The sequence below is a fragment of the Papaver somniferum genome, unplaced genomic scaffold (assembly GCF_003573695.1).
Source record: "Papaver somniferum cultivar HN1 unplaced genomic scaffold, ASM357369v1 unplaced-scaffold_43, whole genome shotgun sequence".
NCBI lineage: Eukaryota > Viridiplantae > Streptophyta > Magnoliopsida > Ranunculales > Papaveraceae > Papaver > Papaver somniferum.
In genome coordinates, this window is record NW_020646860.1 from 419,310 (window position 1) to 483,113 (window position 63,804).

General features: G+C 35.8%; 1 long non-coding RNA gene and 1 pseudogene across 2 annotated transcripts; one reads left to right on the forward strand and one right to left on the reverse strand.

The window, feature by feature from the left end:
* The first annotated feature begins 657 nt into the window (after positions 1-657).
* On the forward strand, positions 658-1,548 carry LOC113342521 (annotated as a pseudogene).
* Positions 1,549-28,109: 26,561 nt separating this feature from the next.
* Positions 28,110-33,096, reverse strand: LOC113342525. Of its 2 annotated transcripts, XR_003356711.1 has the most exons (5): positions 32,758-33,096; positions 32,613-32,647; positions 32,217-32,382; positions 31,583-31,619; positions 28,110-28,362 (listed from the first exon to the last, which is right to left on the reverse strand). It is a non-coding gene; the product is annotated as an uncharacterized LOC113342525 (long non-coding RNA). The 2 variants fall into 2 exon arrangements; XR_003356710.1 differs by having other exon boundaries at positions 32,217-32,647.
* Positions 33,097-63,804: the final 30,708 nt, after the last annotated feature.

The window sequence follows — 63,804 nt, forward strand, 5'->3', positions numbered from 1 at the left end:
AAGAGCTATTTACATGGCTATCTTGAAAACAGCTAGCCAGCAATATATTATATCTTTTCACTGGAAATATGGGTTTACTCTTGAAACCGCCCATATGAACACCAGGATGGTTAATCATGTGTATTACAAGGATCCAAGAATGGTGGTTGGATGTTGTTTGTACGGACGTAAATGGAAGTAGCAAATTCTTTGACAAAATTTAAACATATCTCACTAGCGATTCTTTGACAAAATTAAAAATGTCTAACTAGCGATAATTTGACGGTCTCCGGTCTGTCGGCCATTTGTATCCACGGTACTAAAATTCAACAACTTCCTGTATCATTTGACCGACGGATATGGAGTTTTTTACGGATAGGATAGGGCTATATATGGCAGTATTAGTACCTACTATAGATGGTCCTCGAGAAAATTGCCAATTTGGGCATGTACTTGAGTTTATGACGCTGACTTTATGATAAACAAAAAAAAAAGTGAGAAAAAAAAATCCCCACGATGTGATATTTCGATACCGTCGTACGTTGGATTTCACATGGCTAGTCGCGTAAAAGAAAATTTAGACATGTACAACTCATAATGCCACAGTGAACAGTTAATCAACTTATTTCTATATAAACTCGTTCGACCAACATGGATTCAGCATCAGTTTCTCTATTCTTCTATAGTTCGACTTCCATATTCTTTTGTGCATACATTAGGGCAACAATCATCAAACATCAATGGCTCAAAATGGTGATTTTGGTATAGTTGGGAAACTTGTAATTGAATTGGAGGTCAGTTCCCCTGCTGATAAGTTTTATACTATTTTCAAGCACCAAAAAGATGTCCCAAAGGCAATTCCTCATCTTTTCACTGACGGCAAAGTTATCGAAGGAGATGCAAGCCGCTCCGGTTGTATCAAGGAGTGGAACTATGTCCTTGGTATGTATAAATACACTATATATTGCAATTTTAATCCATGTAGTTATGCATGATTTGATTTGTTTGATTTATGTTTTGCAACTTCACACCAGTCGTGCATGCAGAGGGTAAGACTATATCCGTAACAGAAAAAACAACACACAACGATGAAACATAGACGTTGCATCACCGTATATTCGGAGGAGATTTGATGAAGGATTACAAGAAGTTTGATTCAATAATTGAAGTTAATCCAAAGCCAACTGGACACGGAAGCATTGTGACTTGGTCTTTTGTGTATGAGAAAATCAACAAGGATTCCCCAACTCCCTTTGCTTATCTTCCTTTCTGCTATCAGGCTATTGAAGACATCAACAATCACCTAGCTGCTTCTGAATAAATTATGGATATATGACATCTATGCATGAATCCAAGTGTAACTTGCTGTCATATAAGCCAAATTAATATCTAAATAAATCATAGAAGCTTTCTATGGAAAATAAATAAATATGCATAAGCCATAACTATATGGCTTCTATGTATCCTATCTAAATAAATAAATATCATATGTCAGATTGCTCTATGAAAAATAAATAAATACTAGATTTTGTGTCCGGGCGTAATTTGGTTTACCAATTCAATCTACAACTACAAATACAATGTATAAATGCCTCTTTCTTTGAAACATATTTTGTATTTGGTAAAGCTCGGCTTCGCCTCGCCCAGTCCCCATTTGATTTGGTAAAGCTCGGCTTCGTCTCGCCCCAGTCCCGATATGATTTGGTAAAGCTCGGCTTCGCCTCGCCCCAGTCCCGATATGATTTGGTAAATATCGGCTTCGCCTCGCCCCAGTCCCGATATGATTTGGTAAAGATTTTGTGAATTCAGCCAGCGCCTCCGTATATGCAAGTTAGAGATTTTGTGAACTGACCTGCAAATGTATATGCAAGTTTCAGGCTTTTCCCACTGTATAAACCTTAGAATCGAACCTTATTTAAGTTTTCTTTTCAAAATTTCAAAAGAAAACTTACATGTAACAAAAGAAGACTTACCTGAATGGAAGAATCACTGAAGATCGAAGTTAGAATGTCAGGAGAGAACGTTTGTGAAGAGTATTAGGGCTTAGATGTTTTAGACGGTGTAGGATGTAAAACTCGTGCGTTGGGTTTTTATCTAACCAATAAAAAAAAGGAAAGAAGATAAAGGTACACAGAGAGAGGTAACAAATTGTTTGTATACCTTGACTGACTTAGCAAAGGTCCTCTGTTTGCAGGTTTGCATAATCTGGTCCATGTCTGGGATTCTGTTCACATTAATACCCGGGCCAGCAGCAGAATACGACAACCTCTTTGAAGCTCTTACTTGGGAAGTAAAATTTCTCAGAAACCTGCACACAGTTATGTCTTCTGCTCCTACAAAATCATATCATAGTTAAATGAGAACTTAAGAGAATGGTATATGGACTCTGAATTTCGTACTTGAAACTTAAGAAATATCTAGACAAACAAACGTTAAGTTTTTGAATTTGTATTTCTGATCCTTTTCGTTCTCTCACTCACTCCACCTCTCTTAAATCTATTATAATTCCTCCTCTAATTTCTTATAGGATAAGAAATTGCATACAAAATCAACATTAAAGATATGAGATTAGAGCTACCAAAACCCTATAACTATAGGTATTATGGGTTGGCGTCTCATGGATTCATCCATTTTATGAAGGGAACCAAGAAGTTGCAGGCTCTGGTAGTCTTTAGTTGTATACTGCAGTAATAATAGAAGGGAAAAAAAGTATATTCACCAGCATTCCCTGTGGTGCAACTCAATCATCCAATCTACCAATTGCGTTCTGCAAGGAACAAAAACAGAAATTTCTATGTGACAAATATATGTGAGCTTCACAAATTTCATTCAGATTTACACACAAATAATAAGGAGCAATTTTTAAGCAGAAATGATGATATAAAAGATAAATAACAATAACTAAGAAAATAAAAAGAAACAAACTCACCATGGCCAAAACCAAAGAAAAATCGACAACAAATGTATCTTCGGTTTCACCACTGCACCCCAAATAGGAGAAGTTAGTATAACATCTTATATATGAATATTTTTAAATACATAAAGTTCAGCAAAGAACCATCTGTTGCTAAGAATGTTTTTAAATACATCCTATCCAGCTTCAATGCTCACATGCACAGAACCAAATTGGTTAACCTTTGCGGAAAAGCAGAGGGCATATTTACAAATTATCATGTTAATGTTTTAGAATACTAAAAAATGTTTCATGAAAGGTACTTGTCAAACCTTCAATAAAAAGCCTTGGCAGGACTTCACCTTGAATTCCGTCTCGACACACACTGTGAACCAAACAATAAATTGAAGTAGTCACCATTCAAATTTATGTACATACACGTAGGAGAACCATTCCCAATGAGACCCATGATTGCAAGGAAATAATTTTTCTAAGATACCTGGGCAAGGAAATCTTCAAGAGCAGGACCAACTATCACTATCAAGGAAACCTGCAGTTTTTTCCATATGAAATACATTACAAATATGCATCACCTAAAATCCATGGGAAAAACTACATAAATCAATTTTCATGAAAATTAGAGAAATTTTACAAATGAATTTCCTACAACTTGATATTAATTTTGACAATATTGGGATTTATTCCAAAGTCTTCACTAGTCTCCACTGCAACTTCTTGGCAGCCAAAATAATAGCTTCTTTCATTTTCACGGATTTAATAAACTGTGCAGTTGAGTCGGTTGCCATAGAATTTACCTATTGTGAGCAACTTCAAGGTGATGCCAAAACTTCCCTCCGTTCTAGGAGCCTCAAGCAGAAGAAAACAAAATGACTAATTAATTAGACATGCATATACTGTTATGTGTCACTACTTAAAGCATTCCCAAGAATGCTCCACAACTAAGGACTTGTATTCTCGCTCAGCCTCATCAAAAAATGATAATACAGTTTTTTTACCTGCCCTCCTTGATGGTCTTGACATTTACCCTAGATGAGTACCTAGTGCTGCTTCAATAGTAATTCCAAACATACACAACTCTGCAGACCTGTAGAGAAAAGTCCGAAGTGCAAATCAAATGTTCAATAAAACCCTAGAATCACAGATATGCAAAAAGAACAGTTTCAATAGTACACAAAAATACCAATAAACTAACAAAACCCTAGTAAATGAAATCAAATTAAAAACTATAAATCCTAGTAAACAAAACCAAAAACCCGAAATAGTTTTTTAATAACAAAATGTTTTTGACGTTAATAAAGATTAGACACGGCAGATTGAGGACGTAGGGATCCAAGAGGGTAATGTTATAAAGGCTAGAAAGAGTAACTATAACATATATATATATATATATATATATAATCAGGAATATGTTGTTCAATATGTCATAAGTGGAGAGCTATTGCATTGATAATCAAGCAATGTTGAAGGAATAAAAACGCCTTTGATAACAATTTGCCTACTCTAACTTGAGCTTGTGTTGGAAAGTGAACGTAGACTGTTGACAGTGGAACTCCATATGCCTCAACACATCGACCATTCAGTAGTTTAGTTCTAGCTGAGATTTCCTCACAGCTCCAAGGAAATGTCCTTGACCTGATGCCAGTGCTACCTGGGAGCATAAACATTTACGTCCATCATAAATCTTAAAACAAAAAACTTGAAGACTAGGGATCAGATAAAAACTATGTTTGTCTCAGTTTGACACGGAGGACATCCATTTATTAGTCTTAATTTCAACAAAAGAGGCAGGCACCCATAAGAAAACCCCCACCACTACACGCAAGATGATGGCTCCTATAGGCACTCTCTAAACACTGTTATTGCATGCTTTTCCCAACGCAAACCACAGACTACGACAATTATAAGACCCAGTATTTAACTAATCTCAAATTTTCTGACCTTAAAAAAATGAAAGCAAAGAGTATAATGAGATAATGTGCGAACCTGAATGAATGGGAGCAGAGGCAATTGAAGATCAATGCGCAAATTCATGGTAATTTGTTTTTTTTTCTTTTATCTGAATGATTGTGGATATACCTGAATAGAGTAGAATGCAATCGCATTTATCAGAGAGTAAATCGTTCTCTCTGACAATTCCTCCATCAAGAGTCTCATATCTGCTTTCGATGCCCACCTATATCAGAATAGATCATTTCCTGCCAGCTCTCTTTGTTCACACCGATGCTTTTCCCACCTCTCCAAAAGTATCATATCTGCTTCCAATGAAGAAATAGTCACAACACCCCTTTATTACAAATTTTAACACATAGAATATACAAATTAGAGGCAAAAGTTGTTGCGTGTATTATGTTGAATAATATGAAATCACACCTCCTGAAAATTCTTTGTTATGGTACTAAAAGGGAACGGGTATAAAAATGATTCACCATGCTTCCCAGCCTCTGCTGAAAAACCATCTAAGAATTTCATATCAAATGACGTCCCAATTGTGGGAACCTTTTTTATTCAATCAAAAAAAAAATAATCAAATTAAAAAGACTTTACCAATTTAAATCTAATTCACAAAAATTCAATCAAAATAGGGAAAACCAATAGTAAACCCTAATTAATAATCTTTTGAAAATCAATAGTATTGTTGGTTCATCTGATAAGGAAATATGGACCAATTCAATTAATTTCGATCAATTAGGTAATGAAAATAATAGAATTCAAACGTAATATCTATTTGAGCCAGTAAATTGACAACTTCTCCACCAATTAGGTAAGGAAAATAATACGTAATAATTGCTTCCAATTAGCTTGATCTCGATAAGATTTTTTCTTATGTGAATCAATATTAATCTCTGCAACAAAAAAAATGTTAGTCTATTAGATAAGGGTTATTAAATATAAAATGAGTTGGCTAGTGAATCAATACGTATGATGACTGTTTGAGGCGAGATGGGATGAGTTTACATCATGATTATGCTAAAAATAAAACAAACCCATACTTAAGGACTCAAAAAAAACAAGTAAACTCTAACTTACAAAATAGAAAACAGAGTGTGTTCATTAAAAATAAGAACATGTGATGAACAATCATACCTGATGTGCCTTACTTCTTCGTTCCTGTTAGAGAAATCAAAAGACGAAGGAGAACAGAGAAGAAATGAGGCGAGAGATGGAGAGCGGCAGAGAAGAATGGTTTTTAGGGTTGGAGGGGAAAGTTTTACTGGGATAATTACGTAAGAACACGATAGTTAGGTTTAGTTTTTGAGGTACAAAGATACAATCGTTTCCCTGAAGATCAAAGATGTGAGATAATAAGAAGGTTTAGGTTAGAATAGTTGAATTGGAGATGTGGAAGATGAAAACCTCTTTCTGCATCTCTTGAACACGGCTGGAGAGAGGGAAAAAATGGAGAAAGAATATTTTTTAGGGTTTTATTCTTTTTTTTTTCCTTAATTTTTACGGGATGAGAATATTTTGAGAAAAATTGTTTTTTCTCTCCTTTAAGGAAAAGTGAAACGGAGCAATTTTATGAGTGGGTGAGGGTCACCGTTCAACGTGGAGCCTTATGAGGTTAGGATTTTAAAGGAAATAGATGTATAAGACCTTAACCAAGGACATGGATTGATTTTGTTAGGTTTCATTTGACAAAAAAGTGGCTATAAAAGGGACTCCCTCCTACGGGTCTTTCGGGCCCTCCGGTCGGTCGGCCCAATAAATGAATGTGATAAGATTCAAACTCATTGGGTACATGCTTAGGCAATTATACACCGGCCTGTTGTTTGTTAATTTAGTCCAGTGTAAACTGATATTCCTTTTATGTTTGTGTTTCAAGGGTATACTTGCAAGTTACAATGGTAACTACCATTTCTATTGGAAGGTACTTTTTCTTTGATCAGTAAACCATTGGAGGGTACTTTTTCTTTGATCAATAAATAAAATTGTGGCAATGAATGAGTAAATGCAAACCCCCTCTTACTTTAGATTGTAAAAAGCCTCCAAAAAATGTAAGATGCAACTCCTTAACAGTTGTGAAAGCGCATTACAACCCAATACATAGAACACTCAAAGCCCACCAAACGAAATAAAAAAGACAAAGCCCACTAAAGAACATAGAAAACCAAAGCTCACTAAACGGAAGAAACTCTAGAAAGAATCTTAACAAACGGTTAATAAAATTGTAGTAATGAAACAAACCTCCTCCTTACTTTAGAACGATTTTTTGGGACCATGATTTTTTTTTGGGACCATAATTTTATTTTGGGTAAAGGCATTAGAAATAATTCTAGGTCACCCCATATCTAGTTATTTATTTAATACCTAATCTACCCTCTTAATTAATTTTAGGTTATGATTAGTGAATGATTTAGGTAAAAACAATTAGTGAGATTAAATTAAAAGATGGGTTTATTATTAGTTGAGTAGAATTATTGAGAGAGTAGAGTTAGAGAAGATGAAGGAGAAAAACATGGAAAATAAATTATTTTTTTCCAATTCACTAAGTTTGAGTATTCAAATGATGAAAACTCATATGATTCTTCATCTCCATCCTCTCCTAAAATATTTGTTAATCTTCAAAATGATCCGGATTTGAACTGGATTTTGAACAGTTCGGTTACTTTATATGAAGAACAAGTAACCGAACTCATCTGAAGTTGTAGATCGGTTGCCCCGTGAGATGAACAAGTAACCAACCTCATCTGAAAGTGTAGTTCGGTTACTTGTTCCAAACACTCAGGTTACCGAACTCTCTAATAATTTCCAGGAGTTACAGCGTTATGTTCGGTTGGTTCGCAAACTGCATGCACTTTTGATCTAACCGAACTTTACGTAATATAAGAGTATATAAGTTTACAAAGTTCGGTTCTTTCGCAAACTTGAACCTAACAGCTAACCAACCGAACTCTGAGTTCGGTTTCCGCGATAAAATTGTAAAGTTACCGAACTTAACAAACAAAAAAAATGTGAAGTTCCAACGTCTATTGGCTAAGTTCGGTTACTTTGTAGTTTTAAAAGTTTTTGCAAACAAACCGAACTCTATTGGATAAGTTCGGTTATTTTGGAACACAACATAGTGGCCACAACAACACAGTTCGGTTAGACTGGATTTGTTTTTTTCAGTTCTAAGGGTGGAGTTCGGTTACTTTGTAATTTTAAATTTTTTTGCGAAACAACCGAATAGAGAGTTCGGTGACTTAGTTTTAAATCCAATAGAACCGAACTGTTCTTCGTGTTCTTCATTTTCAAGAAGTTCGGTTAGTAAACTAGGGTTTTTGGAAAATCGACCTAACCGAACATGGCTCTGTAACTCCTATTAAAACCCTATTTTGATGATTTCTATTTGATTGAAGCAATCAAAATAAAATTAAAGCGAAGGGTTTGTTGGAAAATACCTCCGGAGTGGTTCCATGGCAGAATCAGGTTGCGGCTGGCGTCTTTTATACTCGATAAAATTATTATGTAACCGAACTTAATTGTGATTGCATTGATTTTGTTACATTTCTTAGATAGGCGGTGGTGATGGTGGTGGGAGGAGGTGGTGGTGGTAATCGGTGGTTGGTGGTGGTGATAATCGAAGGTGGTGGTGGTGGTGGTAATCGGCGGTGGTGGGCGGCGGTGGTGGTGGTGGTAATCGGTGGTTGGTGGTGGTGATCATCGGAAGTGGTGATGGTGGTAATCGGCGGTGATGGGCGGTGGTGGTGGGAGGAGGCGGTGGTTATATATATATATAGGTGGTTATTAGGTTGGTTTTAAAATAAATTAGATTAAGGGTAGATTAGTCATTCAAAGTTTTAGGACACCCCTTATTATTACAGGGAAGGTGGCCTAATAAAATCATGGTCTCCTCAAAAAAAAATGGTCCCTAAAAAGTCATTCATACTTTAGATCGTAAAAAGTCGAGAGAAAATGTAAGATGCAACTCACTTACAGCTGTGAGAGCACATGTACAGCCCATTACATAGAAAACCCAAAGCCCACTAAAGGACATAGAACACTATTTTTGAGGCAGACTAGATGATGATGCCATTTAGGATATCTTTATAAGGGGTGTACAAGCATACCAATATTACTAGGTTACCCTTTAATTATATTAAATTACTTTTATATCTTTCAATTTGATTAAGAACTTAAACTAAAATAAATAAAATTACTGAAATACTCTTAATTAAATTAAAAATCTAGACTAAAACTAATCAAAACCTAGAATCAATCAACACATTTCTTATTCTTTCTTCTTCTTCTTTCTCCATTTTCAGTAGCCGAACCACCCTTCATAACTCGCCCACCCCCAATAATGTATATTAGAAGGTTTTTCACAAAAAACCATCTAGATTTTAACCATTATTGCTTAGTTTGATCGATAGAATTCTTTGATTATCAAAAGTTGGTTCGGCCCAGAAGTTTGCGACAAAAACAGACGAACTTGCTATGTGGAAGATCAGTTCGGTTGTAATTAGTAATTAAATTTTTAGCCGAACTCAGGCTACAACTTAGGGTTCAATAAAGTTCGGCTCATTCGACTTCTCAATGTTTTCAGCAGAACATGTAAACTTGGCAAAGTTTTGTATTACAATACAGTTCGGTTGATTTAACTTGTACAGGTTTTAAGCCGAACATCACTCTGTGTGTCTCAAATTTTTTTAGTTATTGGCCGAACTTAGTATATACTTTAGGCGAACTTTGAGTTATTAGCCGAACCTTATATCGAACAAGCCGAACTGTTCTTCCCTGAGAAGTTCGGCTCTTATATTTCAGCCGAACCAAGTATTGAACTCCGAAGAAGTTTGGAAAATTTCAATTTTTTGGAGCTAAAAAAGAGAGATTAGACGTCGTATACGAGTATACCTGTGTATTATCAGCAGAAGGTTCTTCATTAATGTATTTGTTCTCTGGATTTGGCTTCAAATCCCCAAATCTCAAAAACCCTAGTTTTTTTCACTTCTTCTTCCTCTCTCAAAAACCCCACACTTACTTAAAAATCATATTTTTCAACTAACTAACAACTTATCTTAGTCAATCCTTAAATTTATTAATTAATCATTATTATTATTATCATTATTATTAAAACTAATCATAATCATTGACGCTAATTAAATGAAGGTAGTTATGCAATTATCAAAAAGGGTAGTTAAGGGGTGACGGTGTTTTTTATTTAGTGACCCTATTTTGGAATTATTCAGTATGCCTCAAATATTTTCAGTATGCCTAGGCGCAGGCCCAAAAAAAATTATGTTTTCGTTGTCAGGCCCACAATTAATTTTAGGTACCGTGACACCCATAATTATTTTTGTGACACCTATAGTTATATGAAATTATTAAAAATGTTTGCATGACGGATTATGCATCCGCATGACAGATTATGCATCAGGGGTATAATTGGGAACACAACTTGGATATAACATATCTAAAAATCCGCGCCTTGGAATTTTACAAATTTTATATCGTTGGAAATCTTTTTAAGAGAGCTACGTAACAAGTACAAACAAGAATATCAAATTTTTGTTTTTCACGAAAAAATCGGAGGTGATCATCATTTTAGGCAAAAATTTTCAAAATTTAATGCATAACCATTATGCAGCCACCAAAAAAGATGCATAACACATTCTGCAGACGTATAACGAATTATGCAACCATTTTCTCGACTGCATTACAAATTATGCATCTGGATAACAAAGTTATGCATCTATAACAAGTTATGTAACCATTGTTTTGGTTGATTTTAGTGCGTACATAAAAAAATTGATGCATAATGCAGTATGCATCCATATTTACGGATGCATATCGGGTTATGCACCTATTTTATCGATGCATAAAATATTGTCCAACAATTTTCTCGACGCGTAATGCATTATGCAGTCATATTTTCGGATGCATAACAGGTTATGCATCCATTTTCTCGACTGCATAACATGTTATGCAGGTATTATTATAGGTGCATAATGTGTTATGCAACCTTTTTTTTGTTGGTTTCAATACTAACAAAACCTACCTGCATGACGTGTTATGCAACCATTCTCTGTAATGTATAACAATTCATGCAAAATAAAAGGCTGCAGAACGTGTTATGCAACCATTTTCGAGAATGCATAACCTGTTATGCATCACTATTCACACCTCCATTTTCTTCTAAATGCACGTCACACGCACACCAAAACCATCTACACTTCCATCTCCTTTTCATGCGCTAGATGATGGGTGTCACTTGTCATGAAACTCATTCCCACATACATTATTTGACATTTAATGGGAGGTTTTGTTAGATGATCAAAATTTAGGAAAACACTCATTCCAACATACATTATTGGTGTCACCTGTCATGAAACTAATCAAAGAGTATATAAAGGCATTATCTAGATATACTCATCGAACAACACCATCATGGCCCATCTTGTTATTCTTTCCATCGTTGAACTGGAAAACCATCACCGACACCTTGATGAACAGCTGCAACTCTTTCACATGACCCCAATCTAACTGCAAACATCTGTAAAATTTAGTTCTCCATATCGTTCCCTTCTTTCCACTTGTTTCCTCTTGGTCTCAATATTGGCAGAACCGCATTCTATATCAGCTGGACATAGAAAATTCCCAATTAGTTAGACAATGGAATGATTCTTACTCTTCCTTTCTACAGATCAAACTAATAATTTTGGAATTCCAAAATTACCAACACATGAATCTACGAAATCTGTCATTTAATCATCATAATCTATGAAATTTGTCAATTTTTCATCATAATTTAAACAAAATGTAATAAAACAAAACGAAGAACAAGATGAAAAGGGAGAAATTTTACTCACAGGTGGTATCATCAGTAGTAGTAGGTTGTCGAACTCCCTTTCTATGCTTCTTTACCTTCTTTAAGTCAAAGAAAGTTGAATCCCAAGTTTTCACAGTTTGTTAGTTGAATCCCAAGTTTCACCTAAGAATGTTAGGTCATTATACACACTAATCGACGATTAGTAATTGTATTCCCTTCAACACCAATATCAACCTTCACCTCACCTATCTTCGGATCTCTTTGTTTATTATCAGCAGCATTAACTAAGATCTCATCGAAAATCTTATACAATCCCGGCACGTAACTCACCGATCTGTAAACCATCTCAGATCCTTCATAAACCCACAGACTCTGTATATTACTCAATCGAACCAACATATGTATCAGGACGTAATAAAATGTGCTCTAGCTGTGTTTTCTTTTGATACATCTCTTCAATTATTTTTCCTTTCTGGTTTTTTGATGCTGGATTCATCGGTACATTTGTGTTGTTGGTGCTTGTTTGCAGCGGAAGCGGTTTATCTATCGTCATCTCAAAATCAGTTTCAGATCTAGAAATTTACAGAGAAAAGAAGATGAAGATGGAGACGGAGAAGATGAAGAAAGGACACATAGATTGTGTCCGGAAGAGAAAAGAAATGAAAAACGTAATCTAACTCCTTTAAAATTCTAAGCTCCTTAGGCTCCACGTTGAACGGTGACCGTCACCCTCTCACAGAATTGCTATGTTTCACTTTTCCTCAAAAAAAGAGAAAAAAGAGGAATTTCACACAAATTTCCTGCAAAAAAACATAAAACCCAAAAAAAAACATACAAAACCATTTTCTGTATCAATTTCGCCCACAAAACATAAAACAAAAAAAAACATGCCAAACCCTAACAACTAATGATATGCTTCCAATCCATAGAACAATATTGCAATCCAGAAAACAAAAACATCTCCAACTCTTTTCGTCCCAAATAATTTTCCCCTCTCACAGAAAAACCCTAAAAAACAAAATATTTTCTGTGACTCCAGGATCCTTCTATTTTTTTTTCTCTTTTCAGAACCATAATCTTCTAACTAACTAACTTTTTTGTTTTGTTTGTTGCATAGATTAATGTCGTTCTTAACTAATATTTTGTGCATAAGGCGTTTGATATATCCTAACTCTATTCATCATTCATATATTTCCTCCTCATGATTTTTCTTAACAGCATTAATATTGGTTCAATTCCTGAATTTTTTTTCGTTAGCTCTTTTATTTTGAATATAAAAGAAATCGGTGTTTGATTTGCGCATGCATGTTTTGTATATCACCTAAGTTTTTTTCTTTTTTCTTTTAACCCCAACTGTTTTGTACTAACACTTAAATCGGTTGTTTCCCTGTGGATCCTGTCTGATTTATTTTATTTTGATTGTTTCATCTTATTCACAGAAGGGGTTGATGTTGTCACAAATAGACTTTAATTTTTTTAATCTTTTGAATCCAAATCCATACTCACGTCGTGTTAAGTGTATCAATTCCTAGGTCTAGGACAGGGAGATATGGGCACAAAGAAGCAGCATCAACAACAAAGGGAGAACATTGAAACTTCGAGCAGTAGATAAGCCTAATAGGATCCTGAAAACCTGATTGGGTAACACAAATGCCGGGAGATAATAGAGTTCTTCTTCTTATATGCAAAGAGGGTATGTTGTTCTTAAATATCACAATTTAGAATTGCATTTATATGTTTAAATAAATAGGCTGGCACCATTGGACTATTGATTGAATTTATGAAAATAGAATTGGACCATTGATTGAATTTATGAAAATAGATAGACTGTTTCCATATGTTCTCTCAGTGAAAAGGTGTTTAGAGAGGCTATTGATATATTAGAAATGACCCAATGTCGACATTTTTTTAACTCGAAGTTCAAGTGTAAAGCTGATTGTGAATGGAAGAACAGAAATGACAAGTGTGACATCAGGATTTTGATCAGTATGCAAAACAGTAATTTAGTGGGAGAATGGGCAACCAATTTTTTTTCAAATGAACTATATTAAAACATTGTAGGTATTAGTTGCTACCTCAAATTAGCAAAGCAGCTGCGCAGGCGCAAGAAGCATTGCCCACTCACTGTAATGGTTCATTGGCTTGACTTATGTTTTTTTTCTTAGAAAATGGTCCCAAGTTGTTGCCCACGAGTTCTTTTATGCTGCATTAAAGCTTGGGCATAATCTTTCGTCTTGATGTAATTACTTGGAAAATTTTTACTGGGTTTCGTAATCTAAACTTTATTCATGTTGTATAATGCTCTTTCATTTGCTTCATTGCTTGACTTATGTTTTTTTTCTTAGAATTCTTAGAAAATGGTCCCAAGTTGTTGCCCACGACTTCATTTCTACTGCATTAAATCTTGGGCATAACCATCTTTCGTCTTGGTGTAATTACTTGGAATTTTTTCACTGGATTTCGTAATCTAAACTTTTTTCAAGTTGTAGATTAATTTTGGTTTATGTTATGTGGTTGATTAAGAAAAATTAGATGACCACTGCGGCATTGCCAAACCAAATTTTAGGCAAGCCAACAAATGAAAGAGGGAATCCTTTCAGTGGAACACCATCGTTGCTGCACTTGATGCTTATTATGTGTCCATTGTTTTGTTTAATTTATGTTTCACCCAGTTTGAAGACCTAGACCTCAGAACATACACCTTACATGTTATTTGTATTGCGCATAAGTTGTTTTTAAATTTTAGTTTATTTTTGGTTTTTCAAAAACGATCACCAACTCCTAGGTGTTTCAGAGACTCGGTGAGCAGCCTTGCCGAATGCGAGAACTCATCATTGAAAATCTCAGGTATAGACACCTTCCCACTAAGATTTTTTATTTGTCAGGATGCCACGCCTTTAATGTCTTAATGCATGAACCTAACTAGGCTCTAATCTACTGTGATAAAGTTCCAATTTATCTATTACTTCATGTGGAATTTACAAGCCTCTATTTTTTTTACCTACCTCTTTGGTTCATTCTATAAGTTTATCTCTTAAACATTTTGTTGTATTTTAATTTTTGTTATACAGTAGAGTGATTTTTGGTATACGCGAGATCAATAACATTGGTAGAAGTTCTGTTTTGGTTATAATCCAATCTGATTTCTTATATCCGATTTAGACTTGCAGTATAGACTGGTGCAGAAGCACTAAGCTTTGGTTACTCCACTGAAAATTCCAGGGGCCTCTAGGACTTGGATTGAGGTGTCTATTTTTTCGTATCGGAAGGGAAATTTTTAAAATAAATAACTAAACTGCGATTTTTTTAGCAGTAGCAGTGTAGACACTAAAAATGCAGTTTCTTCGCTATGCACATTCCACCCTCAATCTTAACTATGTTTAGAGGAAGAGTTTTAAATTCACCATTAATAATTTTGGCATCATAGATTATTTCTTATAAGCTGAATTCATCACTAACATACTCACCTTGCTATGAGAACATACTAATATGTATTCCAATATGCCTGTTATTGAGTTGATTCATATATTTTATGGCAATGCAGGAAACTTGCGTTTCCTACCTTGAAGGAGATGGGGTTTTGTGATCTACTGTCAGGTAGCCTACATTTCCCACCTTAACATGGGTTGACAGGGTTATTCTGGATATAATAATCTCTAAAGATTTTAATAGATGTATCTACAGGTAACTAATTTATGTATTGCGGTATTGAATCTTTATATACATTTGGCTAAAGTATGACTATAACGTTTGAAAATCGTCGTTGTTGGCATTGAATCCGTCGATGCTAATATTTCAACTATTATCCAATGGGTAATCCAAAAATTTCAATATAGCTTCTGGTTAAATTCCCTGTTTCTTAACTATGATATGCTGATGATATTTTTGAATGATGTTGTAGTAATGAGGTTCAAACACTCGGACTTGTGAAGATTAAATTTAAAGATTTAATAAAATTATATACAAAAATATTAACAAAGTGGGCGAGAGGTAACCAAGACACTAGATTCCACTATGACGCAAAATTGAATGATACATATTTCAAAACTCTAATTATCTTTTAAGACCCTCGCCTCTGTGTCGCTGACACTGTTGAAAAACGACTGTCTCTGGGAGTCTGTTCTTCGCGTTCTTCAGCACCAGCAGCAGCAGGAAGCTTGTTGTTCGTCTTGATTTCTCACTCCTCAGCCCTTCTAAAGCCCCCCCAAAATCTCAACCCCCTCTATAGGACTCCCAGGGAATCTATTTAAAGAAAAAACACGCGTTGAATCTCCTCCATTAATCCCAAATAATCTTCTTTTACTCGGGATATTTTCTTTCTTTTTTTATCAATGATTTTGATTTTTACGCATCTGCAGCTGGATTAAATTCCTTATAAATCTTCTTCACGTTCCAAAGTGTTGATTAAGCCTTCCAAACACGTGCTGCCATTTTTCCCGCCTTTTTTCATTTTTGAATTTTGGGAAGGAGATGTCCTCCCCTTAGTCCTGTACGGGTGTCCCCTTAGCACTTTCCCTGGGGTGCAAATAGTATTTTTGGTCGTAAACAGTAATTTTTCTGAGATTCCTTCAGCGCATTTTTGGGGTGCCTTTAACACATTTCGGGGGTGTAAAACACCACTTTTCGAGCCAATTTCGCCGCAAGAGCTTATTTTTCCAAAAACATCTACAAAAACATAAAACACTATAATAAGTACGAAATCGAGTACTAACAATACAGAACATTGAGGACAAATTAGACACAAAAATGTGTCTATCAAATACCCCCAAACTTATTATTTGCTAGTCCTCGAGCAAAACTAATAAAAAATAAAACCGAGTTAATTTCGGGAGGGTTTACCAGAGGTGTACCCACAAAACCATTACTTCTAATTGGTCACAAGTATCCAAGGAGCTATGAGGACATACATATTCTCAACCTATCTCCAAGTAACTAGAATGCCAGAGAAATTAAAGGTGTCAGCTCTAAAGCTGACTGAAGAAAAGGGGGACACATCCGCAACACTGCTAAATAAAGAGATATCCGCTACACAGCTAGATAAACATTGTAAGATGCGTCCGCTGCTTTACAGCTAGATAAGATTAAGAAGAGATAAAGATGAGAGGGACATCTGCTACACAGCTGGCCTAATTACGTGTGATGAGTTAAACCAGTGCTAGAAAGATCTTGTGCCAGATTGAAAGCGGACTAACAAAGCAACCAAATGTATCTTTCTTCGACTCTCTCATAGTGCTCAGTAGAAACAACGTCTTCTTCGGTCTTCAACTATTGATGATAAACTATCGAACCTCATAGAACCTTGACAATTAACTCTTCTCTTCGATTTCTTGCTTGACTTATAAATTTCTACTTCCCTTTGGCCTTATTGAACAAAACGTAACGATGATTTTTTTCATTTTTCATCTTTTTCATTTGTTTTTTTTCATTCTTTTTTTCATTTTTTTTTTTTGGAAACAAAAATTACAGGACAACAATTTACATGGCCATGAGAGAAGGACTTTCAAAACTTGGATCTTCGCAACTTGTGATGTCTTGATATCATGGATTCTAACAACTTATATCATTTGCTCTTATAACTTCAACTTTGATTTTTGAATTATTATTTTCTATTGTTGCTTCTAAACCTAAAACGTCTTCAACTTTCTTCATAGATTTTGATGCCGCTCCGCTTGTTGATGATGATAAGTTTCTACTGAGAGAGAGTCGCAATCCAGTAACTAAGACTACATTGTGAGGTTGCTTTTTCTTTCTGGCATTTCCTGACCTACTTGCCTTTCCCTCATGTATAGTTAGGTCCATCACGGTTACCCTCTAAAAGGAACAAGTTCTCTCCTGAATTTCAAGGATCTCAATGTCTTTTTCTCTAATGTCTAAAAAGGTTGTTATCCCTAGCATTCCAATTTCTATCTTTTCGGTGAGAAACAGTATGTAAACTTAGCTAACCGGATACTATGTGACGCTAGAAGTTTCAAAAATGCGACTAAAATATTTCTATCATATCCCCAAACTTAAATCTAACATTGTCCTCAATGTTCTCAAGATAAAATTAAAAGCATGAACAAGGAGAAACTGTTACCACTTGAAGCAAAAGAGATAAGGAAAGATATTACCGCCTCGCAAGAATATTGGGTTACCTCCCAAGAAGTGCTAAGTTTAAAGTCTTCAGCCAGACATCGGAAGGAATTAGTCACCTCATAGAATCATATAGAAGTAGTCGGAATAATTGTGGGTCATCTGGATCAAAAAGTATTACCCACAAGAAGAGGAAACTTCAACAGACCAAAAAGATACCGAACATACCCTTGTTTAAGACAACTACATCTAGTTGTGGCTCAGGTTCAGGTTCTATAACTGGGTCTAGATAACAGGTTTTCATCGGTTGTATTTCCTCAAAGCTAAGATCCGGTTCAAGTATTAGAGTCTGGAAAAACTCAACTAAGAACTTAGAAGCACATAACAACAACCTGAATAATTGGGGATCATCTAAGTCAATTAGATTTGACTCACATAGCTGACCATAATGAAAGAGGTGGTCCTTCTTAAGAAAATGTTTTGACCCTAATATCCTAAAGTGATTAGGTTTAGTCCCAAAACTTAATAACCTACACATCTTAAAATCAAAAGTTCTCACAATTGGAAGAAAAGTTTTTGGTGGGAAAACAAAGTCAATGTTGGTATCATAGCCTGGGTTAACCACATCAACCAGAGGATGGGTTTCTAACAACTGAGGTTCTTTCTGGACATCATTAGGTTCGGGAAAACGTGTATGAATATAATCTTGTAAGATGGTTGAGGCACAAATGTCAAGTCCTACAGGAGGGTACTTTCTAAGAGTTAAAGCACACGGAGAATGATAATCACCCCCAAACTTAGAGTTTTCTGTGTCTCTAGAAAGACCAGTCACAACTTCCCTAATTTCTAGGTCATCAAATTCCTGAAAATGGTCAATTGCTTCTTCTAAGTCTGGTTCATCCTCACTCATCTCTACGAGTTTATCATCTTCTAAGACTAGTGTTTCTAAATCGCTAGATTCTAAAACAATATTCTCAGGGTAAACTCTTTCCTCTAAACCATCATCACAATCATATAAAGGATTATCAGAGAAAGTTTCATATAAAGGCTCATCAACTAAGGTTTTAGTCATAGTTACCTCCTCCGATTCACTGATAGGAACATCAAATAATGGATTATCCAACATACTGCAGGCTAAAGGATCATGAACTACATCGTCTAAAACGGTGGCATCTCTAGTCAAATCCACATCCTTTTGAATAGGTGAATAATTATTAAAATTATTTGGATTTGTACTAGAAATAACACGATCATTATAAAGCTCAACCGTAACAAATTCCTGATCACTATGCCTACATATTTCATGTTCTTCATCAATACTATCCTCATCATAATCATCACTATAATAACATGAAAATGATCGAACCTTATCAAAACAAGTAGTGTTACCAATTCTAACCTCGTCATCTTGATTATGTGAATAAAAACTATCCTTATTTTCGAGGGTGGTATTGGGAAAACTACACTGGAAATTAAGACTATCCTGAGAAAGTTTTCCACAATCCTATTTGTATTCTCAGTAAATTGCTTGAGGGTCTCTTCTAGAGATATCTTAGTTGACCGCTCTACGGATTCTTCTGGGAGAAGAATATTATAAGTATCTTTCATAAATAACTTCCGTGTTGACTCATTGAAACTCTTGAGAGACTCTTCTAGAGAAATAAAAGGATTGTTTTGCTCGTATGACCTGTGGGTATGTGGATAGTAATTGGGCTCAAAATGGTATGGACCATAACCTTCAAAGGTTTCGCATTCCCAATCGCTATTCACACTATGGTCATAAAAAGGATAATGTCTAAGATGCTCAGTCGGATACTCATTGTATTGGCTATTATAATACCAGTTCGACATCCTAACTGCAAGGGAATTCTAAACAAACACAAAGAAGGCTGACTCGACCACAACAAGCCTATTTTATCTAGAAAACAAAAATCATGATGGGTCCACTTAGATTGTTTCTAGACCAGCTTCTAATCCTTCGAAAGGGAATTCGTTACAATTTGAGCAAACCCCTCTAGAATCAATCTGAGTCAAAGTAAGTTGAATAAAGGCGAGAGAAGCTGCGTGGAGATTTGATACCCAAGGCCTCACCGCATTACAAGGCGGCGCAGTCACGCATTCAACTCACAGAAACCATCATGAAATTCGAAGTATGCTTAAAAGAGTAACCAATATTTTTCGAATGACTTTCCTATTAAGCTCGTTACCCTATCGGTCTCATTCTAGTCAAAATTTTAGGCTTAGGTTCGCGTAGGTTACGTGTTCCTAAGGCGGGCAAGAAGGAAACGGTGATGAAATCCGAGTCCTTATTTTAATTTGGCCAGGCCTTGCCCTTTACTAGGAATTTAAAACAACTGTATTCAAACCCTCAGCATATATTCACCTTAAGGCATACAATAAACCCGTTGACAGGGGATTTGCTGGTGTTTCGAAAGCTTACCTCCCGTACCAGACGGGCGCAGAACCGCTGAAGTCGACTCGGGCCACGACTTTTATGTCATGTGCGAACCCGAGGGGTCGAGACGATATTGTAATCGTCGTCCTTCCCTGCAAATAGTTTTATATTTGTCCAAGTCCAAAGTCCAAATAAAGTGCAAAAGAAAAAGAAATAAAAAAAAAATTACAGAAAATGGAAGGTCTCTACAAAAAAAAAATCTCTCTTTTTTTTCTTTTTAATTTTTCTTTCGCTTTTTTTCTTTTTTTGCTTTGTCTTTTTCCTTCTCTTTTGGCTTTAAGCTTTGATTCCAAGTCTTTAGTATCCAACTTCAAACCTGTAATACAAAGACACACCCAAAGAAACGTAAAAAGAACAAATGAAATAAAAAAAAACCTAAAAATTCTACCTAAGCACAAATCCGCGTCGGCGGCGCCAAAATGATGATATTTTTGAATGATGTTGTAGTAATGAGGTTCAAACTCTCGGACTTGTGAAGATTAAATTTAAAGATTTAATAAAATTATATACAAAAATATTAACAAAGTGGGCGAGAGGTAACCAAGACACTAGATTCCACTATGACACAAAATTGAATGATACATATTTCAAAACTCTAATTATCTTTTAAGACTCTTATTTATTAATTCACAAATAATCTGGAAAATTCTCAAAAATTAATTGTATCCCCTAAGCATAGATTATCTAAACAAAGCATAACCTATCTAACTGAATCACAACTAATGAAGAAAATTTTTGCAAACAATTAAAAACTCTGCAAAAGCAGTGATTGAGTGAATTATAAATTATAAATTAGAGAGAATAAATAATTACCAATTATTCATGCATAATAGCTTCCTCATTGCCTTGGTTGTGAGAGAATTAGCCGTTCATCATGTTGGAAAACCTCTCAAAGAATTTCATTGATGCTCAAAAATGGTTTACAAATGATGAGAATATGAGAAATCATAAAACAAAAACCGGGTTTGTAACAGTTATAAGTGTTACAAACCAACTGTTACAGAAAACGACAGACATAAATTGTTATAAACACTGTGCTGCGACCCTCGCCTCTGTGTCGCTGACACTGTTGAAAAACGACTGTTTCTGGGAGTCTGTTCTTCGCGTTCTTCAGCACCAGCAGCATCAGAAAACAGCAGCAGGAAGCTTGTTGTTCGTCTTGATTGCTCACTCCTCAGCCCTTCTAAAGCCCCCCCAAAATCTCGACCCCCCCCCAGTAGGACTCCCAGTGAATCTATTTAAAGAAAAAACACGCGTTGAATCTCCTCCATTAATCCCAAATAATCTTCTTTTACTCGGGATATTTTCTTTCTTTTTTTATCAATGATTTTGATTTTTACGCATCTGCAGCTGGATTAAATTCCTTATAAATCTTCTTCACGTTCCAAAGTGTTGATTAAGCCTTCCAAACACGTGCAGTACACGTTTAGATTCACCACAACTCGTGTAAGCTCATGTTTTTTCTCCAACTCCATGTTTGGATTAAACCAAGTTATCCAGACAAATTTGATCGAAACAAACACCCATACTAGCTTTGTTAGGACATATCACAACTACCCATGAAGTTTCAGCGATTGAATCACACAAAAACTCCTCCAAAATCCGATCGAAAACTCTGCCATTGTTGCTGCCATTTTTCCCGCCTTTTTTCATTTTTGAATTTTGGGAAGGAGATGTCCTCCCCTTAGTCCTGTACGGGTGTCCCCTTAGCACTTTCCCTGGGGTGCAAATAGTATTTTTGGTCGTAAACAGTAATTTTTCTGAGATTCCTTCAGCACATTTCTGGGGTGCCTTTAACACATTTCGGGGGTGTAAAACACCACTTTTCGAGCCAATTTCGCTGCAAGAGCTTATTTTTCGAAAAACATCTACAAAAACATAAAACACCATAATAAGTACGAAATCGAGTACTAAAAATACAGAACATTGAGGACAAATTAGACACAAAAATGTGTCTATCATATGCATGTTATTAGAGTTTCACAAACAAAGGGTGATGGAGAAGGGAACATGAAACTAAATCCATCACTACAACCGGGTCTGTTCTAATACACATCGTCAGGGAGAAGGGATAGCGACATACCTCGGAAAAAGCCACTACTGATAAAGTCTTATTGCTATATTTGCTAATAAGCTCTAATTACCCGTATGTTATTCTGGAGAGCTCTAACTCTATAAAGCTACATTTAAGACTTGCTGACTTTACTCCTATTAATCCTAAGTACTAATATAGCAGATACAGTCAACTTTGAGATCATAATTAGAATCTGCATTAACACCATTTTATGCAATTTGTGGTTGTTGAACTTTGGTGGCATCTGCATCATTCTATCAAGTTGACCACAACTGCATTGCTTAGCCCTGTTGCTTATTTGATCAGTATGAGTACCGCCATCAATCTTTTGTACCGCCTCCTCTTTCTATTCTTCTATGTTCCCATTGTAAAACTAAGTAGTGATAGGGTAGAGCTGTATTTAGAAAGTCTTCGAGACCTTATTAAGGTACAATGGCTTCTCTTAAGCTTAGTGAATTATTCTTTAGAATCATAACTATATGACTCCAGGCTCCATTATACGATTCATATCTTGGAGATTTCCCAATTTATATGTGTGCTAACTCCGTTATAGGATTTTAAAGGAGTTAGATTGTCAACGTGGGTTAACGGATGTCTTTTCATTACTGCATATAAGCATTTCTATTTCTTTATAGTTATTGCTATTGTTACAGGCTACCGGTAGAAAGCACCAAGGTTCGGATGTTTTACAACTGAACATTAGGATTTTAAAATGCATCTATATTTTATGACCCATTATACTTTTTGGGTAATGCATCTATATTTTATGACTCATTATACTTTTTTGGTAATGCATCATTAAGATTGTATATCATGAGTGTTCACTTTTTTTTTGGGGCGTAGCCGAGCCACACCAAATCAAAACTGCGTTAGCATAGAGTAAAGCGTAACCAAGCCACACCAAATTAAATCGGGAGTCGGGAAGCGGCGAGGCGAAGCCGAGCTTTACCAAATCAAAAATATAGTCAAAAAAAGGAACTCTGCCATTTTATTTGCATTTGTAACTTTTGGATTGAATTGGCAAAGCAAGTTTGCTTAGCTCTAGTTTACAGGTGGTCCAAAACCAAACTTAGCAGATATTTCTATGGTGGAGCACATCCGCAAATGTAATTAGTATTCAATAATAGAAGGATAGCTTCAATGCATAGACTACCATATGCGGTTGAAGCCATAAAGCCATAAACTACTTTCGGGAATTTTGGTTCAAGTTGAGTGCATAAATATACACCGTTTGGGTTTAATGATGTGCTCAAGTGTTTGAGGATCAAAACGAAATAGAAGAAATGATTTCTTTTATCATGTTCATTCCGTTCCAAAGATTCTTTTTACGTATACATATTATGTGTCGTCAATGATTCACCCAAATATTAACGAGAGGCTAATTCTTCATCAAAGCAATACACAGGGAATGGTATGAGCATTTGTAGTTTTGAAATAATTCGCTAAAATTTGACCAAAAGTAGAAGAAATTAATTACACCATAGAGAAGGTATACAAAATGCTCAACTAAAAATTAATCAAGGTTTATTCATTCAGACTGATATACTATATGATTCCGTTTTTAATTGTCACCTACTCATTTGTATACGTAGTACACCAAATCAAAAATCTATGTTGAAGGGGTGGGCGAAGCCCAGCGACACCAACTCAAAAATGCACGATCAGGCGAGGAAAAGTCATATCACACTAAATCAAAAATCTAAATGCCTATATAATATGTTGAATAGAATCTTCTAGAGTAGCAAAATCGTAAACGAAATTTGACTTACATTTCATAAAATTGATTTCTCACGGGGTTACATGCACAGTCATATAACATGAATTTTCAAATGTATAATTTCTTACAAACCTTTGAGTGATATTCATATGTTCTTCTCAAATCGAGGCGAGGCGAAGCCGAGCCACACCAAATCAAATCGGGATGGGGCGAGGCGAAACCGAGCAGGGGCGGAGCCAAGGGTTGACTAACCCTGGATCTAGCCCCCCTAAAATCAATAAAACTATTAAAAAAACCTTTAGTTTTATCATATATTTTGCATTTAGTCCCCCTGTTTTTTATATTTAACCTGCTAATGTCCACATTTTATACAAAAGTTTTATTTTAGTCCCCCCAATTTTATTATCTGGCTCCGCCACTGAAGCCAAGCCACACCAAATCAAATCGCGACGGGGCGAGGCGAAGCCGAGCCACACCAAATCAAATCTGGACTTGGCGAGGCGAAGCCGAGGTTTACCACATAAAAAAATGGTTAAAAGAAAACGATGCCTAATAAATTAGTTGTTTAGGAAATAATATAACAAAAATGTGTGTGGTTGTAGCTTTTTGACTTTAGCAAATAATTTCAATCGCATGATGGTGAATGGTGAATGATGAGCATATAAGAAATAATAAAGTCGCTCATCATCTTTATGATGATTGGGATGTAGTTAGTTAGGTTCCGCTTATATTGATGCATCGGTGGATGTTGACAAAACAAATTAATATGAAATTTTCAAATCTAGGGGTTGTTGATTTTGAGAAATGAACTACTTTGGAATTCAGTTATTAGTCAACCCTAATAAGTTATGTTCTCCACATTATAATTTAGATGATTCACTCCCAAGTTCCATCTGTTTTTCTCAAATCGAGGTGAGGCGAAGCCAGGCCTCACCAAATCAAACCGGGACGGGGCGAGGAGAGGCAAAGCCGAAGCCGAGCTTTACCAAATCAAAATATGATTAAAAGAAAAGACGCCCGGGCATAGCACGTGCACAAAATCTAATTTTTTAGATTATGGGTTTTAGAATAATTTTGTTTGTGAAAATGGGGGCGCGCATGAAGTTTTGCGCCCGTGAGTTTCTCAGTGGAAAAATCTGGAAAAATGAGTCTCACAGTAGTTTTCACAAAAAAAAACTTTCTTGAACTAGTAGATTCCTAGTCGTTGGATCTTGAGAGATTTGACGTCACCTAACACCTAGTTAACCCTGTTATCTCATGCCGAATAATTGATCAAAGTGAAATCCGATATCTCATATTATTTGCTTCGCAAAGAATAATTAAAATCCCCGATCTGGTCATAAACAACGTAACCAACTGAAATTTTTTCATTTAGTTCCATTAGTAGCTCGTACATGTTAAGCATATACATATTTACCTACCATGGTGCTACACATAACGGTGATGATGTTCTTGATTATCACTTTATGAAATATGGTTTCAATTTGATTTTTCTGTTTCAATGGAACAAAAGTTCGATCTATCACGCTCATGAGTAGTGATTTTTTTTTTTTGAAGATTATATAAAATCTAAGCTTTTCGATTGTTATCATCATGATCAGTAGCTCTCATATTCAAGCAGGCCATTAATCAATTTAATTAATTTTTTAACTTTTCCTCACCAACCAAGAACGACATTCACCATCTCAACCTTGGATTCATTATTATCTCATCTACATCTTTATCGTCAAGTTGATAATCACTCACAGTTAAATAACATAAGTTATTATCATCATCATAAACATGAACATCAATACCATTAGCAACGACCATACCAATCACATTATCACAGCAACATCAAGCTGGAGTAATTTTCAATGTTCCCAAAAAATATGGATTCTTTATCTCATGGCGACACTGGATAATCTCATGGCGAGACCAAATAAAGGCAGAGATGCAGCAAATTACTATCGTATTCAGCGAAAAAAAAACAAAACACTGTCGAATAAGTCAAATACTTGGTGATTAACTTGGGTTAATTCCCGGTTAGATGACGTCAGATCTTACCGAATCCGATGGCCAGTGAAATGCTAGTTCAGAAAGGCTCCCGCACTGCGAGAGCAAAATCTTTTCCCGGAAACAATATTCACGGATACCTGAACAATAATTTCAGATAATCCTCAGGGATAAAATCACTTTTATTGGAGGGAAAGCTGATTTTGGGGTGGATTAAAAAAAAGTTTTCTTCCATTAATTAATAATCATCCACTACACCATTTAGTCCGATTTGACACATTTGATTTTTGGGTTCGATACACATATAAATGTATTTAGTAATTCCACTCTAATAAGTGTCTCAAATAGAAAATATGAGTTTCTTCGATTCTGATTTTTCATACACTCTTACACGTGTCCCAAAAAAAATGGCATACTTGTAAATTTGTAACTTTACAAGACCTTTTAATAATTTTAATATATTTAATTCATAATTTCTTTTTAATTTTAATTCTACATTATTTTCCTCCAAAACCAACCTTTCCCTCCAACAATTCCTTCATTCTCATTTATTTCCCCCTCAAATTTCCCTATCTCTATCTCACACCAAAATCATTTGAATTAAAGTTCAATCATCAAATTTTCACTTCCACCATTTATTTTAGTTCCCACTCATTTATTTTAGTTCCCACCGTTGCTTAAGACAAGAAACATAAATATCTCTCTAAAATATTACTTTTAAGACAAAAGAAAAAGAAACATTTTTTTTTACTACACCATTTTCTTCTGTTTCTCCTCCTCCTTTTTTCTTCAGTTCCTCCTCTTCAGTTTAATAAGAAAGTGAGAAACCAAAAATCAGAGAGAAAGTAAGAGATATCAACCATTGTCCAGTTCATCTAAAATTAGGTATTGATTTTGTGTTAGTAAACCTGATTGACAAACCCTATTTACAGAAACCCTAGAAATTGATTTTTGATTCCCATAAGAAGAAGATTGAAGTAGTAGAATTCAAATCCAAACCTCTTTTACTAAAATCATAATAACTTTGACTTGAAAACCCTAATTTTTTTTTCTTTTGAAATAAGTAAAACCCTTTAGAAATTTGATTCCTTTCTTATATTGTGTTTGTAGCAAGAAATATAGAAGATTCAAGTACAAAGTTTTGAAGATTCGGGTATAAACTAATTATTACTTGTTTGTTTGTGTTTTTCTCTCTATGTTTGTGATTTAAGCATGGGTTTGTGAGTTTTGCTGGTTATAATATGTTTGATCTTTAATAATGGTTATAGTATGACAGGGGAGTGTTATATATTACATGTTTTCTAGTTATTGTAATTATTATTTGATTTCCTAATATATGAGTGTATGAATTTGTATACTCAATTTCAATCATCACTAGGGTTGAATCGATGACTAAAGTATCGCCATTAATCCTAACAACTTACATATATAAATCAGTTTACATTCATGAAAACATCATTGTATTTTTTATGCTAGGCTTTGGTTTGAATTTTCTTTTTGATGGAAAATTTGAAATTTAATGGGTGCAAAACAGGTGTATGGCCAAGATACTTATTTATTAGTTTTAAGTTAAATAAGACATTCTATAGACTTGTTATGTAAGCCTTTTTGATGGAAAATAAGACATCATCGCCTTTGTATCATTAACTAGTTGCACTAGTAGAAAAATGGGATTAGGTGACAGTCAAAAACTGTCACCAAAATAGTTATGTGACAGTTTTAAGAAAATTTTGCACTGTCACCAAAGCCTCTGTTACGAAAGGTATTTAAGAAACTGTTACGGAATCATGCACATAAGGCAACAGTTTATTCATAAACTTGTCATTGTTGAGAACTTACGATAACATTTTCTAAATGGAACTTGTCATCAGAAACACAATTGCTTGTATTAAGGTAACAATTTTTCCAAAAACCTGTCATATTTGACAACTTACAACAATATTTTTATATAAAAACTGTCAATGTAAATCCTTTTCTGTGGCACATTTTACGTAAAACCGTCATCGTACACCCTTTGCAGTAACAGATTTTTACATCCAACTGTTATTGTATAATAAGACTAATAGCGAGTTATTTCACAACTATTGGTGATACTTTAAAGTGAAAGACACACCTAAAAGAAATACTTTTTAATTTCTGAAATCCAAGGTTCAACTCTTTGATAAAACAAAAGATATATAAAACTTTGATAAATAAATCATATCATACTTTTCACTACTAAATAGAAAATATTTCCTAAACTCCATTGTTCTGAAGTAGCCTCCACTACCTCATATTGATTTAACTTCAACACTCTAAAGTAGCTTCCACTGCACCTTGATTGGAGGTCTTGTTCTCGCAGTTATCAGAAGAAATTGTGTAGTCGCAGCCATTACTGTAAACTTCCGAACCAAAGCACTTCCCGTAGCTGCAAAGTAGATTACACTTCCAAATATTAATGAATCACCAGAAATTATGGGCACAATTTAAAACACGTAGAGACAAGCGAAGGAAACCGAACACCCTTCATACTAGTCAACATCAATTTTGCGAACTCGTATTCGTAGAAACGGGAAGAAAAAGATTTTATATGAATTATGCATCTCATGGAATCAACTATTCAAAATACAACAGAGAAATGTGAAATATCACATTGATATGAAACCTTATTTTATCTTTAATTCACAGTTGCTATCTATGCATACATGGCTACTTGCACAAGCTAAAATAAAATACGTACAAGGGTCGGACATTAAACAAGACGGCTAGGACCGCAACCAAACACATAACAATCTTTTTAGCCATGAAGTCAGCAATTTTCTCTATATCCAAAGAATGCTTGGATTATACCGAAAAGAAACGAAGGATTACTTTGAGACAAGATAATGTAAACATTGGAAGAAGCAGTGTTTTCCCGAAAAAATTTGTGAGTGCAGTCATGTCACAGAAATCCTGAAGCAATTAAAGTCTCACACTTACTTGCACATATAAAGAAGAATTACAACACTCATATAATAGGATAGGTAATAACTGTAAACACAATCTGAAACATTGCATACAACTGAACATGCCAACTTAGGTAATCAATGAAAAAAATGAGCATCACGTATCTCGTCCTGGGTAACTTTTTGCTTTCTTATAATAAAAGGAAAAACATTTGTTGAGAAAGAGACAACATCACAAACACAACAAAAGATTTGTCGGGCAGAATCCTCATAGTAAATTTTACCTTGTACAAATCCATCGAAGTAGTTAAAAACCATCTACCAATGAAAATGAATAAGGAGACAACATATATATGCTTACTTCAAGCACTGCTGGGTATTCAAAATTTTGCTTCTTTCTGGTCGGGCACTTGTGGATTCACTATTTCTAAAAAAAACAAGCAGTATAGCCAAATAGTCATTAAATGAAACTAACTTTATCGCAGGGATAAGCACAAGTGTGACAATACTTTAATAGCAATAACAGATCAATTGATTATTTGTCCAATGAAAGAATGAGAAGATACACAAGATGCTCAAGTGAGAATTGACTATTTTTCCAATGACATGATATGAAACTTGTGGTAGGAAATAGTTTAGAAACTCACCAATAACCATTAGAGATAATAGGTGGAAATTTAAGAACGATTTTTTAGGGACCATGTTTTTTTTGAGGGGAGCATGATTTTATTAGGCTACCTTCCCTATAATTATAAGGGATGTCCTAAAACATTGAAATGACTAACCTACCCTTAACCTAATTTAATTTAAAACCAACCCAATAACCACACATATATATAACCACCACCTCCTCCCACCACCATCTTCCACCATTGCCGATTACCACCACCACCACCTCCGATTATCACCACCACCAACCACCGATTACCACCACCACCACCGCCCACCACCACCGATTACCACCACCACCACCTTCGATTATCACCACCACCAACCACCGATTACCACCACCATCTCCGATTACCACCACCACCACCACTATATATATATATAGCTTAATTTAAAACATTAACAAAGATATTCTCACAAACCCATTACTTGTCGTTCGTTTTTGGTTGAATAAATGAGAAGTAATCATTAAAAGGAGTTGAAAATGGAAGTTGCAGAGAGGTTTAATGGAGGATTTTTTTTCAGAGAAAAGTTCGGTTATCACGAATTAATTTTTTTCTTAACCGAACTCAGAGTTCGGTTGATTCGCAAAAAAATACGTTTAACCAAACTCCTTGTATTAGAACAACACAAGTCCATAAGTTCGGTTCCTTCGCAAAATAAGGATATTACCGAACTTTAGTTTACGAAAATAATGAGAAGTCCACAAGTTCGGTTCGTTCGCAAAAATATTAAGTTTTCTTTGTAACCGAACTCTACCTTTGAAACTTCGTAACCGAACTCTACCTAATTCGCCAAGAAATAAATTTCGTAGTAACCGAACGTTTACCTAATTGCACATATGCATATATAAGCCCAGTTCGTTTGATTCGCAAAATATGTTGAAGTTTGCGAACCAACCGAACTTCTAACACTAGGTTACTTTTAACCTGCAATTCGGTTGGAAACTTGGTTGCGTTGAAGTTTGCGAACTAACTGAACACACAAGATGTACCCAAATAAATTGTTAAGTTCAAAGTTCGGTTACCTACCATTTTATCCTAGATAACCGAACATTACACTGTACGACCAAAACCTCCATTAACGAGCGAGTTCGGTAACCTGCGTGTTTGGAAAACGTAACCGAACTACACTTTCAGGTGTGTCCGGTTACATGTTCTTGACATATGGTAACCGAACTGGCCCAAATCTACATAAAAAAATTCATTTTTTTTTGAAAGTTTGGAGCAATTCAACCAACATTATCTAAGTTTGAAGCATACCTGGGTACCCAAATACCCTTCCTCCGGTTGTGGTTGGTAAAATCCATCGTTTTTCATGTTTTCCTTCTTCATCTTCTCTAACTTTACTCTCTCAATAATTCTACATCTTTTAAAAAAAAAAACATCTGATGTTTTAATCTCACTAATTATCTTTAATTTAATCATCTCACTAATCATTGCACTAACTATTATTAACACTAACTAATCATCACCCAAAATTAATCAGGAGGGTAATTTAGGTATTAATATAAATATCTAGATAAGGGGTGACCTAGATTTATTTCTAATGTCTTTACCCAAAATAAAACCATGGTCCCCAAAAAAATCCTTCAAATTTAACTACTTCCGAGGGCTTCCAATGATTAGAGTTCAAAATAACATGGTAAGTAAAGGCCCAACTAGAAAAAGCAACCTTTAAATCTTTAAGTGACCAAGGTCCACACTCCACAGCAATCGAAAGCATGGGGAAAAAAATCTTTGGTGACATAAGGGCAAGGTAAAGAAGGTAGCAAATAATTAAGCCACGAAGCTGAGTTTCCATTTAAGGCTGTTGTTGTGAGGTTGTTGTTAAATTCTACTGATGTTTGGGAAGCTCAGTTGGAAGCTTTAGGCTAGATTGCGAAGGAGCTCATCGGCTTCTAGATTGAAATTGGCATATACATTCAGCTACGTATTACTGCTAGGAGAATTGGTACAGCCGGAAACCGGCCTTTGGTTAAGTGAAAATTTGGCTACTACCATCTGCTAACAACTAAAGGTTAAGTTTACATACCCAAGAAAAGCTGCATTTCCTGGAGAAATTCCCATGCCTGAAAGTTCCAATAACATCTCAACTATTAATCTGATTGAAATATCCAGTCATATTGTTAATTAACAAATGATATGAATAATAGCATTTGTCAACCCATCAATATATATCATTATTTAAACTGATACAGGATTGTCTAGGGAGTGTTAAAGATGATCCAAACTGACTGATCCATACCAATCCAAAAAAAGGAATGATTCAAATTGGACTTGTACCATAATAAATCATAGCTTAAGCTGAGCCACCAATTATTAATTATTTTATGCATTCACCATCTAACAAAATTGAGCAATATTAATTAGTAACAAATACCATCTACTGTAGCCAGCAATTTTGAGTGATACTCTTAGGCCTAATACCTTTGGAGGTGAGGTCGTGTAATCAAATTTGTGAAACTCAAACCAATCCAGGCCCATTTTCCATAACTTTGAATGAAAACCATGAGTCAATCATCTATTGGATTAGCTTAAATGTAAAACTCCCGGAACGGAAGAAGTTGGTTGGCGTCACATGACTCTAAATAGGTCCGATGACATCCCTACAACTGTCACATGCCGGCTAACAATAAAAGTGAAATTTGGTGGAAAAAAAGTCTAACCTTGTAGCTAACTCCGCCCATGAAGTCTCCTTGATCCACCTGAGAATCAAAATAAAGATCATAGACCTCTACTTGAATCTTAACTATGAACATCAAATTAAGAAATATGGGAGCAAAATAATAAAGAAATTATCACCAAACAATTGATGTGGATAGAGGAAACTACCTGCCAAAAACCAAGAACATGGAAAAACAATCACCAAATGGTCCAAATTCTTCTACACTTCTATAGTTTCGCAGAATACAAGAGTCAGATTATAACACCCTAACCATCTATTACTAAAACCCTAGTCCAGAAACATAAAAACCACTAATTTGTTTACCAACACACACTCCAGTATCAATTTCACTAGCCGCCACATTCTCAAAAATTTGAACCAGCAAAGAAGTACTTACCGAGCCACTTTGAGGTACCTGGAGAATGACCATACCTATCCATATGAAACACAAAGATATCGGAAAAACAAAATAAATTGATAAATTAAGACAAACCCAAATCATAATCTAGGGATTTCCCTAAAAAAAAAACGAAAACTTATACCTTGTAAGAAATCACATATTATAGAATCTTTGCGACCACCATCAAGAACCCAATCAAGTAACTCAACACCATAAGTTTTCCAAGGGGAAGAAATCGAAAGTTTTATGTGGTTTTCTAATGGAAATAACGAAGATAGAGCTTTGAAGCTCGATTTCTTACACGAAAACAAAGTGAAAATGATCGAGATATAAAACTCGAAGAAAAAGATGAAACCCTAGGTTGATGTAAAAGATGAGGAAAAGTCTTGGGAACAGAGAGAATTGAGATCTGCTTGTACAAAGATAAAAATTAAAGAGATTAATGGTAGATATATGAATAGTAGCAGTTTTAGATCAGACCTGCCACCATATATGGAAGTGGCGGTAACTAAAAAGAACTGTTATGTATAAGTTTACACTTCGATAACAGTTTTTATATGCAACAGTCACAATAGTTAAGAACTGTAACAGTTTAATATCTGTTATTATACGTCAATGTATAATAACATTTTTCTATAAAAACTGCCATTGTATAATTAATCCGTAACGTTAGTGAAAACTGTCACGATGCCTCGTTACTATTTGTATGAGTTTTGGTAATAAACTGTTACCTATGTGTCAAAGCTTTTAATTTTGTGATAGTTCATAGGCGAACTGTCATGGTTTTGGTTATTGAACTGTCACCAAAGCCCATATTTGTACTAGCGTTGTTGTACGGCCTTTATTTTTGAGCTTTCTGTTCTTAGTTGTAAACCAAACATGTTCATGCTGGGATTGTATGGAGATATTTAAATTGGTGGCTAATTAGGTTTGTCAATTCAATTATGTTTTATTTGTTTCTGTTTTGTCTCCTTCGTTGAGTATTTCATTGGCGAGCAGTAAGAACTTGTTTGTAAACAACATTACTGATTGTCGTAGGTCACTGAAATGCTTGTGCTTATATGAACGTTAGCTCTAAAAGGTTGAAGTAAGAGTATATCTTTTGATAACTGTACTCTATTGAGCTGTCAGAATGACTTGTATGTATGAATTCAATTATGTTTCTGAGGGAGGGGTCCTTGATTGACATACTATGTTATGTGTTGTTATAGAATTGTTCAAGTAGGTGAAGGTTGGATGAATGAAGAAGATAGGTTTAGTGACTTTTACAGAAAAGGAGTGTCTGATTTTATAGATTTTGCATATAGTAATAGGATAATAAATTCACTATTATGTCCATGTCCATGTCCTTGTCCTTGTCCTTGTCGTATTTGTCGAAATGAGAACTCTCTTCTTTTTTCTTAGTGAAGTATCATTTGGAAGTACACTCAATATACAAGTCATATGTATTTTGGTCTGTACATGGGGATAAATCCACATCAGAAGTGGTGCAGGAACACTTAGAGGAAAATATAGAGAAAAATGTAGATGTAAAAAATATAAATGATGAAACAGTTGAGGAACACACAAAAGAGAATATTACAGATGAACAATGTGGGTTAGGGGACTTCGTAGACAAGACCTATGGAGTATTTGAAGGGTTAGACAAGGATGTAGATGAAACTAATTCGCTTGACTTAGGTAAGAAATACCACAGGTATAAGGAGTTAACTAAGGAAAAGATTTATCCGGGTTATGAGGGTGATGAAACAACACTTAGTGTAATTGGAGAACTTCAACATATTAAAAATATGTTTGGTTGGTCAGGGAATAGTGTTACATACCTCTTGGGACGACTGAAAAAATGGTTCCCAGAAGGCAACACTTTTCCTGAAACATACCCAACAATGAAAGCCATGCTGATTGATCTAGGAATGAAGTATCAACCCATTCATGCATGTGTTAATCATTATGTCTTGTTCCGAAAAGAACATGAGAATGCAATTGTGCGTCCCATCTGTAAAGAATCAAGGTTTGCAGTGAAATAGCGTAAAGATGAACCAGTAACTACAAAAGAGCCTCGCAAAGTATTGAGACATGTTCCGCTTTGTATGAGAATTAATAGATACTACACAATATCATGGATATCACTCTATATGAAATGGCATCATGAAGCAAAAACTTCTTTAGAGCATATGTGTCATCCAGTTGATTCGCTCCAGTGGAAAACTATGAAGAAAAAGTGGCCGGAATTTGCAGCTGAAGCGCGAAATGTATGGATTGGTATTTACTGATGGTTTCAATCCGTAGGGAATTTAGAGCACTGGTTATACAGTTGTTGGCTAGTATTCTTAGTGATGTACAATATTCCACCCTCTTTATGTATGAAAGAAGAATTTCAGATAATCTCGTTGTTAATACCGGGACCGAAAGCGCCAGGTCAAGATATATATGTGTTTCTTCAGCCTTTGATAGATAAGTTGAGAAGACTTTGGATTGATGGCTTCACTGCTTTCAATATGCATCTAAAGGAAGCTTTTATCTGCAGAGTTATCCCCAAGTGGAGTATAACTGACTTGCCAGCTTATGGAAATGTGTCAGGGTATACAACACATGGGTATAAAGCTTGTCCTCATTGTGCTGATGAAACTGAAAGTATATGGATGGGTCACTGCATAAAGATAGTGTACCCCAAATACCACATATTTCTTAAGACAATGCATGATCCATATGGACTGCTTTCAAGGTATAACATTGAATTATGTTACAGTATTGTATGAATATGCGCAAGACAGAACAGATTGTAGTGCTGACTATTTATATTGATCTTAATGTGTATGCCTGGGTGAATTTGAATTCAATATGAACCCAGCAGCCTTCTGGAAAATTGTTGAAGTATCATTTCCACCCTTTTACAGGTGATTCAAATATGAGTTAAGGAAGCAATTAAAGTGACGAGTTGTTAATCGTAACAAATAGCAAGAAGTAAGTGAGGAAGGAAATGACATACCCGAGGAGGAAGATGAAGAACCACTTCCATAACTTACTCCAGAAATATGGGAAAATGTATGGGAAGATGTTCCACTTGAAGTTGATCCATATATCAAGGAGGAATTTGTTGATATGGAGAAGAATCCTGAAAAGATAGTAAAGAATAAGGTGAATGCAGAAAGCAAAGCAAAGCAAACTGTCCATCATACACTTGGGAGGTGCAAATACCATAACAAGAAGCATAAGTTGGTAAGTACTCATGTTCCTGATCTTTGATGTTTATGTAGGATCAGAATCTCGCAATGACAATGTTTCAGCGAAATTATCAGTGACACAATACAACAGCGTCGCAGAACAATTTCAGAAATGATAAAATAAATGACGTCAGCTAAGATCACGAGAAAGATATGATAATCCTGCGAAAATTAGAAAGATTGCGAAATTAACATCTGTAAGGTTGCGAGAATGTCGCAAACCATACCCGAAAATAAGGGACAGATTAGATGTCATCCACTATGTATTTCCTTATAAATAGTCGTTCGAGCGGTAAAGAGAGGGGAGATCTTTTTGAGTAAGGAACAAGTAAATAGGAGAGAGAAAGTTTAGAATAGAGATCATTCTTGAGTTCTTTATCTTTTCTTGTAAGAACATCCAAAGATTAATCAATAAAATTAAGAATATAAACCTAAAATGAGTTGATTAATAATGAAATCACATGAAGAGTGTAGTGTAGGATTTCCTGCAACTACATAATGGCGCTAGAAACAGGGACGAGTTGAATATTTTTCTAGAAAAAGCTAAAGATTGATATTGAGATTTGTGAAAATTTAAAGTGATTGATTAAGAATTTTTCATAATTTCTTGCAATACTGTTAACATTGAAGAAATGGCTAGAAGAAGAAATACATCCGAACAACCGACTACTATTAGAAGAAGCAAAAGAATTGCTGGAAGAGAAAGAAGTGAAATGGGAGAATCTACTAGAATGAGAAATAATAGAGAAAATCAAATTCAACCGCCAATTCAACAAACACTAGTTCAAGAGAGGAATACAGATTATGACAGGGTGAGCATACACACTTGGCAATCAAATTCAGTAGAAGAAATAGAAGAAGATCAACAAAACAGAAATTATAGACAGGAAGGGAGAAATCAAGAAGCATATGAAGGAATAATTCATGGAGGTGAGGAAATTGGGGCGTTAGAAACATTGAGACGAATAATACATGAAGAAAGAAGAGCTGAAGCAGAAGAGCGTGCAAATTTAACAAGGCAAAATCACGAATTAAGGATGGAGAATATAAGACTACAGAATAGAAGATCTAGAAGTGTTACAAAATCATATTCAAGATCGACTAGAAGAGAAATGAGGCGAAATTCACCCACAATCAATGCCGGAAACAGTATTCAAGAAGAAATATCAAATCCTAATGAAGAATATCGCGAAAATAGAGAAAGAATTGATGATCGTTACGTTCCACAAAATGAAACTTTTGATGAGGGGCAAATTGGAGGAAATCAAGAGAACGGGAAAAATCAGGGACAAAATAACCAAGATGGAGAAGGAAATCAAGAGGAAGGAAGAAGAATTTTACATGTAAGAGAAACTCAAAGAAATCAACAGACAATTGAAGAAGAAATTGAAAGACATTATGTTGAACATGCACGTTTAATCTGCGAACGTGAAATATTGAGAGAGGAAATGGAAGAACAAGAGCTTCAGGAGACAATTCGCCAGAACAATCATGACAATCGAGAAAGAAGGCGTACACAAAACCGGAATAACGATAATCTCAATGAGGAGTATGATAGAGTAAAAAGAATGGCTGAAAGACAGCGAATTGAATTGATAAGAAATGAACAAAATTATGGAGGGGAAAATGAAAGACATCATCATTTGAGAATTCAAGGTAGATATGAGGAAGAGAATCGCATAAGAAGATGAGATGAGGATAATGAAGAAGAAACGCAAAATTTCGCAAGAGAAGATAGACATGAACGCAGAAGAAGATAAGCAAAATTAAAGAGACCAATGGATCAATATTCAGGTGTAAATAAATAAATCTTGAAAGAATTAGAAGAAATGAGAGGAATACTAAATAACAGAGGAGAAGTAGGTAGAAGACAATTGGATGAAGCAATAGAAGAAGCTGCGATAACTCCATTTACAAGGGAAGTACAATTAGGAGGAATACCACCGAAATGCACTTTGCCCGCATTAACTAGCATTTTTGATGGAACAACTTGTGCAATGCAGCACATTAAATCCTATGTGAGGTGCATGTTACAATGGGAAAATCATGATGCGGTATTGTGCAAATATTTCGCATCCAGCTTAACAGGAGAAGCGTTAAAATGGTTTGAAGGTTTACCAAAAAATACAATAACCTCCTTCAATCATTTGCAGACTACATTCTTGGGAGCATATATAAGTAATAATTCCTCACGACCTGGTATAGAAGATGTGTTTGGATTAAAACAAAGGATCGGCGAAAGTTTGAAACACTTGACTAAAAGATGGAGAACTATGTGTAGCGAAATGGATGGCCGTGTAGATGAGATATATCTCATATTATCATTTATCAATGCTATGTTTGCAACAAACCTATTGTATGTCCAAATTTTCAGAGTCAAGAATACGATTACAATGACTGAATTGCGAGAACTTCAAGAAGAATACATTGCTCTAGAGGAAAGGAAAAATGAAATGGAATCATATCCAGTTGCGAACACCAGCTCACAAACAACGAATGCAAGCTTATTACTCAAGCTAATAAACACAGTGGAGAATACTTCGCGAGTACAACAAGAGAAGGTGACAAGTAACAATCAGCAGAAATTGGTAGCTATGGGGAGCCGAGATCAAGAAGAGTATGAAAGATAAAGAAATTTCTACAATCGTGGAGGAAATAACAAGATTCAAAGGCTCGATCAACCGCAAAAAACTTATGGAGGTCAAAGACAAAACTATAATAAAGGACAAGGAAGTCACAAGGTAATATGGGAAGAAATCAAGATGCCACCTATAAATGCAAGTGTGGAGAAAATATGGGAAGCTATAATCTTGATGGAAAATATACCAACACCGTGGAACATGGGAACGGAACCACCTCCAAATCACAGAAGTCATGAATTTTGTTCTTATCATCATTTTCATGGACATACCACAAATTATTGCAGAAATGTAAAAAGAATTATTTTGAGAATGATAGATCAAGGAAAACTAAACGACTTTCTGGTAGGGCATCCGCAATCTCAACCATTACCACCACCACCAGAACATCACAAAGTAAATACGATGAAAAAGAAAGAAACATTCTTCATAGAAGTTGGTGCAAAAGCAAAAAATCTTTTCTGTCACTATATCGTACATTCATATAAGACAATTGAAGATTTTCATGATAATGTTTTGAGTAGAGTGTTCGCAAGAGATAATGATGGAAGAGAAATTATGAATATTGCGAAAATCTCGCCACTAGAGGAATGGCAGAAACAGATCATTTCTTTTATTGCAGAAGAAATTCCCGAAGAGAAGAGGTGCATGACAATCCGTTGGTAATAAAATTAGAAATTAATCCAAAACCAAAAGAAGATGAGGATAATGAAGCTGAAGATTCATGGGTAATCAATAGAATTCTAGTCGATACTGGAAGCTCTGTGAACATCTTATTTTATCATACTTATAAAACCATGGGTGGAAGAGATGATGATCTTATACTATCAACATATAAGATATATGGTTTTAATGGTGCTGCTAACAATCTAAGGGGAGGTTACTATGCGAATTCCATTGAAGGGAATATCTTCTGAAATCTCATTCTGTGTCGTTGATGTAGAATCACCTTACAATGCGTTAATTGGTCGACCTTGGCTACATGGGATTCTAGGTGTAGCTTCAACTTTCCACCAGTGCATCAAATTCCCTCACCCCAATGGTGTAGAATCATAAAGGGAGATTGGGTCGAAGGAAAGAGATGTTACGAAACTGAGATAGAATCTTGCGAAGGAAGAGCAAACAAGAAGGAAAACTGGCGACACAAAATCAAAGATGTACAAAGAAGTGAGAGGTTGATGGTGGATACAATTGAAAGGAAAGGAGAAGAGATGTTGCGAAATTAATGCTAGCTCAGAATAAAAATGATGAATAATCACTACCAAGGAAGCAGTAGCAGAAAATAATAAGAAACAGAGGATGGCAAAGGTAATAAAAACAAGAAATGTATGAATGATTAAGTTGTTGCGATACTCTCGCAATAAGTAAAATTCTCAAAAATACATTTGATTGAACAACAAAATTGAGATTGCGAAATTCAAATACAATATAATGATTTGCGAGACTCTCGCAGAGATAATGGATTTTACAGAAAATAATCAGAAAAGAATGACAAAAGAGAAAGAGGCGAACCTTTATGACGTACACCCTAGTTCGCGAATAAATTTCGCAAGAGGCAAATGTAAGACCTAAAGTACGTCATATTAGGGGGTACCTGTTGCATGACCCGGGGAAAGGCTACACCGCCACCGGAACCTGAGTCATGGAGATTTGGGGTCAATAAAGCCCATCGGGAGAGGCACCTTGGATTCTCAGCTTAAGCATATGACTTGGGTTGGGCGACTAAGGTAATAAGGACTCTCCCAATGAGTGCAAATCTTATCAAGGCGCCGAGGTACACGGTTGAGTCAAGAGTGCCAGGGACGTTTGAAGCGTACCTTGCCATTCTTGACAAGTCTTGGCTTATACTGCACTCGGCCTAAGAAAACCCCACTTAGGGTGCAGTATCGTAACCATAAGCCCTATAGGTAAAAGGGATAAGAGGTTGCGAAAACAATTGGTTGTTGTTAAGACTGATGGGAGGAGCTAACCTTGTATGGTAGAAGTACGCCTCCTTGAAGGGGCAACCAGGGGGAAGATAAGGGCGGCACCCTCCATTAGGGAGCTGATAAGTGTCTTAAGACGCAAATGTCATGAGGCTTTTATTTGCAAGGTATTAAGGCTTTCATATTTGTGCAACAATCCTGAAGAGGCAATAATACAAAAGAAAAAGATAAGACGAGATCAATGGGTTTTCGCATGAAAGTACGAAGACGTCCTGCGATTTCGTCAAGACGGAAATGTCATGGGGCTTTATTTTCGCAAGAATATTTAGGCCTGTCATATTGTCGCAACATTCCTGAAGAGGCCATAATACAAAAGAAAAGTTAAGGAAAGATCAATGGGTTTTTGCATGAAAGTGCAAGGACGTCCTGCGATTTTGTCGCAATGACAAGAGGTGGCATAAGACCTTTAATTAGGAAGGCAAAATAAGACCACACAGGAATGAGATTTTGAAAAGAAACAAAATTCACTTCGCAAGATTGCGAATTATACAATAAGAAAATTTTTATGAAATCTCTCATTTGGATTCAAATAACAGAGGCAAGTATGGGAATGTATGAAATTAGAAAATGTTATTTGCTTCCATATGATAGATTTACTCAAATTAGAGAAGAAAAATGATTATATTGATTAACTGTATTGCAAAGAAGAATTAAATGCAGGTCAAAATGAAAGAAACACAAATATACAGAAAGAAGAAATAAATGTACAAGTATTACAAAGAATCAAAGAAATAAATAAAGACTACTTCTTGGTTAATCCTTCATTATCTTCATTAGACTTATTCCCTTCTTCGTCTGCGTCAGAATCTTCATCACCATCAGAACTTCCATCACTATCAGATTCTTCATCGTCAGCTTCGCTATCAGAGATAATCAAACTGGGAGTATTCTGTGGGATTTCTTCCAAAAGACAAGGATAATCAGAATGTGGGATATTATGATCATCACAAACCATTTGGATAGTTTGATTGCGAAAATGCATAGCATCATTCTTAAAATTCGCAACAGTGATCTTGATTTGATTCTTTAATCTAATACTTGTCATTGCGAGAAGAAAGATTCTTTGCGAGTTCCTCCTTTTCAGCTTCGAGTTCCTCAATCTTTTCACGATATATTTTCAGAATCTGCGAGCAAAAGACAATCAATTATTAACTTGATAAGAATTCATAAGAAACAAAAATTAGTAAAGAAGAGCAGTTAGTAACCTTCTCTGTCAGAAATCATATCTCTGATCAAGGTTGTATGCTCAACTTGAAGACTAACATTTACACCTAAGTCTTTTCTAGCATCATCTAAGATTTTCGCAGCCCAAAAAATTCATCCTCACTACTTATAAGAAGACGAGAACGAATTTGATTCCTTTCGCAGAGTTCGACATTCTTGCGGTTAGCTTCATCTCGTTCAAGTTGAACTTCAAGAAGAGCCTCTTGGAACCTCGCCAGATCCTTGGCACCTTGATCAGAGATGCGATCCTTATCATCTATGAGACCACTAATTTTGGTTCTTAACTCATTGGTTTTCTCTTTAGAATCAAGAAGGAGACGCTTAAATCGATTGGCTAATCCTAAACTAGATCTATGATCAATTTCTAAGAGGCGAAATTTAGATCTAAGCTCATTTAGAGAAAGAAATAAATTCTATCATTTGAGAAGCTATTTAAGGAATTGTTAAGACGCTCAAGAAGGGTATTATTATCCAAGGCATTAGGAAATGAACGAAGAAGGGTAGCTTCATCAGAAATACCATAGATGTCTGCAAAAAGGATTGTTTAAATAAGATAAAACAACAGGATGAATGAATAAAGAGAAAAGAGAAAAGTAACACACCGTAAAGCTGATTATTAGATTGCTGAAGACTAGAAATTTTGTTCTTATACGAGGAAGAATCAATTTCTAATTGTCTATTTTTCTCGCGAAGACCTTTAACTTCAACTTCCAATTCTTCATTCTTTTTGCGAGATTGAAGATTCTTCTTTTCAAGATTTTCACGTCTTCTCTCTAGATCTGAGGCGACAGCAAAAGAAGCTTTTCCAGCCTGCGAAAAAATATAAAAAATATTAATATAGAAAGAAATTTTGAATTATAACAATGAAGAAGTAAAAGGATAAAAATATACCAGACTATTGAGAGAATGCAAAAATCGGGAGTCATTGATCTAGAAACTCCACGAAGAGAGCTATCACCATCCAGTAAAGGAACATCACGAAGGGTAGCGAGAGCTTTGCAGGTATCTACGAATTAGCTATCTCCCATTCCTTGTAAAAAATCAGAAAAGAGGCCAGATAACTTAGCCATAGAAGATTCATGTGGAGAATCTTCACTTGCAGCAATATCATCGTTGTCCTCATCACCCTTATCACTTTCAGAATTTTCGTGAGGAGGAATATTTGAAGGGGAAGAAGAACGAACTTTTCTTTTCTTTGGAGGAGGACCATTTGATTTTTCCTTGCGAAGAGCACCTTTCCCTTTATCACCAATCTTCGCAACATCAGCAGATTCTTCTACTTCAGCAATAATCTTCACACACAGATAGAAATAAGAAATGGAAGCATGTAAATAACAGTACTATTTAAAATCATAAGAGAAAATTTCTTACCTCATCTGTGTATGAGCGAAGATCTAACATAGTACTAGATTTCTCAGTCCTGTTATAACTATCTTTCAGTTTTTGGATCTGCAGAATGTCGCAAGAGTTAGCGAACAGAATAGAAAAAATCAATAAAGAAATATAAAATGAGTTAAAGGGGAAAAACATACCTATTTCTCCTTCTCAGGCCAAGAGAAAACCCAAGGTTGATAAGCAGCGAGATTCGCAGGAAGAATATTTGACCCAGCAATGTAGGGTCCTTTTAGCATTAAAGGAAAAACACACCATTTATCATCTTTGGATTGGAGAGGAGTTGTATTTTTACCAGAATTCCAATCAATATCTTGCATAAGAATTTTGGCTTCATCAATGTTATCTTTCCTTTTTAAGCGAATGCCCCAGCGAGTATTCTCTTTCTTCATGGAGATAAGTTCATAGTTCAAAGAAATTCGTCACTGTATATTTCTCAGCAACTATCTCTAGGTTTGCGAATTTAGGATCCCTAAGTTCTTTGTAGTACAGAGATCCTCTACCAGCACCACAATTAGTGAACTCCAGCATCAGACGGATGCAATCCCCACTCAGTTGGAAGATGGCTCGCGAAAATCCCGAATGAGCGAGAATTTCATAAAATAAAGGAAGACATGGGTTATAAAGAGGAATAGGGAGACCTGCGAGAATCTGAGCTAACGAAATTATGGTTGATTGATCATCACAATATTGATCAGAGAAAAGCTTGACAGAAAGAATTGATTTGGCATTCTCACCAGGAATGGTGGAGAGTGTGAAACCTTTATCAACAAGATCTTTTTGGACATCTTGTAAATTCTTCTCATATCTATGACCACTTGGAGCCATGTTTGAATATAGAGTATGGGAATGTATGAAAAGTAAAAGGATTGAAGGAAGAAAAATTACAGCAGCAGAATTTGCAGAAGGATAACAGAGTTGCAGAGATGAGAGAATAAAAAGAGAAGAGAAAGTAAAAAAGAAAAGTGGAAAAAGGGGGTAAGAAGAGTATATAAAGGAGATTTTTTACTCAAAGAAAAAAACACCATTAAGACGAAAAGACGTGAGCGGTTGAAAAGTAACGGTTACTGAAGACGTGTCAAGAAATAAATGGAAGAGAGAGTATGTGTGATAAATGTAGAATATGAAAAGATGAACATTTGCGGCATTTCTCACATCATTATCTACTTTGTAGAGAAGATATGAGAAGAGGCAAGATGTAGGATCAGAATCTCGCAATGATAATGTTTCAGCGAAATTATCAGTGACACAATACAACAGCGTCGCAGAACAATTTCAGAAATGATAAAATAAATGACGTCAGCTAAGATCACGAGAAAGATATGATAATCCTGCGAAAATTAGAGAGTTTGTGAAATTAACATCTGTAAGGTTGCGAGAATGTCGCTAACCATACCCGAAAATAAGGGACAGATTAGCTGTCATCCACTATGTATTTCCTTATAAATAGTCGTTCGAGCGGTAAAGAGAGGGGAGATCTTTTTGAGTAAGAAACAAGTAAATAGGAGAAAGAAAGTTTAGAATAGAGATCATTCTTGAGTTCTTTATCTTTTCTTGTAAGAACATCCAAAGATTAATCAATAAAATTAAGAATATAAACCTAAAATGAGTTGATTAATAATAAAATCACATGAAGAGTGTAGTGTAGGATTTCCTGCAACTACAGTTTAACTTCAATTACTAGTATTTGTAGATAACCACTTGTATGTATTTGTAGGATGAACTTGCTGGCAAAGAAGTGGTACCACCTACTACTACAGAAAAATAGTTACACGGACATGTAATACGTGATGGGAGTGTCCATCCTATTATAGTTGAAACATATGTAAATTACCAACACATACTATTTTGGGGATTTTTGATCTTTGTTCTAATATAATGTCGAGAGTATGTGGAAATGCAGAACAAAGTAAGTGAGGCTTATGAGAGGAACAAAGCAAAAGGAAAGCGTCCCAGCAATAGTAATGTGATTTCAGATGAACTAGAGGAGGTGTTTGGAAGGAAAAAAAAATGGTGGTATTCGTGGCTACTCATCTTCATAGAAATAAGTTGAAATGGAAGCAATTGGAGCCGATTCCCTTCACCAAAGAGATGACAAAAATGCACTTAAACTAAACAAAATTGAAGTCGAAATGGGAAATCGCGCGGTAAAATGGTTGGTATTGAAGGTGAATTGGGGTCCTTGGGCAGCACAGTGAAGGTGACTTTTAACTTGTTGTTCGTGAAGTAGCATATCCAAGTTCAACAGTTGATATATAATTATTTTAACTATTCTTGTTATTAGGAGATTTTGACCTGCCTGAAACGCAAGGATCCTACATCATCAGCTCGTGTAGGTACTCTCACCCCAAAAGAAGGGTCTGATTCTCTCTTAGGTCGCCTAAGTGATGAAAGCATGGATCATGCCGACAGTTTAAGTAATGAGTCTCATTCTTTGCAAGTGGAAATGCTAGATAATAGAGGAAAAATTGTTGCATCAGGATGTATCGCTGGCGGTGCTTATTGTCATTCTAGAAAGGTGCAGCCAACATAGAAGAGGGTCCTTATCGAGGAAGTGTATGATCAGTCTGCGTTAGTATGGGATGCTCCATAAGGAAATGGCTAGGTGGATTTGATGGACCTGAAAATGCCTACTTGGGTGGTCTAGTCTGCAGATAGGTTGAAATTGATGCTAATCAGGGAGTAATATCTTCCTAGTTTGTGTTCTTTTTTGTGTTCTTTTGCGCAACAGTGATAGGTTCAACACAACCATAGCGATCCAGTTGGCACTAAACAGTAGTATATTGTGACGGACCGGGAAATTACGCCTTTGGCGCGTTGTCCCGCAGGCCGTAACTTCTCCCATGCGTCATGATGATGCTACGATCCAGGCCTTAAATCTACGCAAATGCACGTCTATATGCCCTTGCAAGCATGATCGTGGAGCATGATGTAGCCAACTTAGCTTCCACCCGTTCCAAACTCACCCTTGTCCGCTAAAGGGTGTAAGGCCATAAGACCAAGGCTAATGCATGTTGCATGCATCACTGGCTTTACCTCAACGTATGGAATTCATCACTGAATTTCCTATCTAGCTGACTTATGTGATTTTTTTATAGTCGTAGAAAAAGGTTCGTTTAAGACTTGTGAAAGTTCGATTCTAGATTTAAATTCTAATTTTAAAACAGCAAATTAAATTAAACTTGTTTTCAAGAGTGGGAGAGACTGGGGCTAAGATTCCACTATTTCACCAATTTCCAAAGTGATTTTGATAATTGTACTTATGCAATCTAAACATTCAAGTTGATTCTAATTATTGCAAAAGTATATTTCTAGAAAAACAATTGTAAATCGAAAGTATGGGATATCAAAACCTTAGGCTAAGCATATACCATCAATAGAAATCACAGTTGTTTAATAAAAATCATTAAATCCATTTTTATTCTAAGCAAACAATCATAAAATAAATTGCACAAATTAATAAAATAAAAGTGACCACTTTTTCATTGGAGAAATAGCTTCCTTCGTCGCCCAGAGAATAAGTTTAGCTCATCATGTTGGAAACACGCTCAAAAGAATTTTTCATTGCTCAAAAAGGTGTTTTTATTAAAAAATAATATGATGCAGAGATTTTGCAACCTCTATAGGCGTTACAAAAGTCTATGTTACAATAGATGTCTTTTTTTCTGAAGATAACGTTGCTAATTTGAAATCCTCTTACGAGTTACTGTCGTTGACACTGTTGAAGAACGACGGTTTTCTGCTGTCTGTTCTTCGTGTTCTTCGTCTTTACAACAGCAGAACCGGTTTTCCTTCAACTCGTGATTTAACCTCTCAGCAGCACTCTATTCTCTTCCAAACTCTCGACAACCTTCTTTTAGACTCCAACCACCCTTTTTATACCCAACAGTACGTCTAAATCTCTGTAATAACTTCTCCAAATTCTGTAATATTTTCTTGCCATCTTACGAGATTATTTCTCTGTGAATCCTTCTCCACGCTGTTTTCTTCAATACACACGCTCCAACACGCAAATCATGGTGATAAGACGTCCAATTACTTCCATACACAAGCAATCTCCCAGTTATAGCTCAAACTTCCATGAAATAAACTCGAGTATATATTTCTTCCCTGTTTAATCAACGTCCGACTATCTAGCCAAATTAAATCGATTACAACACTATACCGGTCTTGTTTAACCATAATAAGTTCAGCCCATGAAAATCAGCTCTTGAATCTCTCCAAAACTCGCCCGAAAATCAAACCCTAAATTTGGTTCGCTGCTTAACAACTTTCCCGCCAAATTCCAAAACTCAAAAGGTAGGGATGACCTCCCCTTATCCGCCAGCAAGGTCCCTTTAGCAACTGGGGTGGGAAATAGTAATTTCTTGGGTGTGCACAGTAAAATTCTTGGGTGCCTTTGTAACTTTTCGTGGTTGCTTTTAACACAAATTCTGGGGTGCCTTTAGTAATTTCTCCTGGAGGTCCAAATGCCACTTTTCGAGCAACTTTCTCCACAAAAGCTTATTTCTCTGAAAACACCTACAAAGACATAAAAACCATAATAAATGCAACAATTGAGCACTAACAATATATAGAATCGAAATAAATCAGACACAAAAATTTGTCTATTATTGACCAACCGTCATATTGTCGAGTCTTGTCCAGGCATAAGCCTTGGATTTAGGCATAGGCCACTCCAATCATATTTCCATTTCCCAACTGCACTTACCAACTCTATGTAGCTTGATAAGAATTATGAGCACCCACTTGCTAGCATGAAACTAAGCCTCATCAAGCTTGGTCACAATAATCTCTTGCATCGAGCTACCGAGCTAAGATGATATGAGGGGCCAACGTGCTGGACCGACAATGCTGCAACTCATTGCAGCTGCCTACGTACCCTTCCCTACTCTAAAGGGATCAAGCACAGATCGTTGTTCATCTTCGAAGGGACCGGCAACTTAAGCCAAACTCGTTTGCAAGCCTGTTTCCTAGCAACAATGCTAATGGCCTGGTCCGTATAGGCCATTCCACCAATATGCACAATGATTATGCATCATCGGGTCCGTAACATGGCATAGTGACTCCTAAGCACCAAATGCCCTCTTCGAAAGGCTACGCAACTATAAATGATCCTTATGCATCATTTATACTCTTCCGCCTAAGCTATGAAGCTTACTTGGTGCATGGTCCGCATATGCACCTTCAACCAACTACCCCTCCCTATATATGTTAACTTGCAATTTCTACAACTCGGAAAGAGGGAGCGAATTGACATGCTTGCTTCACTATTCATTCGCAATTATTGCGTATGCGCACAATGATTTCGTGTAACGATTACGTATGCGCACAATTAGTGCGTGTAATGATCGCGTATGCACACAATGATTGCGTATGCTCACAATTATTGTGTGTAATGATTGTGCAACACTCGTTCGGCCAGCCCTCTCTGATCTGATGCACAATGATTGTGCAATATTGGCTCTAGGACAATTGTCCACGTAATGCGCAACGATTGTGCTGCAACACTCAAGGCCATTACCCAGCTGTCCTAATGTATCATTTTATGCGAGAATTGGCTCTTGGATAAATGCCAAAAACACCATTTTGGCGCGATATTGGCCTTTAGCCAATCTACTACTGCTTACCACACAACAGAAGCTTGGATGAAGCTTCATCTCAAGCCATGGAGCATCTTTAGCATGCGCCATGCTAAAAGTGCAGGTGTACATATATCCTTCTCTTCTTTTTTTTTTGTTCTTTTTGGTTGTTTCGGCTTTGTTTGTTTCTTTTGGTGCAGCAAGGACAGGTTCACACACTAGCACATGGAAAATCCACTTGTTGCACCGAAGAATTTGCTTGTTAGTGTTATTTTTTTTTGTTTCGGCCTTATATATGTTGTCTAGCACAATGAGGATAGGCTTTTTTGGGGTCTGTAACTGCTTATATTTGCAGTATTGTTTCTTTGAGTTCCGTTAACTTCGTATAAGCTGATTTGATCGTAAAATCTCCATTTCTGGTAAGTCCACACCATCCTGTCTGCAACATTTGTTGAAGTTCTCATACTCAAAATCTTTTGTGCATCATTTGAGTTGAAGATATGGCGAATCACATTTACCTTCCATATTTTTGTGTCTTGATCAATGAGGTCAGAGACCTTATTATAGTTTGTTATCTCATCTATACTGACAGCTGCAGATGGTGGTTGATGCTTACCTTGTATCCAACGCTTTCCATATGAGAACATCTTTTCCATTCCCAACTATCCAAAAAACTATTTTCTAGATAAAGTTCATCATTCCATGAATACTTTTCCACGCCCTTGTGGAATTCTTCTTGTTTTACTGTGTAAAGCTGAGTTGTGAGGAAAATATCTTTCTTTTAGAGCTTATCCCATAAAGGCTTTGTATATTGACAAAGTCTCCATATAGTTTTAGCTAGTAATGCTTGGTTGAGGCACTACAAATCTCTAAAGCCTAATCCACCTGAAGATTCTTTTTTATTAATATGCTGCCAATATGTGATGCAGAAGCCTTTACTGTCATGTTTGTTCTACCAGATTTGTGTTGAGTTTTATCCATCTCCTTAATAGTTTCATTAGGAATTTTAAATATGCTCATACTATGAGATGGCATAGTGTTTAGCGATGTCTTGACTAAAGTAGACCTGCCTGCTTGATTAATGAACTTGCATTTCCATCTGGTCAGCCTTGATTTATGTTGTCAATCAGGTTAGAGAATGATATAGTCTTTTTTCTGTTGGGGAACAACGAAATACCCAAATACTTCTCTTCTGAGTTCATCTTTTTCATCTTCAGTCTTCGCAGAAATAACCTAATATGTCTTGAATGAAGGAAAAAAACGGGGGGGGTCTAACAACCACACCCAATATTTCGATTAGCAATCTGTATGGACTAACTCCAACATACTTTCTAGAGAATCAACTAGACAGTCAGACTCAATCTAGAGAAAAGTATATCGAGGAGTTAATATCTCTCTCACTTGATTTGATCTTTACTCAAGCAAATAAGAATTTGCGAGTCTTTATCAAATACAAGGATAATAAACTTGGATGGTACCAAAGACCAATATCCAAGGATCAATCAATTTCCAATCAACAACCAAAGGTTGGATTTCACAATTGATCGATACAACGCACAACCTGTGATATTTCAATTATATAACAAAATATAATGTGGAATAGAAATAACACAGACACCAGAATTTTGTTAACGAGGAAACCGCAAATGCAGAAAAACCCGGACCTAGTCCAGATTGAACACCACACTGTATTAAGCCGCTACAGACACTAGCCTACTACAAACTAACTTCGGTCTGGACTGTAGTTGAACCCTAATCAATATCACACTGATTCAAGGTACAGTTCGCTCCTTACGTCTCTGATCCCAGCAGGATACTACGCACTTGATTCCCTTAGCTGATCTCACATCCACCCACAACCAAGAGTTGCTACGACCCAAAGTCGAAGACTTTAAAACAAATCTGTATCACACAGAAAAGTCTACAAATAGATAAATTGTCTCCACAGATAAACCTAAAGTTTTGTTCTGTCTTTTGATAAAACAAGGTGAACAAGAACCAATCGATAAACCGACTTATATTCCCGAAGAACACCTAGTATTATATCAATCACCTCACAATAATCTAAATCGTATGGTAGCGAAACTAGATATTGGAATCACAAACGATGAGAGAAGATGTTTGTGATTTCTTTTTATCTTGCCCTATCGGAGATATAATCTCAAGTCAATTATTCAATTGAACTCGTACGATAGAAAATGGAAGATCAGATCGCTCAACTACAAGAGAAGTAGTTTCGTCTGGCTTCACAATCCCAATGAAGTCTTTAAGTCGTTAACCGACAGGGTCTCGAGAAGAAACCTACGGTTAAAGGAAATCGACTCTAGCAAAACCAACTAGTATCACACAGATGTGGGGATTAGTTTTTCCAGTTGCTAGACGTCTCCCTTATATAGTTTTCAAATCAGGGTTTGCAATCTAGTTACCTTGTAACAAAGCATTCAATATTCATGTTAGATGAAAAACCTGACTTATCCAAGCTAATATCTTTCAACCGTTAGATCGAAACTTAGCTTCTCACACACAAATGAAATGTATTCATTTAGGTTTGAGTAACCGTACCTAAACGTGTACATTGGTTGGTTCACAAATAGTTAACCAATGGTTAGCCATATGAGCACTTTCATATTAACCATTCATCTTTCTCATAACTAGTTCAAATGACTCATAAGAACTAGTTCAAGAGTTGTTCAATTGCTTAGATCTTTATACATAGACACAATTGAAACAAAATCGGTTTGATTCACTTGAATCAATTCATGAACAAATATCCACGGTTTGCAAAGATTGCATTCCTTATTGATTTATTGTTTAAGTTCATGAAACTACCGATTTGAGAATTAACCAGCTTGGTACGCGTACGGGTGCGTACCTAGCTACCGGATTTAGTTTAAAACTCAACAGAAATTTTGGGTTAAAACTTCCGTGGGTACGCGTACGGGTACGTACCTAAGGTGACTGGTTTCAGTTTGCAAACTTACAAACTCAGCAAAAATTTTGGTAAAACTTCCGCCAGTACGCGTACGGGTACGCGTACCTAACCTGTCTCCTTCACCAATACCGCATGCACACACTTGGTTTCCGGCACATGGATTTATACACTAATGTGCGAACACACTATATGCTTATATCCATAGTTGGTTAATCTCAACTCTACATTTCAATCATTGAAACATTCTTCTATAATGTTAATAGTCGTTAGACAAAAGAATCGACTATCGTCATCAAAGCTATTTTCAAGATTGAAACGTCATCATGACTTTCGTCACGGGTAAAGATGAAAATGGTTAAAGCAAAAGCTTACCAACACATATTTCGAGAAAAGATAGGCGAGTAAACTCGGCTCGAAATAGCAAATGTGTATGTATGAAAACTATCATACTTATACGACTTTTGTCTCAAGAGTAGGATAGAGTAGATAGATTTTAGTGACAGATGAGTTCAAGTCTCCACATACCTTTTGGTCGGATGAAGTTCCACTGGTTCCTTGAGTAGTTCTTCGTCTTCGTAAGATAATCACCATGGAGTCTGGAGCTCAACTATACCTAACTATCCTAGACCGAGACTTAGTCATAAGTAAACTAGAAATCAAGACATATAGTTTTGATCACTAACATTGACAAACATGCTTGAGATAGCAACGCATGCGATTCGACCGAGCAATGCTCTAACAATCTCCCCCTTTGTCAATTTTAGTGACAAAACTATCAATACATATATTACAAAATAGATAAAACTTTGTAGCTTCTCGTCCACATGCTTGATCTCCTTGGTGCTTCAACATTACTCGAAAACTTCGTCTTTTCCAAGTACTCCCATGATTCCATAGATGTTCAATTCAGCATCATAGTTGTTGAAGTTCCGTAGCCATAACAATGAGAAAACAAAAGCTCTCGATCATTGTTATACAGTGTCATAGTATTATTACACAGCATCAAAGTTCTTATATCACAACTTCGACAACAATACTATGGTGATATGTATCACTCCCCCTTAGTCAATACTTTCGTCTCAACATGAAAACCACTCCCCTTACATAATGACCCGTAAAACACGTAAATCATATGTATTTGTAGTGTGAACTACATATTAATTCTCCCCCTTTTTGTCAATAAAATTGGCAAAGGTACGAAAACGGGATCCTAATGAAATTTCCACGAAGATTCAAGACCAAAGAAAAGTACATATCAACTTATTTAGATGAATCATAAAGCCGAAGCTAAATGCATTCATCAAGGAGTTTATAAAGATACAAGATAACCCCTAAATAATTCCACAGCCGCACTCCCCACAAAGATATGGAAATTAAGCGCAAGTTCAAAAGAACTCTCCCCCATTTGATGTCATTCGAAAGAACAACAAGAGCGACCTTACTTTTACAAGAAAAGAAGGATTTTATTGGACACCAAAAACCATAATGAAATGATTTTTATATCCAAAATTCTCAATTAAACTAACCACAAGTAAACCCATGATTAATTTAATCGGAATACTCAATTAAATTAAACACAAAAGTGATTAATTTAATTGAACATGCTCGACATAAGAGAACTTACGGAGCTTCGTCTATGTTAACCATAAAGGAATGATCAACTCAATCGTTTTATGCTCAACACAAGAAATACTTATGGATCATTGCAGTATACACATAAAATATGGATCAGGGAAAGATCAATACTGCGGCATATACAAAGATTCATTCTATTTTCATCAGTATTTGCATAACGACTTATAATAGACATAATCTTTGTTAACAAAAGATTTTAACCTATCTTCCATCAAAATTTGACATAATAGGCTTAACTTTTGCTTGTCAAAAGTTCATCGATCTTGTATCAATACTTGCATATCGACATATAAAAGAGATAACTTTTGACATCGTATGGGACAATAATAGTTCACGGACGCAAACACACATATCCCATAACACATTGCAATATATAAAATCATAAAGATTAATACTGCAAAAATCATCTTCCAAACCAAACTTTAAAATTGAAACAAATAAATCTAAAACATGAAGATGAAAAATGTTGGACATAGCTATGTGTAATCACAGTAATGGCTATTCCAAACTCCAGTTATCCTTCTTAAACAAAAAAAAGAATAAAAATTCTTTTAAGAAGTTTTACTAGATAAATAACTCGGTTTTATTTGATTATTTCATACATTTGAAAAGGTCCATCAAAATAGGAGTCACTGATATCCTTGATTTTCTTGACCGTAGATACGCCATGTTCATGAGTTAGAACATTAGTTTTTCGGTCAACAATGCGAGAAAGATGCCTGGCTTTGACGCAATCAAGGATGACCTTCTTCTGGTTCCTGATCAAGATGTTTTGATTTTCAAGGATTTTTGCTTGTCCATCAATGAGTTGGTTTATCTGCAATTGAAGGTTAGCAAGCTCGTTCCTAACCTCAGTCTAAGAGGATTAAATCCTTGACAGATTCTCATATCCAAGAGTTATGCTCTTTTCTTTCAAGCATCTTTTTCAGAATCAGATCTTGAGCTGAATCATATCCTTTGAAGTCTTCTTCCATCTCAATGTTTACTTCTTTTTGAGGTTCAATAGAGGTTCCCATAGACATCTTTTTCTAGGAACAGGGTAAACACATACAAGGTATATATATGTTTTCAATCAAGGGAGACACTCTTGATAGAAACCCAAGATTTCCTTAGAGAAGACTTGGACGTTCGTGAACCTGGAGAATATATCAGAAACAAGAAGGACCCAAAAGGAAATATAAACTGTTTCTCGAAATGTCTCTTTTAAATACGGCTCAATATCTGAAAAGTTAGATAGATCAAAAGAGATACATTAGATACAGAGAAATTAGCAGAATAACTCAAATTGTAAAACAGACATCAACAGAATGGATGATAATCATCCTTAAGACTTGAGCATCTCATAAACAGACATCCTTGTGACTCTCAAGTTAGACACAAGGATGTGAATACCTATAGTTAGGTAACAGGATGAGACATAATTACACCATGAGTGTTTAGAGATATAGGGATATCATCAGTCAGTCTGTTTTTTGTATTCCTTTTCTCTCTTTGACTATTTTTAACTCCATAGAAGTTTCTTACAGTCATTTGAGAGAATCCATTAAATGGAACCTTTTGATGACTAAGTCTAGGACCTTTAGAAATTGGTTTTAGAGGATTAACTGAGATAGGTCTCCACCTTCTAGACTTAGATCTACCAGTTTTATTCTCATAGACACCGGGAAGCTGTGTTTTTGTGATGTAGTTTGCACCATGAGTAAAAACACGATTCCGATAAAGATTTTGAAAAGAGTTATCTTTAAAAATCTTTTTATGAGAATTCTGGTTTTCTGTGGGAGTGAGATCCATTTTTGATGTCGCTAGATGATTAGCTCGGTTGACGGTAAATAGAAGAAGATTTTGAAGATCGGAGATCTGTTTCTTCCTAGCAAAACAATGTTTAGCACTATGATTCCTTTTCCCACAGAAGGAACAATTTCGTGGAAGAGAATTTTTGAAGTATATCAGATTCAAACCCATGTCCCGTTTTGAAGTTTGCCATTTATATTTTGCAGGGAGTTCCTTTGGTTAGTTTTTCTTCATGTCAGGTAACTCAGCATGTGACACAGAAGAATTTCTCATTACAGTGTTTCCTTAGTTAAGGAGACAGACTGTTTTTGGGTTAGGTGAAGATATGCAGCAATATGCTCTGTTTCAGCACGAAATTTGTTCAAATCAGAGAAGTGTGTCTCAATCAAACGTTTTTCTCTAATTGTTCCCTCTCTAACAATATTCTCAAGGATAGTAATCTTTTCTTGTTATAGCATATTCTCCTGAGTGAGTTTTTTAATATTATTAGAAAAGGACTCAATAATCTTATAGAGTTCACGTTCTCGACTAAGAGACTTCTCAAATTCATCCAAGAGTTGAGAATTATTATGAAAATCAATTTTCTCAGTTGGATTTTCTTTAGTTCTGGTGATATTCCTTTCTCCCTCTAACACCTTGTCAATTTTCTTGTTTCTTTCTCTGGATTCGGAAGGATCAGCTAAGGAATTATCCTTCGAGGAAAAACCAAGACACTTGACATAGTCAAAAGTATGGGAAGACATAGACTATGCGTAGATAGGAGATACTACTTTGTCCACAGAATCAGATTGCTACAAACACAGACTGTTAAGGCCTTTAAACGTGTTTTCCTGCTCTGATACCAATTGAAAAAAAGGGGCTCTAACAACAACACCCAATATTTCGATTAGCAATCTGTATGGACTAACTGCAATATACTTTCTAGAGAATCAACTAGACAGTCAGACTCAATCTAGAGAAAAGTATATCGAGGAGTTAATATCTCTCTCACTTGATTTGATCTTTACTCAAGCAAATAAGAATTTGCGAGTCTTTATCAAATACAAGGATAATAAACTTGGATGGTACCAAAGACCAATATCCAAGGATCAATCAATTTCCAATCAACAACCAAAGGTTGGATTTCATAACTGACCGATATAACGCACAACCTGTGATATTTCAATTATATAACAAAATATAATGCGGAATAGAAATAACACAAACACCGGAAATTTTGTTAATGAGGAAAACGCAAATGCAGAAAAACCCCGGGACCTAGTCCAGATTGAACGCAATGTATTGAGCCGCTACAGACACTAGCCTACTACAAACTAACTTCGGTCTGGACTGTAGTTGAACCCTAATCAATATCACACTGATTCAAGGTACAGTTGCGCTCATTACGTCTCTGATCCCAGCAGGATACTATGCACTTGATTCCCTTAGCTGATCTCACCCACAACCAAGAATTTCTACGACCCAAAGTCGAAGACTTTAATAAACAAATTTGTATCACACAGAAAAGTATACGATGATTGATAAATCTGTCTCCCACAGATAAACCTATGAGTTTTGTTCCGTCTTTTGATAAATCAAGGTGAATAGGAACCAATTGATAAACCAGACTTATATTCCCGAAGAACAACCTAGTATTATCAATCACCTCACAATAATCTAAATCGTATGGTAGCGAAACTAAATATTGTGAAATTACAAACGATGAGACGAAGATGTTTGTGATTTCTTTTTATCTTGCCCTATCGGAGATATAATCTCAAGTCAATTATTTCAATTGAACTCGTACGATAGAAAATGGCAAGATCAGATCGCTCAACTACAAGAGAAGTAGTTTCGTCTGGCTTCACAATCCCAATGAAGTCTTTAAGTCGTTAACCGGCAGGGTCTCGAGAAGAAACCTACGGTTAAAGGATAATCGACTCTAGCAAAACCAACTAGTATCACACAGGAGTTTGGTGATTAGTTTTTCCAGTTGCTAGCGTCTCTCTTTTATAGTTTTCAAATCAGGGTTTGCAATCTTAGTTACCTTGGTAACAAAGCATTCAATATTCACCCTTATATGGAAAACCTGACTTATCCAAGCTAATATATTTCAATGGTTAGATCGAAACTTAACTTGTCTCACACATAAATGATGTATTCATTTAGGTTTGAGTAACCGTACCTAAACGTGTACATTGGTTTGGTTCACAAATAGTTAACCAATGGTTAGCCATATGAGCACTTTCATATTAATCGTATTCATTTTTCTCATAACTAGTTCAAATGACTCATAAAATCTAGTTCAAGAGTTGTTCAATTGCTTAGGTTTTTATTCATAGACACAATTGAAACAAAATCGGTTTGATTCACTTTAATCAATTCATGAACAATATAGCCACGGTTTGCAAAGATTGCATTCCTTATTGATTTATTATTTAAGCTCTTGAAACTACCGATTTGAGAATTAACCAGCTTGGGTACGCGTACGGGTATGCGTACCTTATCTACCGGATTTGAGTTTACAAACTCAGCAGAAATTCTCGGTTCAAAAACTTCCATGGGTACGCGTACGGGTATGCGTACCTAAGGTGACTGGTTTACTAGTTTGCAAACTTACAAACTCAGCATAAAATTTTGGTGTAAAAACTTCCGCCAGTACGCGTACGGGTACGCGTACCTAGCATGTCTCCTTCACCAATACCGCATGCACACATATGCACACACTTGGTTTCCACGCACATGGATTTATACACTAATGTGCGAACACACTATATGCTTATATCCATAGTTGGTAATCTCAACTCTACATTTTAATCATTGAAATATTCTTCTATAATGTTATAATAGTCATTAGACAAAAAGAATCGACTATCGTCATCGAAGCTATTTTCAAGATTGAAACGTCATCATGACTTTCGTCACGGGTAAAGATGAAAATGGTTAAAGCAAAAGCTTACCAACACATATTTCGAGAAAAAGATAGGCGAGCAAACTCGGCTCGAAATAACAAATGTGTATGTATGAAAACTATCATACTTATACGAGTTTTGTCTCAAGAGCAGGAGATAGAGTAGATAGACTTTTAAGTGACAGATGAGTTCAAGTCTCCATATACCTTTTGGTCGGATGAAGTTCCACTGGTTCCTTGAGTAGTTCTTCGTCTTCGTAAGATAATCACCATGGAGTCTGGAGCTCAACTATACCTAACTATCCTAGACTGAGACTTAGTCATAAGTAAACTAGAAATCAAGATATATAGTTTTGATCACTAACATTGACAAACATGCTTGAGATAGCAACGCATGCGAGTTCGACTGAGCAATGCTCTAACAAAATATGCTTAGAGAAGTATACAGCTGATTTTTGGAAATTTATTTATTGTCCTGAAGCAGCACTGAATGAATTGATTATATCCAATAAATTATTCGCATTATGAATATCTGTCTTAACAAAGAGTAGGAAATCATCGGCAAAAAATAAATGAGTAACTTGAGGAGCATTACGCGCTAATTCAATTCCTTGAATCTTGCCTTCTTGCTCTTCCTTAGCTAGTGATCTTGTAAAAACTTTCATGGTTAGTAAGAATAAGTAAGGCGAAAGTGGTTTCCCCTTACGTATGCCACGAGAAGGTTTAAAAGCCTGACATGCTGAGCCATTTAGCAATACTTGTATTTTTGTTTTGCTGATACATTCCTGAACAAGGCTACACCATTTCTCGTTAAAACCAAGATGCTTCATAATCTTATCTAAGAAAGTCCATTCAACTCGATTAGATGCCTTTGACATATCAAGTTTCAAATCCATATAACCTTCTTATTTTTTTCCTCTTCATGCAATGAATTGGTTCTTGAGCTAAAGTGATATTATCAGTTATCTGTCTCCCTGGAACGTATGCAGCTTACATCAGAGATATGAATTTGTCCAAATGTGTCTTCAGGAGAGTATCTAAGATTTTGGAGATCAATTTATATGTTGAGTTGCACAGGTCTATTGGCCGATAGTCTCCTGGTGTTTGAGGAAGAGTACGTTTTCGGATTAAGCAAAGATTTGTCTTGTTCATCTTCTTTAATAATCTTCAAGAAATGAAGAAACTTTGCACCATCTTGATAACATCGGTTTTCACCGTAGACCATTGTGCTTGAGAGAAACCTGTAGGGTACCCATCAGGTCCTGGTGCCTTCCACGGTTGCATCATCTTCAGTGCTTGAGTTATCTCATGTTCATCAGGTACTCTGGTTAAAGTTGTGTTGTCAGCATCAGAAATACATTTGGGTAGCAGCTCAAACAATAGTCAGGTGCTGGATTGGTGGTCGTCATGATGTTGATGAAATGTGAGTTTAGAAGCTCTTCAAGATTTTTCCTGCCATTGTACCAATTTCCATCTGACCTTTTTAGATATTCAATTCGATTTCATTCTCTCCTTTTATTAGCTTGCTAATGAAAATGCTTCGTGTTTTGGTACACTTCTTTGAACATAATGCTTCTAGACTTTTTCTTATAAAATTCCTCTTCACGTTGATACCATTCTTCAATCTGCTTCTCAACTTCTTTAACCCTCTCTGTATTACTGACATTTGGTGTTGGTTGTTGAAGATTTGATAATTCTTCTTGCAAGCTTTTTAACTTGGATATTACCAAAAGTATTTCTGTTTCATAGAGATAAATTTCTTCTTGTTTCATTTAGTCTTTGCTCCAACACATATGCATTAGATCCATTAACTTGATTTTTCCATGCATTGGTAATCTGTTTCTTGCATAAACTGTCCCTTAACCAGCATCTTCCAATTTCTCGAATTGGCAACATCATTAGGAGTTAAAGCAAGATAAATAGGGCAGTGGTATGATCCTAAAAAAGGCAATTGTTTAACTCTAGAATCTGGAAAAGTGATAGCCAGTCAGCATTCATTAATGCTCTATCCATCCTAGACATAATTGTTCCAGTGTCGTGTTTATTAATGGTCCAAGTAAATGGATTACCATGATATCCTACGTCACTAAGACCAGCATCAATTATAATTTGGGAAATACTAGATGAATAATAATTTGATGGTACATAATTATATGCTCTTTCTTCATTACACATGGTGATATTCAAGTCTCCTATAAGGATCCAATGTGCATTAATATCATAGTGATCACAAACATCTCTAATAAAGTTCTATTGAGCTGATTTTTCTTGCGGATATAGAGATCGATAAACACATGAGAGGAGCCATTGTGGCTTAGCGGGATCATTACGTATTAAGCAATGTATCATGTTTCTATAACTGAATATTATATCTAAATAAACCCATCATTCCATAGCAGACATATACCTCTATACTTTCTTAAGGACGTAACGTAAAAGGAGTTAGGAAAATTTAGAGGTATGATATAATTTAGGATTTTTTCACAGTTTATTTTTATTTCTTATAGGAACACAATGTCTGGGTTAAGCATTGTACTGATATCAACAAGATAATTCCTAGTTTCTCTAGATACATAACCATTGCAGTTCCAAGATATGATCTTCATTGTATGAGCTTGGGTCAGGAGAGAAATAAAATAAAAATAACAATTCAAACTTGTATAAGATGGAGTAAAGGAATCAAAGGATTTTTAAATGCAAGAAAAAGTTCTGATGTATACCTGAGCAAACTCCCTCTGACTAGTTGTAGTGGGGTGAGAAGTATTTGGATCCGAAATACTTGATTCCATCATCTCAATAGTATGGTTGTCCATACTAATAGTATTAATGTTCTCTACTATGCACGGTGGGATAATGTTAAGATTGTGTGGATTCATAGATGGCGGTTGGTTAAGTGAAGAACTCCTCATTCTCTTTCTTTGCCTTTGTTCATTAGCATCCTCTTCATCTCTCATTGCTTCAGCAAATGAGTCATTTGGGTTTCTCTTATCATTACCTTCATACACATCAGCTTCCTCTCTCATGTAAACTTCGTATTACTCTGTTGATAAACTGTCTTGATGGAGAAAATAGTTGGATTGCAAAAATTTGTCATCAATAACCCAACATTGTCATATATATATTGTTTGGCTGCAGACACCAATGGTATCTAATCCAAACATCCTCTCCAGTAATTGATTTCCACCAGCCTCGACGATAATTCCATATTTGGGTATACAATTCTTAGGCTTTGTTGATATCTTCTTCCCCATATATGCAATGGCTTCATATATTATTGCAACATTCATGTGTTCAAGCTTGAGGTATTTGAACTTGATTGTGAAAACTTGATGGGTGAATTTATAATTTTGCAGTGGTATGTTTGAGTAATATTTCTGAACAACAAATTATCCAGGGACCATTTTGAATAACCTCATCTTGATCTTGTTCATTGTTCAACCTCACTAGCATCAAGTTATGCCCCATAACTCGTATTTCTTTTCCTCTATAACCTTTCCAGAGCGAATTGATCCCAGCTCTTATTGTTTTCATATCAATTTTTCCTTTGGCCATCAGTTTCCCAAGCAAACCATATGTTCATTATTCTGCTCCTGCATTGATAGTTTGAGATGATCCCACCACCCTTCTTTGATTTGCTAGTATTTCAATCGCAGCATTTCTTAACTGTCTTGAGAGCATGTTAATGCGATTTTCATTCCTTGAAGAAATCTTAGAGTTTTTCCGAGATTTTTTTTTCCTTCCGCTAAGATCTATAATTGCTTGAATGGATATTGTTTGACTCTTGATACTGTGTTCTTTATATAGTTACAAATTTCTTTCCTTAAATTTTGTTTTCCATATCCAGATATCTAGGAATATATATCTTTGAAATCTTTTTGAGAAGAGCAATAAAAATATGTCGAATAATGATCTAAATGGGAAACTTGCATGGAGTTAAGACTTTTGTTGATTTCACGGTTGTGATATAGCAATTGTATCCGAGGAAACTCTTTTTGAAAATTCTGATGGTGACGATGATTACTATGATAGTGATTAGGATGATGGGTACATTATTTATATGTCCCTACTTTTGACACCCAACAAATATATCCTTGTACAACAATAAATATTTCCCTACTTTTTAATAACCTTATCCATTTAAAATTAGATTACCTTAATACCCTTATCCATATAATATTTTTCTTTATTTCAAAATGAAGCAAATTTCTTCATCTACCACTTCACCACCACCACTAGCACCACCACCACCAACATTCAACTATCATTCCACCACCACCTTTCAACAACCACCACCTACCAACCGCCACCACCACTCCTTCACCGCCACCATTACACCACCAACAGTCCTCCACCAACACTAGTCCATCACCGCCTCCACCGCGGCGACCACCGCCACCGTCGCTGCCACTAGTTCAGATATTTTTGTATCAACATCAGTAGTTGATCCAAATAAAAATAGAACCAACAGTAGAAGTTGATCCAATTTAAGGGATCAACAACGGTAGTTGATCCAAATAAAAGGATCAACAGTAGAAGTTGATCCATGTAAATGGAGTGAACTTGGCGTGAGTCGAACAGGCATCATCTGACATGGAGTCAGTCATGCTACCATTGCATCACAAGTTCAACATTGGAAGAAAATTACATGATTTAAACTACAAGCATGATTATACTTATCCAAAGGAAATATCGTCAACAATAGGAGTTGAAAGGATCAACAACAGTAGTTGATCCCATAAAAAATCGGGTCAACAACAGGAGTTGATAAATAAATGGGATCAACAACAGTAGTTGATCCCATAAAAAATTGGGTCAACAACAGGAGTTGATAAATAAATGGGATCAACAACAATAGTTGATCCCATAAAAAATTGGGTCAACAACAGGAGTTGATCCGATAAATGGATCAACAACCGTAGTTGATCCCATAAAAATTGGGTCAACAACAACAATTGATCCCATAAAAACATATAAACAACAACAATTGATCATCACCTGTAGCTTCATAAACAACAACAACTTCATCTCCTTCATTGCAGTAGTTACCAACATCATCTTCTGCTTGCTCCTATTTCAGCCGTAACAAAAACCACTGCAACATACAGATTTATAACACTATTCAAAGCAACATTTGTCACTTCCCTAACATTCATGTAATTGTGAATCTGCCCGCAACAGACCCATTCTACCACCAGCTGTAGTTTTAGATCCACCAATAAAACCATCAACCACCATCTATAATCCACAATAGCAAACGCCACTGTCTGCTCTGAAGCTTCAACACCAATTCGAACCATCTGAACCAATTGAGCAGATACCAAATCCTAAATCAAATCTCCATCTCGTCAGATCTGATTTTGAAAATTAATCTTCAAAATCCCGAACCAGTTGGCAGCAACGAATGTGGTGATAGTTGCAGAGCTGGTGACGATGAAGATGGTGGTGGTGGGATTGGTTTGGTTTGATTTTCAATCACAAATCTCTCTCTCAATATCAAATCTAATCAATCTCAAATCTAATTGATTCCTGAATCTGTTGTAAAGATGGAGATGTAGATGGTGACTAAGGAGGTGGTGGTGGTGGTTATGGTGATGATATTGGTGGTATTGGTTGTGGTGGAGACGGAGATGGTAGTTGTGGAGGCAGCGATGAAGATGCTGTGTTTTTCGTGTTTTTCTGAGAAGTAAAGAAGAAGTTGAGTATATAATACATAAAGTTTAAAAATGGAAACCATGGAGATAATTTTTTTAGATAAAATTTCAATTATGCCATCAGAGACATTTGTAAAGTCAGTTAGGGATATTTGTGAAGGCTCATAAAATTGAAGGACAATAATTCAATTTCCACTAGGATGATCTGTGTTGAAACAATTTGTGGTTCGGTGATGAAAGTGAT